The sequence below is a fragment of the Cornus florida genome, unplaced genomic scaffold (assembly GCF_030987335.1).
Source record: "Cornus florida cultivar Cherokee Brave unplaced genomic scaffold, ASM3098733v1 CherokeeBrave_3.0.0_Hap2_Chr11, whole genome shotgun sequence".
NCBI classification, from domain to species: Eukaryota; Viridiplantae; Streptophyta; class Magnoliopsida; order Cornales; family Cornaceae; genus Cornus; species Cornus florida.
In genome coordinates this window covers 65,347,019-65,419,107 of record NW_026775581.1, presented here as the reverse complement: position 1 = coordinate 65,419,107, position 72,089 = coordinate 65,347,019, and the positions used below count along the sequence as shown (strand labels likewise).

The 72,089-nt window shown below is 36.6% G+C and overlaps 2 protein-coding genes and 1 non-coding gene across 3 annotated transcripts; 2 read left to right on the top strand and 1 right to left on the bottom strand.

Annotated features, from left to right (window-relative positions):
• Window positions 1-9,379: 9,379 nt before the first annotated feature.
• On the top strand, window positions 9,380-10,313 carry LOC132286705 (cytochrome P450 71A8-like). Its single transcript, XM_059789069.1, has one exon. It carries the CDS (start codon window positions 9,675-9,677, stop codon window positions 10,080-10,082), a length of 408 nt encoding a protein of 135 aa, XP_059645052.1. The 5' UTR covers window positions 9,380-9,674; the 3' UTR covers window positions 10,083-10,313.
• A 17,271-nt stretch (window positions 10,314-27,584) lies between these two features.
• On the top strand, window positions 27,585-30,320 carry LOC132282545 (cytochrome P450 736A117-like). The gene is made up of 2 exons (XM_059784265.1): window positions 27,585-28,574; window positions 29,488-30,320. Exons 1-2 carry the CDS (start codon window positions 27,639-27,641, stop codon window positions 30,097-30,099), a joined length of 1,548 nt encoding a protein of 515 aa, XP_059640248.1. The 5' UTR covers window positions 27,585-27,638; the 3' UTR covers window positions 30,100-30,320.
• Window positions 30,321-70,833: 40,513 nt separating this feature from the next.
• Window positions 70,834-70,942, bottom strand: LOC132287448 (small nucleolar RNA R71). Its single transcript, XR_009473026.1, has one exon. It is a non-coding gene; the product is annotated as a small nucleolar RNA R71 (small nucleolar RNA).
• Window positions 70,943-72,089: the final 1,147 nt, after the last annotated feature.

Here is a 72,089-nt window from a genome sequence, read left to right as displayed (position 1 = left end):
TATCCTTCGTATCAAAATGACTTAATAAAAAGTTCTTCGTATCATGTATCGCATGAATGTCATTGCTAGCTAGTAAGATGTCATCAACATAGAAGACAAGAATAATAAAATGACTCCCACTAACCTTAAGATATATGCATTTGTCTCCAACATTCTCCTTAAACCCATAACTAGTAATCACTTCATCAAATTTCAAGTACCACTGTCGTGAAGCTTGTTTAAGCCCATAAATTGATTTCTTTAATTTACAAACTTGATGTTCATGTCCCTTAACCACAAAACTTTTAGGTTGAGACATGTTTGTCTCTTTATCAAGGTCTCTATTAAGGAATGTTGTCTTCACATCCATCTGATGCAACTAAAGATCATAATGTGCAACAATAACAAGAATGACTCTCAAAGAGTTCTTTGATGAAACTAGAGAGAAAGTCTCAGAGAAATCAACACATGGCTTCTGCTTGAAACCTTTAGCCACCAATCTAGCTTTATATCTATTAACATTTCCAATTGAATCCCTCTTGGTCTTAAAGACTCATTTGCACTCCACCGCATTGTGATCTGTAGGTAAATCAGCAAGCTCCCACACCCCATTAACATCAATAGAGTGCATTTCATCTTTCATAGCATCTATCCAACTAGAAGATTCATTACTCTCCATGGCTTCATTAAATGAAGTTGGATCCTCATGCTCGCCAATATCAACCTCACTAACATACACCTCAAAGTCATCAGGTATAGTAGACCTCCGAGTTCTAGAAGATTTTAAAAGTTAAGTAGGCTTAGAAAGTGGATTAAAAGTTAAAGCAAGAGGCTGCATACAAGGAATAACTGAAGGGGTGGGACTAGGAGCACTGAATGGAATCACTGAAGTTGAAATTAAATCTGTAGTAATTGGAATAGGCACAGAAGATTGCTCCTTTATAAAAGAGAAAGTACGATGATCTAAACTCCCACTGGATTCGCCATTCTCAATAAATTTTACATGACTTGTCACAACAATCTCTATAGGTCTAGAGGGACAATAAAATCTGTAACCAAATGATCACTCAGGATACCCAATGAAATGACAAGTAATAGTGCGAGAATTAAGCTTCTTAATATCAAGATTGTACAACTTTGCCTCTGCAAGACATCCTTACACATGTAAATGTCGAAGACTAGGTCTACAACCTGTCCAAAGCTTGAAGGGTATTTCAGGAGTTGCTTTATATGGCACCCTATTAAGAATATAAACTGCCGTTTTAAGAGTTTCTCCTCAAAAGTTCTCAGGTAGTGAAGAATGGCTCATCATACTGCGAACAACATCTTGGTAGGTGCGATTTTTCCTTTCTGTAACTCCATTTTGTTCAGGAGAACCAGGTGTGTTATACTGTGGTACTATACCTTGCTCTTTGAAGTACGTGATGAAAGGACCATGATTCATACCCTCCTGGTCCATTCTCCCATAATACTCACCACCTTGTTTGGATCTTACAATTTTAATCTTTTTGTCTAGCTGTTTTTCAACTTCAGTCTGATAGATCTTAAACATGTTAAGTGCATCGGACTTTTGGTGTATTAGGTACAAATAAGCTTACCTTGAGAAATTATCAATAAAGATAATAAAATACCTTTGTCCTCCTCGAGAAGTTGTAGGAAACGGACCACAAATATCTGTGTGAATAAGGTCCAAAAGACTAGATGACCGACTAGCCTCAAAATTGCATTTCTTCTGCATTTTCCCCTTGACACAGTCAACATACAAATCAAAATTTGAAAAATTTAGTGGTTTTATAATCTCATCCTTGACCAAGCGTTCAAGTTTCTTTCGAGAGACATTCCCCAATCTCTTATGCCACAATATAGATGAATCCTCTCTAATAAAAGCACGTTTTAATCTGGAAGGTATCGAATCTACAGAAAAATAAGAAGCAGGTATATGAGAATCATCCAATAATAACTGATATAAACCATCAACTAAATAACCATATCCAACTATATTATTACCATAATGAATAGTAATTGATCCATCACCAAAATAAAACCGAAAACCCAAAGTATTAAGTCTTGAAACTAAAAGTAAATTACGCCTAATAGTAGGAACATAAAAAACATCCTGAAGCTCTAAGGAAAAACCAGTGTGTAACACTAGAGAAATCATCCCAACAACTGCAACATGAACCGCATCAGCATTACCCAACACCAATTTTTCCTCAACCCTGGGTTCTCTTTGGCTTCGAAGTCCCTGTGATGAACAAGAGATATGAATAGATGCACCAGTATCAATCCACCATGTATGATTAAGCACATTTACTAAGTTAGATTCAAATATTACCATAGCAACTCCCATACCTGCTTTGTTTTTCTTTAACCAATTTTTGTAGTTGTAGCAGTCTTATACTTGCTTTTAATGTCCTTTCTTATTACAGAACCAACACTTATTGTAATGTTTCCAATTTTTACCTTTTTCCATTTTCTGTTTTTGCAAAGGCATTTTTGTCTTTTCTTGTTTTACGTGCCGGACATCGTGGGGTGTGCCGGGTGTGTACGAGAGTTGGTCAGGACATTTCCTTGAGGTCAGGACTCTTGGGAATGCACCGATTGCCATTTCAGCATTTTTTCTTTTTTCGGGCCGGAAAGTCCCGTATGGGACCCGCCACCGGAATTGTCGTGTACGAGGGTGTTGGTTGGGTCCATTTACATTTCATTTATTTTATTTAATGTGTTTTATATGGGTTTAATTTAATTTGTATGCAGTTGTGTGTGTGGTGGATAATAAAAGTGAAAAAGGGATTTTTTTTAGTGGTGGGACCCACCACCACTAATATTTGCATATTGTGGCCAAGAGGCCATTGACTTTGGCCTCATTTCTTCTCTTCTCTCCCAGTAGCTCCTTCTCCCTTTCTTTATTTTCTTTTTTTCTTTTTCTTTTCTCAAGCTTTCAAGGCTTGATTCAAGCCTAACCTTTTAGAGATTTTTTGTGCCGTTTGCGGCAAAACTAAGAACTCAGCGAGATCTTCAAGTTGATGTAAGCAATTTCAGCTTTGGCCATCCCTAGGATTTTTGAAATCTAGGGTTTAAATTGGAGGTTTTCATCATATTGGGGTAGGGGTGTTTAATTTACAATCTCTTGGATTTTTGTGAATTATTTCCCTTAATTTGTGGTTTAGCATGCTAATTGTATTGATTTTCCTTTAAAATGATAAAATTGTTGCAAATAAAGTATGTGACTATGTGCTTTAGTTGATTTTATATGGACTAGCATGCTTGCATGAAGTAGAATTCATGTCTTATATGCTTATTTTGCCAAATTATTGTTGAATGTAAGTATGTTTTATTTATTTTGAAGTTCTTGTAAAGCATGCTATGTGTTTTAAGCTTAAAGTAGTTGTATAATGATGAGCATTGGCATGGTTCATTCATATATGAGATTGTGAAGCATGAGGTATCCATGCATGAGCATTGGGAAAGAAATGGGAAGTTATTTTAAAAGAAATGGAAAATGGGGTTTTTGGGAAAATAAATTTTGGAAAGGTTTTGTGAAAAACCCGGACGCCGAAGAGGTATCGAGGGTTCATGGCATTAGTGTAACTTATAAGAAATTAGGGAAATCACCCTAGCGTGGTTGAGCTATCTGGCCCCAAATGACGCCGCGGGGTTACCAAGGGTCAGGGTGCAGTAGCCAATCCTTCTCTCTTGTCGCCAAGGACTCACCGAAGGACGGGTTATGTTAACGGTTTGATAAGTGATAGATTAGATTTTGAAAAAAAAAAAAATGGGGAGCGATATACATGGCATTGCATCTCATGGCATGAATTTATTTCATTATGACTTAAACTTGTATTGTATTTTTCCTCGGTATAGCATGATCTCATTGCCTTTGTTTCTATTCATTGTTTGGATTCATAGGGTTTCAAGAGGTGTGCCTTAGGCACTTCCTACTGAGCTTTTGCTCACCCCTTTATTAACATTTTTCAAGACACGGCAAAGAAGTGGCGGATGATAATCCACCACAAGTATGATGGGACTAGAAGGGATGTTTTGCAACCTTTAGTGTTTTAGAGTAATTCTTTTATAGAACATCAATGACAAAAATGTATTAAACTTGTTTGGCATGGCATTGTAGTGTAACTTTGAGCTTGACTCTATTATGATGTAAATTAGACAATTGTAAAGATCATATATATTTCTGATGTGAATGGGGTTAATGAAGTTGTAATTATAAATAATTAATGATGTTTTTCATCCATGAAAGTAGTATAATGTATTTCAAAGTGTTTTGGGGCAGGTTAGATAAGTTTTGAAGGTCCAAGAGAGGCCATTGCATTTTTATGCATTTGAGCATGTTGTTATCGGTTCTTTTTTTAGCAGAGGTTATGCCAATTTTTTTATTTTTTTTATTTTTTTTAATTGACCTCAGGTTTGGGCAAGGACCCAGTTAACGGTTCGGACCCATGGGTTCAGGTCGTTACAAAATTGGTATCAGAGCGATGATTCGAAAACTATTAGGACAATGGGTAGAGGTCTACCTAGGGTTGTGTGGGAAGTCATTTGCATTATTTATGTGACTATTTGCTAAAGTGTTTTGTTGTTTGAAAAGTATGCTTAACTGTCTACTTGTTTACATGTTTATGTGCTTACGATTTTGAAAGACATGCTTCCTTGCTATGTGTTTGCACATTTATATGTTTATATGCTAAAGTTTATGTCATATGGTCATGTACGAGGAATAGTTAGATGATCTAACCGTATAAATGAAATGTGAAAGAAAAAAAAACATGTTGATTGTGTATGAGGAGTGTGGTGACGAGAAGTAGTAGGCACGGTATGTGCAGTTCTAATTTAAATGCTAATGTGACAAGTAATGAGCATGGTATATGCAAACATGTTTCGTAAAGTATTGTGGGCTTCATTTATTTTGTATACGTATATGTCTATATCCTTATGTAGTTATACGGTTAAGTATTGGGATGGTTGCTAGTACTTTGTGGTACTTGTCGCAGCATTGAGAGTTGTGTAAGTTTTGACTTGAGTAGGCGAGGAGATCGATTGCTCTAGGGTTGTTTAGGTGCCTGTTCTTGTCAAACTAATGGCATGGGCTTCTACCTCGTGGATTGAGCTATTTGACTTGTAGTCATTCTGATCTTTTGAGTTGCATTTTGTGCTGTGCTTAGAGCACGACTTTATAATAGGTTCATATTTCATGGCAAGGTGCCCTTGTTGTGTGTGAGTTTCATATATTGGTGTATGGGTTCTAGTGACCATGGAGGTCAAGTGTACGAGTGAGGGTTTCAATATGACCTTAGTAGGTTAGTGTTTGCGACTTAGGTTACGGTTTGGTATGGAAGTTCTTTTTCAAACCGATCGTGGTAGGTGTGACGGGGGTTGTTTGAGTCACGAATGTAGTCTATGGATTGTAAATGTGTATTTCGAGCATTTTGGAACGGCTTAAGGAAGTGTGTTGGTTTTAACTGCCGTGGGAAGTTGTTGGATTCTATAGGTCTATGGTGATTTAGGACCGGTTGCCGGATGTAGATCATTTCATGGTCTTGTAGGGGTCCATTTTAGAGACTGGTTTGTTGAGGAGTGATTCTCATTTCGAAGAGTTACAGGAGTGTGTTATGGGTAATCGACTCTCGGTGAATCGGTTGCATGGCTTAGTCGATGAACGGGGTTCTGGGTTGGCGCGGCTGTCTAGAGAATCTTGAGGTGGTGTATAGTGGTTAGTTTTAGCTGTGCAGTGCAGGATTGCACAATAATACAGGTAGTATGGGGTCATTGGAGTGTTTGGTTATTTGTAGATGAAGTGATAGCTGGTGAGTATTGTGTTATCAAATGAATTATATTTTAGAATTTAAAAACTGTGGATTAGGGTTGTATTTCAGATTGCGTCTAGAGTATCAGGAGATAATGCTTGTTGTTTGAGGATTCGAAGAGATAAACTAATGATTAGAGTGATTGGGACAAGGTTGATCTTGTAGGTTAGTTGGTAGCCCCATTTGATTTTTGTCGGGGCCAAGGATGTTTTAAGGAACAGGAATGAGGAAAAGTAACGATGTTGAACTTAAGGTATGAAGTTTTCTTGTTTGGATGCGTAGATCGCTTAGAAAGATGGTTTGATGTTGTCGGTTAAGCGTTAATGATTAATGGCATCGTTGATGGTATTGAGGTAACAATTGGGTGTTGAGCATTTTGAGATTTGTGCTTATTTTGTTTTGAGGGTTTATCGGCATGACATTGCCATATGGAAGTTCTTTTCTAATGGTAAATAGTGGTCGTTATGGGAAGTATCGAATGTAATGTTTATTTTTTTGTTACGATGGTGTTGTCATATGGATGTTTGAGGAAGAACCACTTGGTAGTGGCTTGATGGTCTGGTGAGATGAGAGGTACGAGTTGTCTTTCAGGAAGAATGGTAATAGAGGTGTTATAGTGAGATGTTTAGTGTTGATGAGCAGGATGGTTTAAGGTATGACCTGAATATGGTTTGGGGATTATGAATTGTTTGTTGTATGTTGTCAAGTAGGTGATGGGGTTGTATGCCAGTTGAGGCGATTGTGGTTGGCTTAGTCTTTAGAGTCAGTAAGGACGATGTTGCCATATAGGCACCTTTTTCTTGTGGCGAGTAGTGGGTTGTTGTGACTAAGGTCACGGATCTTGTGTGCACGGTGTTCGAGGTAGTGTTGCCTTGAAAGGTGAAAGTGGAATGTGTAGTAAAGTGTCATTTTACGGCTTAGAGGTTGTCATTTGCGAGTGACGGTTTCCAGATGGAACGGGACACGATGTTCGAAGAGCTGTGTTTATTTCTAGTGTTTGTATGTCGTGAGCGTTGGTACTTTTATTTGGTTGGTTTTGGTTGGCATGAGTATCGCGGTGTAGCGTATGCGAGGTTTAGTGTTAGTAGTATTTAGCGGTTCATTGGTGGTGAGGTCGCCTAGATTTGTGTTTGTAGTCCCGTATGTGTTTCCAGTTGGTTCTCCTCCAAGTAGTATAGTTCGAACCATTCAATGGTTCAATCCATGTGAGCTATTTTTGAATAGTGGAAGCGTCCATAACTGTAATGCATGTTATATCAAATAACATGAAAATAAAGAACATATAAAATAATATGTCACAACTTTAGGGATTATTACTTTAATTCGTGCTTGGAGTTTTAAGCCGAATTTCTCAGGATGTTTTACTATATGCAAAAACCGTCCACCTTGCGGGAACAGATAAAATGTCATCTAAAAATCACCTTTTGACAGAATTTTAGATTTTATTTTACCCCCAAACTTGGGATCAAATCGCACATAGACCTATTTGATTATAATTGAATTGTTGCTAGACACATCCACTACATTTTGGCAAGAGGGTTATTTAGTTATAATCCAAGCACTCTTAAATATTCTACTCACTTATCCCATACTAAGACATTGATTATCTTTTGGCAGAACAAATGCCCTCATATAAATAAGTGCACTGTGAGACCTCAATAAGACCAATGTCTTAAAATTTCAAAAAATAATAACTACTATGAGCGTGTCACTTTTTAGCAGACATCACTCACTTTGACTATTATTTTTTTTTTTTGAAATGGTCACTTTACTGGTCCTCATAAACCCCAATGAAGGACCTTATCATAGAAGTTCCATTTCAATCAGGTTCAAATTTATTTATTTAGTGTGCATAAACTAAACCAAAATATGGAATAAATACCATAAATTAATTATAAAGCATTGGATAGCACCATTAAAATTATATGTATAACACACTCATGAGGTCATGCAATTTCATCACCATTACATAGGATTACTGTCAATTAGTCAGTGAACAATTAATAAATAATACATGAAATTACTACCTCACATATACAGAATAATTTTAAGAATTAATTAAATATTCAAAACATATATCTCTCTATATACTATATACAATATGTTTTTCACAATTAAATTTATTGGCTTTTTGTTCCTCGTTCAGCGTGCTTACTTTATAGAGGAAACAAATTATAAATTGCATAACAAACTTATTGCTTCAAAAAATCTCGTTTTGCATGCACAATATATACAAGAAACGAACTGATGCATTCTTTGTATAACTAATTCATGATTAAAATAAAATAAAAATAAAAAAGTTCTCGTCTAGCGTGTATAGTATTAGAGAACAGAACCAAATTATACATGAATCAATTATGTGATGAATTTAGGTGGTTTAATTAATTAAATATCCCAAAAGCCATAACTGATTGAATTATTATTTTCAGAGAGTTTTGGACCATGTGATTAATTGTTAATTGCCCATGAAAATCATGGACACAAAGGTAATCAATGCGATTTCAAATACACCGATTTAAGTATACTACATCATAAATCAATCTTTACTATTTTGATTTCTAGAAACCCTAACTTGGCTCTGATACCAATTGTTGGGTTTAAATAATAAATAAGATGTAGAAATCAGAATTAATTATGAATTAAAGATGTTTTTGATATCATACCTGATTAGAAGATTAAACTTTAGATACCTTTGAGAAATCCTTAGTGCCTTTTGAGAGATATGAAAAATTAGAGCGTTTTACCCCATTCTGAGAGTTGTCAATATGATAAGTCTGAATAAGGGTTTTAAAACCCTTATATATAACAACAACAGAGGAGACGGTTTCTCTACAAACAAGCATACCTAATTCTCCCTTCCTATAATGGAAACTTAGATATTAATGGTTATAATTAAATCATACCAAATAAGTTGGAAAACCACATTCTAATGGTATAAAAATAAGTTGGAAAACCACATTCTAATGGTATAAAAATCATACTCCCAATTAGACCACCAAATTAGAAAGTACAACCCAATCCATCAAGTATCAATAATTACATTACAATCCTATTTTAAAGAACGTAGTTCATAGGACCATAAAATAATTTTTATTATTATTATTATTATTATTATTATTATTATTATTATTATTGTATATATAAATTTCCAACATGTCCTAAAAACAAAGACTAATGGCACGAGAGAGTTGAAGACGAAGAAGGCAGGGAGGATTTCCTTGACATTTTGTTTAGGATCCAAAAAGAAAATAGTGTTGTTGATAGAGATTGCATCAAAGCTCTCGTCTTGGTGAGGATCTCTCTCTCTCTTTGTGTGTTTGTCGCAAATAAAAATTTTATTAAAGAACCTGCAAGATACAACACAATGGCAACAAGAGAGTTGAAGGCGAAGAAGGCAGGGAGGATTTCCTTCACATTTTGCTTAGGATCCATAAAGAAAATAGTGTTGTTGATAGAGATTGCATCAAAGCTCTCGTCTTGGTGAGGATCTCTCTCTCTCTCTCTTTTTGTGTTTGTCGCAAATTAGAATTTTATTAAAGAACCGGCAAGATACAACACAATACACAGTCCTAAGGAGTCAATACAATAAAGACAACTCATTAGCTAAACAATAAATGTAAATGAAACATTTGCATCAGAAAACAGCAAAGAAATAAAATAAAAGAAAAAAGAAAAAAGAAATCAGCAAATATATCTCGGAACTCATTGTTTAAAAAGTATCCATACATATAAAAAAAATACATATATATTGAATAGAGTTCACTAACCATCTGAAGTTTTATCTTCTGATTCTTGTAGGACGCCTTCTCTGCTGGAACTGATACGACCTCCACAGTCCTAGAATTGGCAACGACAGAGCTATTAAGACACCCCAGAGTGATGAATAAAGTGAAAAATGAAGTGAGAGAGATTCTTAAATGCAAACCACATATAACAGCTGATGATCTGGAGGAAATGCACTACCTTCAAGCAGTGATCAAAGAAACTGTTCGTTTGCATCCTCCTATCCCATTACTGGTTCCACATGACGCGAGCGAAGATGTCAGAGTAATGGGCTATGACATTACCGCCGGAACAATGGTTCTGACCAATGCTTGGGCAATCGGAATAGACCCCATGACGTGGGTTGAACCCGAAGAGTTTCAGCCTGAAAGGTTCTTGAATTGTTCCATAGATTTCAGAGGGCATGACTTTGAATTGATTCCATTTGGAGCTGGCAGAAGGGGTTGCCCAGGGACCTCTTTCGCAATTGCCCCTTGTAGGTGCAAAATTTTGTTCAACCAATAATAATTGAGAAAAACAAAACAACTCACTCAAAAAATAATAAAAATAAACGAGAACAGTGTATAGAGAAGCGTAGAATTGCTTGATCCCTTTATTGGAGGTCTTAGCCTCTATTTATATACAAAAGATTGTAAAATTATGGTAGGACTCGCGTTGCTTGCCCTCCAATTCTTTCTATATAAACATTCTTTACTAATAGAGTTCTTTCCATTGTCTAATTTTCCATACATAGAACTTGCCTTGTACAGAACTTCCTATCTCAGAATTTTCCTTCTACAGTAAATACTTCAACTGGTAGGACTTGTGCATTCTTGAATAACTGGGCTGAACATATTTTGATCCGGCTGGGCTTGAGTAACAGACCGGATGTTAACAAGCTGGGCTGATGACCTCTTGATTCGGCCTTGATGGAGGTTGGAGGACAAATAACAATGGTCTTGGGCTGTAAATACCCTCAATTTGGGCTTAAGCCTGATGGGCCTTATATGTCCTTGGAATGTAGATATGTGTAGTGGTGACGTGTGCGCTTTTTATTGGAGGGAGTTTTTTTCCCTCCACACTTTGCCCCAAATTTCATTTTTAATTGAGTGACGGCTCCTATTAAAGAAGGAATTGAAACCGGTTTTTTACTTTGCTTCAGAAACGGTTCGAGGTCTTTCATTATTACTCCATTATACAAGATTTTGCAAGAGTTACATTCGCCCTTGCTGCACTTCTGCGTTCTTCATTCCATCGCTTTGTCAGGTTAGTTTCGCATCTTTTTCTTCAATCTTTCATTATGAGTACTTCATCTACTCCCGAACGTATAGACCTTGGGGATTCTGACTCCACACCTTTATCTTCCCCCGTTCGCATTAGGGCTCCCCCTCCTAGGGTTTCTACAGATCGCCTTTCGTTGAATCCATTAGGTACTTCCCCTCTTCCAACTGAGACATCCACCTCAGGCTCTGATTATGTTCTTACTCGTGAAGAGAAGAAAGCAATCATCTCTATTCGCCGCATCAAGTTCTCTATTGCTTCGGTAATGGAAGAATTTGATATTCCTGAGGGAGTAGAAATTGCAGAATATCACGAGGGTGCCGATTTTACCTCCGGCGAAGGAATTGAGGAGGATGAATTGCTTCTTTCGGTAGGGCATCTTAACGTCTTCCGATTCCCTCTTCATCCCTTCTATCATTTAGTTTTCAATAAGCTAGGTCTTGCCCCCCTTCAGGTAAATCCTAATTTCTTTCGCATCCTTTCGGCATTGTTGGTGCGCCGGAAATTAGAGGCTCTGGATTTGACCCTTGCCGACCTTCTGCTTAGTTACAATATATCTAAGCATGGGACCGAGCCTGGTCGCTTCTTTTCTACCTCTCCCCTTCATCAGAGGATATGCACGAACCTTCCTTCATCCGAAAAGAAGTGGAAAGAAATGATGGTTATAGTTAAAGGAAAATGGTTCGTGCCCCAATCAATTACTCTCCCCATCCCGTGCAAGTTCGGGAAATTAGGTATAGAATACTTAACCTCCCTTCATACCAAGTGTTCTGGCTGTTTTCCTTGCCAAGTCTTAATGTTTCGCCGTACTTATGAGTTTCTTGGTGTTTTTTCAGCTACATTCCCATCCTCCGCAGCAAGGAATAGACTTTCTTTTCTTGAGGAACGAGTCTGGAGTGACCCCTCGCCTATCGAGGACCTGCTAACTTCTTCAAACCTCAAGGATATTGCCTCCAGTGCTGTTGCTGCAGACCTCAGGGATCTATCTCTACCATCCTTTGACAGTTTCCCCATGACTGAGGAGGAAATACAGAGGGCTGAGGCTTTAAAAAAGAAAGCCGAAGATGCCCAACCCTTGGTCGTTATTAGATCAACTAAGGATGAGGTGGAGGTTGAGGAACCACCAATGAAGAAATCTCGCCTCAACCCCTCATCCTCTGGCAAGGGCAAGGTCCCTTCTAAAAGCAGAGGGAAAAAGGCTGGAAAGGCCGAACCAGAAGATGAAGTCAGGGCCTTTGTTCTGGCTGAGACTGGGGCTCTTTGGACTCCTTCCTTCACCAGGGCTGACAAGTCAGTCCTGTACTCAGGGGATTCTGTGATTACAGACCCTTCAGCTGCACTGGAGGTGGCTCGAGGAATGTGGCTCCCAAAGGACGAGGAAGCCATCAGCCAAATGGGGTTGGAACAACTACTCCCCTCTGCCTCGGTCCGGGCTATAGAGGTTCGCATTGCTCCTTCAGAATTATGTTACTCTTGCTTGCTTATGTTTCTATTTATGCTTATATTTGTTCCTCTATTATACAGAGTCTATACCACACCATGGCCCTCTGCGCCACTGCTGAAGCCCAATCCCTCTCCATCAAGAAGCTGGAAAAGGATCTTGACAATGCAGAGAAGAGAGCCACTACTGCCTCTACCAATCTGAAGATAGCTTCTGAAGCCAAGGATGCGTATAAGAGGCAGTTGTCAGCCTCTGAGGCTAAGGTGGATTCTCTTCAGGCCGAAGTTCAACGCCTGACCGAGGCTCTTACTACTTGCTTCAAGGCAGGGAAGCAAATGCAGGGGCGCTACTCCTGTCTGGCACACCTGGCTAGTGCTAAAGCGTTCCGGTCTGGCTATAATCAGGGCTCAGGCCCTAGGACGATGGATCCGGATGCTTTTGACAAGTAGGTGGGGGTGCACTTCCCATACGATGAAGGGCCAGAGGCTTTGGAAGCTGAAATCCGCTTTTCCGAGATGGTGAAAGTGCACCTGAAGGGTACTACTAGCTCTTCTGCTCCTGCGGCTTCAATTCCTCCTACCCCAAGTCCTACTGTAGTGGAGGCTTTTGAATCTACTCCCTTCGATCCGAAGAGGAAGTAGAACCATGTATTTTGTTTTTATTGACAGCATGTTTGGGATAATGAATATAATTTTTTGTTTTAGGCTTACCTGACTTGTTTTTGTTGTATGCTTTTGATACTGTTCATATTTCTCTGACTGGTAATGTGTTTAAAACAATAAACATTGTCTTTATGCTTCGGATTTATGCTATCCGCGAAAAAGCAAGGATGGTGGGAAGAAGAAGATCATTTTAACAGTTTAGTTGATATCTCAGGATGATTCATATGGACAATGATTTAACTATTAAATGAACCCTCCTTGCCTTTTACTTGCCTGCAGTAGACGTATACATACTCTTTCCTTCTCATGTGTTCCCGATGTGGGGTGGATCATGATGAACTTATGATATATCCACATCCACAGGGTGTTAAACACTTGGATTCCGGAGGCAAGAATTCTGATCCGGGCACCAGAGGTCCGAAGCGAATTATTCCTCGGCACTGAGTCGTGGAGGCATATTGTTGAATAGGATACTCAGGGTTCGAAGCGGCCTCGGACACTTGGGGTCCGAGGCGAATTAAATACTCCCCGGCGCTGAGCCTAAGGGGAGGTTTTGCCGAGCCGGACACTTAGGGTCCGAGGCAAGATTTTTGCCGAGCCGAACACTTAGGGTCTGAGGCAAGATTTTTGTCGAGCCGAACACTTAGGGTCTGAGGCGAGATTATTGTCGAGCCGAACACTTAGGGTCCGAGGCGAGATTTTTGCGGAGTCAGACACCTAGGGTCGGAGGCAAATGACCTACTCCCCGGCGCTGAGCCTGAGGGGAGGTTTACATGAATTACTCCCCAGCACTGAGCCAGAGGGGAGGTTTTGCCGAGCCGGACACTTAGGGTCCGAAGCCGCCTCGGACACTTAGGGTCCGAGGCGAATTTAAACACTCCCTGGCGCGGAGCTGGAGGGGAGGTTTTGCCGAGCCGGATACTTAGGGTCCGAGGGGAATGAACTACTCCACGGCGCTGAGCCTGAGGGGAAGTTTGTTTATATTTTTCCTCAAACCACTTATCATGAGGCCGAGGATTTAAAAATGATAAGAGGCCAAGAAGCGAGTAACAGTGGCTGTGAAGTTTTCCATTTGTTGACTTTGGAGACCTGCCTCCTCCACTGATACTCCCTTCTTGGCAACCAAATGTTGTGGACCACGCATATATGAACCGCATTTCTTTTCTATTTCTATCCGATGTGGGACATAGACTAAATTTTGTCAAAAAGGTCGGTGTAAGGAATGCCTCTGGTATTGAGCTTGACAGCCTTAAATACCAGTGGGCCCTCCTTACACCGTAATTAACTATTTGAATATTTCCATATATAACAGAATGTAGCACATACTTTTTTGTCTATGTGGGATAGAAAGTTTTAAGCATGGGCCATAACTCATGTGTTTTTTTTTTTTGGAAAAATCATTGTGACGAATGCCATACATGCATAAAAGTCGCATAATCATAGAGTAGTATAGCCCCCCATTTTTATAAAAAGAAACAAAAATAGAGGAGAGTTGTACTGAATATAGAAGCAAAATAAAGAAAAGTTTGGCTGACTGTGGACATACGCAGCCTTATTTATGAAGAATTTGTAGCAAAATTAACAAACTTAACAAATGAAAATACCTTTTCAGGTGTATTACGTTCCAAGGACGCGCAATGGGACGTCCGCCAGCTTCGACCAAACGATATGCTCCTTTCCCCACTACTTCGGTAACCCTGTAGGGTCCGGTCCAATTAGGTTCCAGTTTCTTTACATGAGCTGTCTCTTGCTTCAGAACCCAATCGCCTACCACAAAGCTCCTGAATCTGACGCGTTTGTTATAACTGTTACACACCTGCTGTTGGTAGGCCGCGAGACGAATTGCTGCTGCATCTCTCATTTCGTCCACAAGATCAAGGCTATGTTCGAGTTGTTGCTCATTGTTCCCCTCCAGTACCAAGGATGTCCGAAGGGTTAGGATTATGGACTCGGTAGGAATGACAGCTTCGGATCCATATGCCATAGCAAATGGGCTTTCTCCCGTGGGTCGTCTTGGAGTGGTTCGATAGGCCCAGAGCACTTGAGGGAGATTCTCGTACCACTTTGTCTTCAATTTCTCCAATTTTTTCTTTAAGCACCCGAATATCGTGCGATTAGTTATTTCAGCTTGCCCATTGCCTTGTGGATGACTAACTGCAGCCAATTTTTACAGGATTCCATGTTCGCTAAAGAACTTCCTTGTATTTCTGTTATCGAGGTTCTTACCATTGTCCATTACGATGACTTTTGGTACCCCAAACCGGCAAATAATGTTGCTCCAAATGAAATGCTTTACTTCTTCGTGGGTGACGCTAGAGAAGGCTTCAGCTTCCACCCACTTGGTGAAGTAATCCGTAGCCAGAAGCACATGCTCCTTTTTTTCCATGGTTTTGGGTAATGGTCCTACTATATCAATCCCCCATTGGGCGAACGGCCATGGATTAGCCATGGCGTGCAAACCTTCGGCAGGTTGATGCTTTATTGGACCATGGCGCTGACACTTGTCATATCTTCTTGAGTATTCCTCGGCATTCCGAGCCAAGTATGGCCAAAAATAACCTTGGGTTAGAATTTTGTGTGCAAGGGATCTTCCTCCCGAGTGGTTTCCACAATCTCCTTCATGAACTTGTTTTAGAATTGTGAGAGCCTCAGTAGGGGTTAAACACTTGAGATAAGGACCGGAGAATGACCTTCGGTACAACTAGTTATTGATGATTGCGTACTTAGCCACGGTAAGCCTAAGCTTCCTTGCCTCAGCTTTCTGATTCGGGAGAACTCCTTCCTTGAGGTAGGCCTTGATTGGATCAATCCAGCAGGGCTCGCGTGGAACTTCCGGGATCACCATCACCTCTTGCCGGGGATTAATGCTGGGTTCTTCGAGAATATCGATTGGAACAAGCCAAATCAACTCTTCATCTGAAGATGATGCGGCTGCGGCCAATCGATCTGCTTCGGCATTTTCATCTCGTGGTACCTGATGGAACTCGATTTGATCGAACTCCCGGATAGCACTCTCTACAGCATCTTTGTATGACTTCATACGTTCCTCCTTGGGAGAATAGTGCCCTATCACTTGATTGATCACAAGCTGTGAGTCACTAAAAACTTTTAAACACCGTACCTGTAGCTATTTAGCTAGCCGAAGTCCGGCGAGCAACGCCTCATACTCGGCCTCGTTATTAGTAGATAGGAAATCTAGCAAAATTGACTGCTGCAGCTTGGTACACTCGGGTGTTGTGATGTCAATCCCGGCCCCTGCCCTTTTCCGGTTGGAAGAGCCATCAACCCATAACTCCCAGTACAGCTCTTGAAGTGTCGGTTCCTCAGGTTGATCTTCGTACTCTAGTAGGAAATCCACTACTGACTGCCCCCTGTGAGACACCTTCGGTGCATAGGTGATGTCAAAAGAGCTAAGTTCAATAGCCCATTTTGTAATTCGACCAGACAGGTCTGGTTTAGCTAGGATAGCTCGTATAGGGTGATTTGTAAGTACCACTATGCTGTGAGACCCGAAGTACTGTCGAAGTTTCCTCTTGGCATAAATTAACGCCAGGATTACCTTTTCCGTCTTGCTATACCGTGTCTCGGCATCCGTCATCGTTTTGCTTGTGTAAAAGATTGGGTGCTGAAGCTTGCCTCCTTCTTTGATCAACACTGTGCTTGTTGCTACAGCTGATACTGCCAAGTACAAGATGAGAGTGTCTCCGGGCGTTGGAGCAGAAAGGATTGGGGGTTTCGTCATGTAGCTTTTCAATTGATTGAGAGCTTCCTGCTGCTAAGGTCCCCACATATCTTTGCTTTTGGATCGAATAGCATCAAAGAAAGGTTTATACTTATCAGATAATCGGGATATGAACCGGCTGAGAGCCGCAATTCGGCCGGTTAGAACTTGCACTTCCCTGCGGGTTTTTGGCTCCTGGTTCTGTATGAGTGCCTTTGCCTGAGCTGGGCTTACTTTTATTCCTCTTTTATTTACGACGTGCCCGAGGAACTGTCCTGATGAGACGGCGAAGGAGCACTTGGTGGGGTTCAGCTTCATATTGTACCTCTTGAGAGTATCAAAGACCTCTTGGAGGTGCTTCGGGTGGTCCTCTTTCCGTATACTTTTGACCACCATATCATCGATATAGGTTTCAACTGTATTCCCCAACAGATTATTGAAAATTTTATTGACAAGTCGCTGGTAAGTGGCTCCGGCATTCTTTAGACCGAAGGGCATCACTCTGTAGTAGTAAGTGCCCGTCTCTATGATGAAAGCGGTTTTCTCCTCATCTTCAGGATTCATGGGAATCTGATTATAGCCGGAGTATGCATCGAGGAATGTGAGTCTCTCATAACCTGTCGTAGCATCCACCATTTGATCAATCTTGGGCAGAGAGAAGCTATCTTTTGGGCAAGCTTTGTTAAGGTTGGTATAATCTACGCATACCCTCCATTTCCCATTCTTCTTTTGAACGACTACTACATTTGAGAGCCATTGTGGGTATTGCACCTCTCGAATGAATCCTGCTTGTAATAGTTTATTTACTTCCTCGGCTATTATGCGATTCCGTTCAGGTGCGAACCATCGGTGCCTCTGCTTGACTGGCCTGAATTCTGGGTTAACCCTCAAACTATGGCATGAGACCATAGGATCGATTCCCACCATGTCCGAGTGATCCCAGGCAAAGACATCCGAATTGCACCGAATGACCCTGATCAATGCTTCCTTCTCTTCGGCTGTGCAAGATGAGCCAATGTAGGTGACCTTCTGAGGGTCTCCGAGGACTACCTCTATTGCTTCGAGGGACTCCTCGGTAGGTGCTTCAGCCTCGGCTTCTTCATCTGCCTTGAGATACTTGGGCAGAGGATATTGTAACTGCTATTTGATTGCGCCTTTGGGATTCGCCTCTAACTGAGGTGATTTCGACGCCTTCTTTGCTTCATGTAGGGTTAGCATGTAACATTCTTTTGCAGCCACCTGGTTTCCCCAGAGGTCGATGACTTCCCTGCCATCTGGGGATAAACATCTTATTACTTGATGAAGGGTAGAGGGGAATCCGTTCATACGATGGATCCAACCTCTCCCCATAATGAGGTTATAAGATGGATGAATCTCCGTCACGACAAAGTTTTCCTTCAGAGTCCTCTTTGCTGCAGTAACGGATAGATCGATCACCCGAAGCGGATTCACCTTAGTACCATCAAATCCCATTAGGGGGCTGGAAGTTGGCCTGATGGACGATGGTGAAACCCCCAACTGATCAAAAGCTGTTTTTGTAATGATGTTGGCGCTACTTCCCGGATCTATCAGCACTCTCCTGATCATATAATTCACTACCAGGAGGCTGATGACCAAGGGGTCCTCATGCGGGCGCTGGACTCTAGAAAGATCATTGTTACCGAATCCAATGTTGATGCTGCCTGGTGCAACGGTGTTTACCGAAGACAATCTTCGTAACTTATGAGCCTCTCTCAGCCTGGATCTGTACAACTCTTCAGACTCTTCATCATCCTCTGACCTTCCGTGTATAGCATGGATAACCTTTACCTGACCGCCCTCTACCCGTCGAGGATTAACCTCCCGAGGTTTTACATGCTCCTTCGTGGTGAGATACTCCACCAACTCTTCTCTCGCTATCATGCTTTCTACCTGTCGCTGAAGGGACCTGTAGTCATTGGTGGTATGCCCATAGTCTCTATGGTAGGCACAATGTTTGCTTTTGTCCCTCTGTTCCAAGGGTTGTTTCATGGGCTGAGGAGTTGCGAACCTCGTCTTATTCTCTTGGAATAGGCGTGCCAAGGTAGTACGGAGAGGGGTAAGCCTGTCCTCTGTCCTTCGCCTCTTCTCAGACGCTTGGGTGACTTGTGTGGCGGTATGAGGAACCTTCTGCATCCTTGTGCTCGCAGCTTTCTCTCGAGACTTGTTTTCCACTGTGACGAGGGTAGCGTGCTGTGCACGGTGGGCTACGTTTTCCTCCAACCGAATGTAGATTTGTGCCCTAGCGTTCAAAGTCTGCATATTCGGGGGGGAATATTTGACCAAGGATGTGTGAAACTTGGTTCCCTGGATCATTGCCAACTTAAATGTTTCGATTGCCGTGGCAGGGTGGCAATCTGCTATCTCCGAGGCCTCCATGTTAAACCTGGATAAAAAATCTTACAGAGTTTCTCCCTTCCTTTGCCTTATGGTGAAAAGGCTGGCGATACTTTTCTTCTGCTTCTTATTTCCGCAATACTGGGCTAAGAACATAGTGCACAAGGTCTCATAATCAGGGATAGACTTGTGTGGCCTATTCCTGAACCATTCTAACGCTGCTCCGGTTAAACTGGTAGGAAAAACCTTACACATCCACGGCTCATTATGATCGTCCAGTGCCATCTTTTGCGCATAATGATCGAGATGCCGAGAGGGGTCTCCTGCCCCATCGAACTAGGTGAAGGATGGCATAGTGAACTTCTTTGGTTTCTCCACAAGGTACACCTCGTCAGTAAAGGGGGTCTTGACCAAGGAGTTCTTGTGCTCTCTAGCCATCTCGGCTGGTGTCTGAACTCTTAAAAGCTTCTTTTCGTCGAAGGCATCTTGTACGTGTGCGCCATCTAGAACGCCATTGGACCATACCGTAAGCCTATGGCTGGACTCGGCCTGTTCGTCCTGTATGCGACGCGGGAGATTATCCGAAGCAACCGCCTCGGACCTCGTCCTTTGCTTTTGCTGAACCTCATTAGGTCGAGCCCCGTTGGGTGGTGTCCCGTTGGCTAGAGGCTCGTGAACTGGAGGTAAATTCTGGGTGGGGGGTGGTGCTGCAGCATCGCCTGGTGGTGGTTGTGGCGTTAGCCTGGCCATTGCCGTGTGCAGCGTAAGAGTCTGCTGCTGAAGCGCAGCTATCTGGGCGACACTCGTATCGTTTACTTGCCGGAGTGTCTCAAATTGGTGCAAGAACTCCTCTCGCATCTTTTGCATCAATTCTATCTGTTGATTCATTGCTGACTCTCCGTTTGACATTCTAGACACGACTAAGGATTTGATTTGAAGAACAAGTGGGAGTATATTTTTATACGTTTCCTACAGACGGCGCCAAAGTGTAGGTGCAAAATTTCGCTCAACCAATAATGATTGAGAAAAACAAAACAACTCACTCAAAAAATAATAAAAATAAACGAGAACAGTGTATAGAGAAGCGTAGAATTGCTTGATCCCTTTATTGGAGGTCTTAGCCTCTATTTATATACAAAAGATTGTAAAATTATGGTAGGAATCGCGTTGCTTGCCCTCCAATTCTTTCTATATAAACATTCTTTACTAATAGAGTTCTTTCCATTGTCTAATTTTCCATACATAGAACTTGCCTTGTACAGAACTTCCTATCTCAGAATTTTCCTTCTACAGTAAATACTTCAACTAGTAGGACTTGTGCATTCTTGAACAACTGGGCTGAACATATTTTGATCCGGCTGGGCTTGAGTAACAGACCGGATGTTAACAAGCTGGGCTGATGACCTCTTGATTCGGCCTTGATGGAGGTTGAAGGACAAATAACAATGGTCTTGGGCTGTAAATACCCTCAATTTGGGCTTGAGCCTGATGGGCCTTATATGTCCTTGGAATGTAGATATGTGTAGTGGTGACGTGTGCGCTTTTTATTGGAAGGAGTTTTTTTCCCTCCACACCCCCAATGAGTTTGTGTTAGCAAATCTTGTGCACAAGTTTGATTGGGCATTGCCTGGTGGAGCCAAGGGAAAGCATATGGACATGACTGAATGCCCTGGTGTTACAATCCGCAGAAGAATACCACTCCTTGCTGTTGCAACTCCCTGTTCTTGCTAGTGTAATATGTGATATAGGCATGTTTGTTGCTTGTTTCCTGTTTCCGAGAGTGGAACATATTTAGAAAGCGTGTGTAAATATAGACTAATTATTACTAGCTTAAAGCATTATTGGATTGTGACTTAGGTAATCTGAACTAAAATCCTAGAGATTCTCTTGTGACCATCACATTTGATTGTGCTACACTCGTCTTGTCTGAAATAGATAGAGGAATGTCAAGAAAGTAATTCTACACTGAGCACAGAGCTTGAGGAAAATTGCACTAAGAGACATGATGTTGTCAAGTGTTGGAAAATATATACTTCATATAACAATTAAGATATGACTAATCTTATGCTAATCTGTCATGAAATAATTAATAATATACTAAAAATAATTAATTAATTATTCAACTCAATATTTAATTAAACATGCAAATTAAAGCAATAAAATAATAATAATAATAAATAAAGAACTTGGACAGAGACTCGTATTGGATACTATGTTTTTAAGACCATTTATGTCCCGCATGGTGCCAACAGACTCTATGGCGTTTGTCTCCCAGGATACAATGGTTTACATCCACCAGTAGCAGCACTACAAACTCGTGAATACGGCGAAACTCCTCCGTGTAATACTCTCTCTGACTCAAAAATGCATCAATATTATATAAATGCTGAATTATGTGTAGTTGATTTGGATCAATTTTAATATGGCTCGATGAAATTGGATTAGAGTCTAAGTGGCTCAACTGCATACGTATTGGAGGTATACTATGTAGTTGAGCCGACCAGCCTTGAATAACAATAAAGTAAAATAATAAAAATAATTATAATTATAATTATAGTGAACAATTTAATAACATATTATATTTATATTCAAGAAAAAGTTACATCTAAATTAATATATTTCATTCCAAATTATAAATAATGAAGTGCATAAATCTTTAAAATCATTGTGGAGGGAAAAATCTCCTCACCAATTAAAAGCAACCACGTCGATAGATGGGTATTTGCACTCCCTTTCTTGGGCTGCCCAGCATCAAAGGGCCAAGGTAAGCCCAAAACAGTCATCAATTGTATCTCAGCCCAATTATAGGGTAAGTCACACCTGTACCTCCAGTCCAGTCCATGGGCCAGCACAAGTAAGGACCGGACATTTAAGTCCATCAATCACACAATTAAAGGGGCCTCATTTATTGAAGAAGCCTTATATAGAAGGGGTCTTACAAAAATGCTAACTAAGATTAGGAGGTAAACACAACACTATGCACCAAAAAAAACAAAAAAAAAAAAAAAAAAAAAAAAAAAAAAAAAAACAGAAGAAGAGGGATAAAATATACCTTGTTTGAGTCAAGGTTCATTTGTACTTGTTAAGGGGCTTGAGAAAAAAAAACCTTTGATGAGTTTGAGCCCAGCACACCGAGAACAGGTCATCCTTGTCATTTATGTCTCACGGATGAATCCATTACATAAATTTCTTTCATTCTTTTTTAATATATATTATGTCTTCTTTTAAATTTAAATTTTTTGAAATTATATTTAACTAATTTGATCATCTCACGCCATAACAAGTATAATAGTGACACAAAATATTTTTCAAACAAACCAAGACCATAACAATTGTAAACTTGCACAACAAACCAAGAAACACAAAAGTTAGACCGACGCTTGAATCCAAATTAGACCACCCACTCCGAGAGATTTAAGTACTTGGCTAAAGAAGTGGTCCAACAAAGCCAACTTTTGTTCGTCAATGCCATTAACTTAAACCCTAAGCAAGTCTTCAATATCATGTATTCATGTTAATGAGATGTTGCCATCATATTCTTTGTATAGCTATCTCTCACCTTCAGAAATATTTGAATTTGACAATTTCAAATTTAAACATTCAAACCTTTGGCAGCATATACAATAAATATTTAAATTAATATATAAATAATGACTTATAAGTAAAATTAATGATCGATCGATCCCTAATTACCAGCTCTATTAGCATATCCTTCTTTCACAAAAATAAAGGGTATGGTTAGTTTGTAATTCTGAAAACAGTTCCTAAAAATTTAGAGAATAGAAAATTGTTTTCAGAGAATTGTAAAAGACAGTTCACTAAAAACAAGCTTTTTATAACTGAATTTTCAGATCCTCAGATCGAAAACTAAACCAAGTAAATTTTTTTGTACAATTTTCTTTTTTCAATTTTCTGAAAACAGAAAACTGTTCTCAGATTTACAAATCAAGTAAATCCAAAATCTCTAGGGTATGCTAATAGAGGTGTTAAATAGGGATTGACCAATCATTAGAAACTTTCTTCTTATTTTTTTTTTTTTTTTTTGTAATATGATCATGTGGATCCACTGTGAACATATTTGATAATTCATTCATTATTAAAATAATAAAAAAATATTAAAACTCATACTCTTACAAATTTTGATAATTCATTCACTATTAAAATAATAAAAAAATTATTAAAACCCATACTCTTAAAAAATTAAATTTTCCAAAAGGAACATTTTAAGATAAAGGAGTAGCTATTAAAGAGTGAGTCAGGTATATCAATTACTTTTCAACAAGAAAGATCTTAAACAGTTTCGTGAAGTCCCATTTCATCAAACTAATAATGCATACTAAGCTTCTACATCATTTTCAAGACAATGAAAGTGTGAAAACTTGCATAACAAACCAAACAAATATGTTAGATGGAGACTCGTGTAGACCACCAACTGCTCCAAAAAAACAAAAAAAATATTATTCCAAAGAAAGTCATTTTCCTGGTAAAAAAGCTCTGGCAATATCGTTAATTTAAAAGCTAAAGTAATCTTCGATATCGTGTCTTGATGTGTATAGATGATGTTCCCGTTACGTTTTCTCACCTTTAAAAACAATTTGGATTTATCAATAGGCGTGTAGTTTAAGTAGTATACGGTTCCAATTTTTAAAAAAGAGATTACGAGTTTGAACCTCGGTAAAAACAGTGTGCGTAAGCCTTAACTAAAAAAAAAAAATTTGGGTTTGACAATTTCTAAGCCAGACAACAAAGTTTTGGCAGCTTATACAATAAAATTTTAAATTAATAGTTTATAAAAACAAATTCTATAAGACTTCTACTTTTTAATAGAAGGTTAGGAGTTCAAATTTTCATAAAAATAATGTATGTGAGTTCCAACTAAAAAATAATAATAATAATAATAAAATAAAAAATTTGGTTTGACAATTTCTAGAGCAGACACCAAAGTTTTGGCAGCTTATACAATAAAATTTTAAATTAATAGTCTATAAAAACAAACTCTAATAGATACAAAGTTTTGGGTTTGACAATTTGCAGACCAGACACCACAGTTTTGGCAGCTTATACAATAAAATTTTTAATTAATAAGTCTATAAAAACAAAGATTTGTTAGTAAGATTATTAATTAGCGAGCAGATTTGGACTGGCATCACCTTCTCGCCTATGCCTTTATTTTGCAATACTTAATAAAGGTCTCCAACGGACCAATTATTGTTACATCGTCCTCGACACAGTAAATGTAGGTTTTGTGAAACGATGCTAAATATTTGTTTTTTTCTTTTCATTTTTTTTTTTTTTTTTTTTTTTTTTTTTTTTTGGTGTGATTATTTTTTATTATATTTTTTAATTTATTCTTGAGTTCGTTACGTTGATATCTATAAAATGTATTTTTCATTACAAATCCAAGAAAAATAACATAAATATAAATGAATGGATATGCAGTATTATGTAAAGTTTTTTTAAAAAAATTGGTTAGAAATATATAGAGAGAAAAAATGTTTTTTTTTTTTTATAAAAATATGATAAGGTAATGTGTATGTGACATTTCTATATTATGAGATTAGTAGCATATATACCTTTTTGGACATTTTTGAAAGATTAAAAAAGTAAAACATGTATTATATTACTAATTTATCACAGACGAGATATTTTACACAATGTGAAAAGATTCAGTTATTTTTTGCATAAATTTTCAAATAGAGAAGAAAAATAATACGTTGAGTATATTTTAAAAGTATTTCTGTACTTGTTCCAATAACAAAAGTAATGTGACAAAATTGAAGAATCAATAAACAAAATTAATAGAATTATTAATAGAAATTTGATCGAAGGCGACCTCTTTCGTCGGCCCTACATCGCTCGGTGCATGTAATCCTTTATATTTATATTTTTCACCCCTTTTTGAAGTGACACAAAAAAGAAATAATAATAATAATATATAATAAATTAAATAAATTAAATTAAAATAATGCTACGCATACATATACTGTATAAATTAAGCAACCTTTGTTGTAAATAAAATAGAGATGTGTCCAAATTTGACAACGAGCTAAACACACATTAATAATTTATTACAGTAAAATGTAATAATCAATTCTTGACAAAATTTAAAATTTTGATATATTATCATAAGATCTTGGAATTCTCAAATTGAGCCAACATGAAGCTCAACAACTGAATATAAATATGGATTCAATTACAATATTAGTCAGGACAAGTCTAACATATAAAAAGGGAAAAAATTAAAAAGAAATCCTATATTTTGGAAAAATTTAAAAAGAAATCCTATTTTAAAAAATATAGGACCAAGTCTTATCATTTAACAAACATTTGAATTTTATTCATTAATTGAACTTAATAATCTTCTATTTTTGAAAGTTGAACTAGGCTTCTTTGTAATTTTGGTTTTGTTCCACTAATATACTGAAACTAGGCCTATTTGTGAAAGGGTCGGTGAGATTGATCATAAAAAACACAACATAAAAGAGCATAAGGTGCAAAAGGTTGTGAATTCAGATTATTTTTAGAAATTCCAAATGTATAACTGTTTGAAAGTATTCTTATATTAAAAAGTATTAAATTAGTAGCTTGAATTTAGTAATTAAAATTTAAAACTAAACTTCCTATAATCTCAAATCTAAAGTACTAATTTAGTACTTCCAAACGTTAAAAAATAATAATAATAATATTAATATATATGTAAAAGGTATTTTTTGGGAAGTTAATATATGTAAAAGGTTAATATATTATATTATTTATTTTGTATTAATATATGTAAATGAAAAATTAGACCGGGTCAGCATAAGAACCATTTTCCACTTAGTCATTCACTTGACCTTTCAATAATTTATTCAGTCTTACATTAGACGTCAAATGATTCGTCATTAGTAAAAGGCTACTATATGATTATTTTTGTATTATTATATGTAAAATGGAAATTTGGCTCCAAGTTCAACACAAGAACTATTTTTTACTCCTTATATTATTCTTCGATGGTGGGCCGGTGGCACTGTCTAAACAAAGTGATGTCCATTATTGTGAAAAAAATATTAAACAAAGTCCTCTCTATTTTTTATTTTTTTAACAAATATTACTCACACAATTATTGCATTTGCAAGGCAACTTGAAACTCAATTCTTTAATTTGAAAAGTGAGAAAATACCATTAAATTAAAGGTTTCGTTTATTTGAACGTAAAATATTTTTTGATATATATATATTTTTGTTTTTGCTCTTTGGTTGTCGTAAAATATTTATGAAGAAAAAAAATATTAAATTTTAGAAAAGATAACTTATTCATCAATTATCAGCAAATTATTTTACACTGCTCGATGGAATTGACCTCAATCTCAACTTAAATTTTTGTCAAACACCTAAAAATAAAAAAATTTACAGCGTAACAGACCGAGCCTAAAATTTTCAATTGGTTTAATTATAGTGTAGTAGTCAACAAATTAATCTAATCTACAAATATATATATTTTTCTTTCCATGAAATGAAACAAGAAAGCAGCCCCCTAATGTATTATGCTTATGCTGACCAAAAGGAGTTGGAAGTAAAACAATGAAAAGAGAGTGAGAGTTTATGCCGATCTCTACACGGCATAAACTCTTACAATGAAAAGATGAGGAGGAAAAAGAAGAAAATTAGGATAGAGTCATAGAGATGGAGGATTAGTCTAACCTTCTAGAAGGTGTTTTGGTTATTCATTTTACAGTGGAAGGATTGAAACGTAAAGGGAGGGAGAGTTAATAATTATTCGTTCTGCCGTTTTTTTTTTTTTTTTTGAATTATTGTTTTGTCTTTAAAATTTTCAAATTAAAACAATAATTTAGTACGAACATATAGTCACTCATTGGTATAACCTCCTCATTCTTAAAGAGGAAGGGAAAAGATTCGAGCCGAAGTTTGTGGGGGTGTTTCACTTATGCATAAACAAAAAAGAAAAAATTTAAAACCATATTTTTTAAAACACGAATATCATCATCTCTCTCTTCTTTTCCTTCTTCAGTTAATCAAAACACTACTATTTTAAATTTCCTCCTCTCATAATTAATGCTAGCTTGTGCTCTAATCTTCAAAGGACGCGAGGTGAGGCAGTTTGACCCTCACATAAAAAGTTGTGTGAGAGTTTGTGGCTAACTTCACAAAAAGTAGTAATAATTATTATTATTATTGAAGTATTAGTGCACCGTGAAGTGACTCCTTGTTTTTGCATTATATTCGTATGTCCAACAAGTAAATATCTATAATCACCAACAGTAAGCCTTTCCGAGTAGATCATAAATGAATATAATAAGAATAGGTGTGTGAATATACACACACAATTACATTGTGTATGCATTACATCAGCGTCCATCACAATTGTCGTCTTCCGCGGACAGCTTTTAAGGCTAGACACTTGTGGGCACTTATCCTCTCCTGTTCCCGCCGGTTCCGATCTGTGGCCCAGACACATGTTCAAGATAATGCGTTTTGACATCCACACAACAAGGGAAGAGGTCCTCACTATTAGTTTAATCACATCCACACACAATAAAGAAGTCCACATTGTTAGTATAAAAACAAGTGTGCTCGCACAGAGACACACACGACACACAAGATTTGTCTGGTCTACTGCATCTGATGGAGCAGCAGCCAGTGACTTCATTCTTTTTCCACCCTTTTCTCTTCTCTTCTCTTCCCATACTATTCATAGCATTTCTCATCAAGAAATGGCTCCTCAATACTTCTACTATCAACAAACGCCTACCACCTTCACCACCAAAGCTCCCAATTATAGGGAATTTCCACCAACTGGGCTCGCTCCCTCACCATCCACTCCAATCTTTAGCTCAACGATATGGCCCTCTCATGCTGCTTCATTTGGGCAGCACGCCCACACTTGTGGCTTCGTCCGCAGAGGCTGCTCGAGAGATAATGAAAACACATGATATTATCTTTTCAAACAGGCCGAAAAATATTATAGCTAAACGGCTTCTCTACGATTACAAGGATGTATCCATGTCACCTTATGGCGAATTCTGGAGGCAGATGAAAAGCATTTTTGTGCTCCAACTTCTGAGTAACAGAAAAGTTCAGTCTTTTCACTTTGTCAGAGAAGAAGAAACATCCCTCCTGATGAAGAAGATTGAAGAGTCATCCTCTTCATCCTCGGCGTTGAATTTAAGCGAAATGTTCTCGTTGCTAACGAATGATGTGGTGTGCAGGACTGCTTTTGGGAGGAAGTACAGTGGAGGGGAAAGTGGGAAGAAGTTTTTGCGGCTCTTGACGGATTTCTTGGTGGTGTTGGGCATTTTTGACATTGGGAACTTCATTCCATGGCTTGCATGGATCAATCATGTCAATGGTTTATATGCTAAAGTGGACAGAGTTGGAAAAGAGATGGATGAATTCCTGGAGCAAGTAGTTGAAGAGCGTACGAATGTCCTGAAAACAAAGAGTAATGGCGACGAGAGAGTTGAAGGCGAAGAAGGCAGGGAGGATTTCCTTGACATTTTGCTTAGGATCCACAAAGAAAATAGTGCTGTTGATAGAGATTGCGTCAAAGCTCTCATCTTGGTGAGGATCTCTCTCTCTCTCTCTCTCTGTGTTTGTGGCAAATTAGAATTTTATTAAAGAACCAGCAAGATACAACACAATACACAGTCCTAAGGAGTCAATACAATAAAGACAACTCATCAGCTAAACAAGAAATGTAAATAAAACAATACAAATGAAACATTTGCATCAGAAAACAGCAAAGAAATAAAAAATAAAAAAAAGAAATCAGCAAATATATCTCGGAACTAGTTGTAGTATATAATCATCTAAATTACCCGCTCTGTTCCAAAAACGAATGTCTGTTTCGAGGAGTCACAGTTTTTCAAAAAGACATTCTTTTTGGGACAGAGTAAGTCACAATTCTAAAATAGACATTTTTTTTTTTTTTTGGGACAGAGTACTAGGCTTGGCCCAACTTAATCTCAACAAAAGCTTCTAATATTTTCTAATCCAATAACATTCATAGCAGGAAGGAGAAAGACCAATCGAAAACCAGCTTTCCAAACTTGGAGCAATCTTACTAGATATTTCTCAACTACTAGCTTTACAAGATAGATATATTCAACTAGCCTCACAAATCTGATCCAATCCAGCGAGATCAATTGTTAATGTAAATAGCATTAAACAAGTCTCAACTTTCCAATGAAAATAGAATGGAGCTTTATCTATAGTGTATAGTGGACTTTGCACAAATTAGTAATCCCTTCTAAAAATTTCTTGGGCTGTATTAAGAAGAGACCAATCCAGCACAACCCTTTACAAATCTGATTGATATGTAGCTGCTAATCATCTAATAATGGAGATAACTTATATTTTGTCATACAACTCTGCGAGAGCGCGCGTGCGGGCACGATGGCTAGTTGCAAGGATATTCACATATATTGAATAGAGTTCAATAACCATCTGAAGTTTTATCTTCTGATTCTTGTAGGACGCCTTCTCTGCTGGAACTGACACGACCTCCACGGTCCTAGAATGGGCAATGACAGAGCTATTAAGACACCCCAGAGTGATGAATAAAGTAAAAAATGAAGTGAGAGAGATTCTTAAAGGCAAACCACATATAACAGCTGATGATCTGGAGGAAATGCACTACCTTAAAGCAGTGATCAAAGAAACTGTTCGTTTGCATCCTCCTATCCCATTACTCGTTCCACATGAGGCGAGCGAAGATGTCAGAGTAATGGGCTATGACATTGCAGCCGGAACAATGGTTCTGATCAATGCTTGGGCAATTGGAAGAGACCCCATGACATGGGTTGAACCCGAAGAGTTTCAGCCTGAAAGGTTCTTGAATTCTTCTATAGATTTCAGGGGGCATGACTTTGAATTGATTCCATTTGGAGCTGGCAGGAGGGGTTGCCCAGGGACCTCTTTCGCAATTGCCACCAATGAGTTTGTGTTGGCAAATCTCGTGCACAAGTTCAACTGGGCATTGCCTGGTGGAGCCATGGGAGAACATCTGGACATGACTGAATGCCCTGGTGTTACAATCCGCAGAAAAATGCCACTCCTTGCTGTTGCAACTCCATGTTCTTGCTAGTGTAATCTGTGACATTGGCATGTTTGTTGCTTGTTTCCTGTTTCTGAGAGTGGAACATATATGTTTTTTTTCCTAATTGATACTCACACACAGACACATGCTTCCACTGATGCTTGAACCCTGACTTTCCTTTGTGAAGTAAGAGCTTGATACCGCCTGTCGGTGAGTGGAATGTATTTAGAAAGTCTGTGTAAATATAGACTAATTATTATTAGCTTAAAGTATTATTGGATTGTGAATTGGGTAATCCGAACTAAAATCCTAAAGGTTCTCTTGTGACTATTACATTTGATTGTGCTACACTCATCTTGTCTGAAATAGATGGAGGAATGTTGGAAAGTAATTCTAACTGAGCACAGAGCTTGACGAAAATTGCACTCGGATACAGGAAGTTGTCAAGTTGATCCACTCAGTAAATAAAAATTTTCAATTAATGAACATAGAGAATAGACTTGGCGTAACTATAAGGTTGCTTCATTGTGATTGGGAGATCACGGATTTGAAACCGGAAATTACTTGTCCCTGAAAACAGAGAGTGGGCCTTGGCACAATACCACGACCCGCCCGATCATCCCCTCTGAGGCTTGCCTCCCAGCCTCTTCAACCGCAATGCCATGGTGCCACTAACAGTTATCTAGTTCGAAATGGGAGAGCCTTTGGGCTGAGAGTGGGCCTTGGCACAATACCACGACCCGCCCGATCATCCCCTCTGAGGCTTGCCTCCCAGCCTCTTCAACCGCAATGCCATGGTGCCACTAACAGTTATCTAGTTCGAAATGGGAGAGCCTTTGGGCTGAGAGTGGGCCTTGGCACAATACCATGACCCGCCCGATCATCCCCTTTGAGGCTTGCCTCCCAGCCTCTTCAACCGCAATGCCATGGTGCCACTAACAGTTATCTAGTTCGAAATGGGAGAGCCTTTGGGCTGGGTTGCCTTTGTTAGGGCTGTTTGCCTTCAGTTGGGGCTTGTATTACTTTTGTGAGTATATGGGCCAATATTTAGTGGGGTTGTAGACTGAAAAAAGTTTAGCGGGCCTCTCCACTATCCCAACTTGGATGTACATATTACTTTATACACATATATACAATATTAACTTCAAATATATATATATATATATATATATATATATATATAAAATAAAGGAAAAAGTGCAATAAACCCCCCTGAACTATTAGTAAACATGCAAAAAAACCCTAAACTACCAATTATGCAAATAACCCCCTGAACTATTCAATTTTGTTGCAGGTTGCCCTTTCCGGCTAACTTTCGGCCAAAATTGGCCTTTATTGAAGCATGTGACAAAGAAACTGAAATTTATGGACAATAATGCCCTTTGAAAATTGAAAAGACAACATAGCCCTTTTGTGATCGTGCCTCTATATACACACATCTGGATCTCCAACTTCATGGCCTTTCCATAAAACACTCATCTCTCTCTCTAAAGTTTATCTTTTGTCCATTAAAGAGTAATAGACGGATAAAGAAAAAACGGTTAAATAAATTATAAATCTACTATACTCACTCACAATCATCTATATATATATATATATATATATATATATATATATATATTTTTTTTTTTCTTTTTCTTATTGCGATTTCATTCTGTATGTTGATATGTAAATTTTTGTGGATTATGACTTTGCTTCCATTGGCAACCACCAATATACAGAGGGAGATAGGCTATATATATATATATACCTACCCACATATACAAAGAGAGGCGATAGACACAAAGATACTATATATATATATATATATATATATATATATATATATATATAATATTATATTCTGAATTTTTTATAGAGAGATGGTGTGTGTGTATTGGAGAGATGGTGTGTGTGTATTCTGAATTTTACATTGAGAGACGGTAGGGTTGTATATATATATATATATATGAGTGGCAAAATGGGTCACACCCCATCAATTCACCCATATCCGCCTGCTTTTTAACGGTTTTGGATGAACCATATTTAAGATGGGTCAAAAATTGGTTGGATAATTTTTAACCACTTAATTTGAGGGTCAAGATGGGTTGAATATGGTTACTCATATTCAACCCATATTTCACCCATCACATAATAGACACACAACACACATATATTCTATATTGCACTCAACTCATTTCTCTCTCTATAATTCTCTCACTCGCGATTAGGGCTGCAAGTTGGGTTGGCTAACCATAACCCGAAATCGGGTTGGGTTTGGCCAGCCTGAATTCTACTCAAAATGGGTTATATCCATAACCCAACCCGAATATTTTGGGCCGGTCGAGCGGTTTTCACAGGTCTAATTTATTTATTTATTTATGTTTTTTTTAACAAATATACAAATTACATTTTCCTTTTCCATGTTTATAAATATCAAAATTTTTAAGAAAATTTTTATTTTTTAAACATCAATATTTTTGGCGGGTCGGTCGGGTTTCAAAGGTCATTTTTTTTATTTATTTTTTTTTATATTTTTTTTTTATACAAATTACATTTTCCTTTTCCATGTTTGTAAACATCAACATTTTAAGAAAAAATTATTTTTTAAACATCAATTTTTTGGGCAGGTCGGTCGGGTTTTATGGGTCATTTTTTTTTATTTAATTTTTTTTACAAATTACATTTTCTTTTTCCATGTTTGTGAACATCAAAATTTTTAAGAAAATTTTATTTTTTAAACATCAGTATTTTGGGCGGGTCGGTCGGGTTTCACAGTCAATTTTTTTTTTTCAAATATGCAAATTACATTTTCTTTTTCCATGTTTGTAAACATCAAAATTTTTAAGAAAAATTTATTTTTAAAACATCAATATTTCTTCTCTTTCCTTCACTTCTTTCTCTCTAAAATGAGTCGATAAATATTTTTGAGTTTGAAAGTGTTTTATTTTTTATTTTTTATTTGTTATTAAATAAAATTTTAATAAAAAAATAATTAAAGGGTCCACAGGTCATAACGGGTTAACCCTATACATTTTTGACCTGTCCATTTTCAACCTGTTCTGAACGGGTTGAATATGGGTCTTGACCCATGTTTGACCCGCTCAAGTTCAACCCAATCCAAACCCGGCCAACCCACACATTTGCCACCCATAATATATATATATATATATATATATATATATATATATATAGTGGTTTAGGGATTTTTGGGAAATTAGGAGGTCTTTGGGTGTGTGTGATTGAGTGTTTTGGATCCAAGTGTTACAAAAAAAAAAAAAAAAGAGCTTCATTTTGTGTTCAAATCAAGGTTATTGCATCTTCTGACAAATAATCATGATTTTTCAATTCAAACCAAGGAGATTCATATACAAATTGAGCAAAAAATGAAGTCCAGTGAGCCAAATTGAAACTAAAAATCAGAGAGTTCTAAAATCTTGATCTGAACAGTAAACTTTAATACCAAAAACAGTAAGCTTTATGGATTAAACCAACAAAGAACACTGACCAACTGAAAAAGGTTGAGTATAACGATTCAACAGGCGAACCAAACCGCATCGATCAAACTGACGACTTGAAAGATTCAAACCATCCATTCCGGATAGCTCCAAGCAGCAGTGTCCATTGAAGTCAGCGAGTTTCGAACTGAAGCTGTTTGCCCTTTTAACAAGTTAAATTGCCCCTTTTGTAAACTCAACTAATTAGGGTAAGAGGTTTCTAGACTTTGCAGCAAGAGAGACTGCTATGGTTTCATGGGTAAGGGTTTTAGTGGTTGCAAGAAGGACTTGCAGAGCTTTGCAAAGGTTGATGACGTGTCGAATTTTAAGTGGTTCTTTAGATTACAAGGGGCCACATCATTTAGTCAACCTTATCTCTTGAAGGTGTATTGTTGAATTTTTATTGGCCCTTGGATTTCACTTTACAACTAAGCAACTTAAGTGACTAATGCTTCAAACTATGTCATTTTAATTGAGGGTAAAGGGGGTTAATTGCAAAACCCCAATAGTTCAAGGTGATTTATTGCACTTTTCTCTATAATAAATAACAAAGATGAATAATAACACAATATTAAAATGGCATTTGATGATAATACAATCAAATTGAAACTACAACTTGAATAATATAGAAGAATGTATCATACACTAGCACATGATATAATAGTATTTAAAGTAACCAAATTGATAGTAAGCAGAAATTAGAATATGTACATTGTATAAAATAATATAATGAAAACAATAATAGTAAAATAGTTAGGAGAAAACTAGCCAAAATAGTCAGCGACAAGCTAGGCACTATTCTAAAGTCATATGGCCTCCCTACATAGAGATGTTAGTGATCCAATATGGTTCCAAGATACAATCTGTATTCCCCAGTAGTCTTCTTCAGACACTTTCAAAGAAAGACAAAGTTATACCAGACTTGTACCGAAGTTGTCCTAAATTCAATATGTATGATAGTGTCAAACACATGTCTAATGAGAAGAGGGAAAGATAAAGATAAAGAGGGAGAGAGACTCTTCTAAGAATACTACTACCTCATAAATGTGGAAATCCCCTTTTATAAGCTTTGGATTGTAAAAGTTTTAGTATCATAAATATAAATTTAAAATAAAAGGGTAAATTAGTTACCTCCCCAATAGTAAGGGTTTATTACACTTACCTTTCCTATGTTTTAGATTATTACAATCATGCCCCTTCTAGCTACATTTATGTAACCTTGTTGTCAGTTTCTCTAACGGCCAGGAATAATCAGTTTCAATAACGAATAATATAAAGTTACATAGATATCCCAAATCATACACATATTAGATCTGTAGTAGCAAGAGATCATAGGGAAATTGAAGACTATCATCTTAGAAATATTTGACAGAAGTGTCTCTTTGTCTCTATATATATACTAGTAAAACACACGTACGATCACGTGATGAAAAATTATTTTATAATCTTAATTAAAATATTTATATAAAAATTATCAAAATAAATTATTTTTTTTCAAATAATTGATTAGTAACTTTTTTGAGTAATTAAAATTTAAATATTTATGAAGTGAAAATTATAATATATTTATAATATTATAATGGAAAGATTTAGATCTATATTTATATTTAGGAAAGAGTTAGAAATATAATAAAATAGAAAAAATAAAGTTGTTTTAACCTTGAAGAATTCTAAGCATAATAGGAATTATTTTAATTGGTAACTTATATGATTTATTTTAATTGGTAATGTAATGACCCTGTCATTTTCCTTCCTTTCTTTTTTCTCAAATTTTACAGATGAATCTTTTTCGCTGAATTTTCTTTTCTGAGTTTTGTTACTCATCACTTAATGTCGTCTCAAGTGCTCGGAAATAGTTTTCGAGACTCTTTCCTTTGAATTGACAACTTCCTTTAAGGACTGAGTCATTTCCACATTTTCACTTTTTGGACACTATTCACTTTTCATCTTTTTCCTGTTTGTCACTTTGTTGGCACAATCTCACTTTTTGTGTTCGGAGTTGAGTTTTGACTTCATGAGTCTTTATTCCAGTTGATTTCCTCGAAACGCGTAGCTTTACTTTTGGAAAAAAGCTCGCCAGTTGTTTCTTTCTGCTGTAAGGGCGTGAATAAAAGGATTCTTTAGAAATATTGATGTTTCTTGAGATGTTTTTCATAAATATCTTTTGGAGATATTTTGATTAGGGGTTTTTAAAAATATATATTTTGGGAAGATATTTTCATTCTGGGCAGTTTTGCAATTATCCCTTTTTGTAGGAGCCATTGGGCAATTAACGAAAGTTATTGCAAAATGCTTCGTTTTGAGCCTGGATTCTCGTACAGGATTCATTTTCACTTTTCGTCTAGTCGTGTACTCTTAGAATTTCTTCCCGGTCATTTTTCCCAATTTTAGGGTTTTCGGCCCCGATTAGCGCCTAACTTGTTCGAGGTATATCTTTCTTCATGGGACTTGGTTTTCAATGCCGTTTCTTTCGTTGTTTATTTTTTTTTATTTCGGTTCTTTTCGTTCACGGTGTTTTACTGTTTGAGCACGTCTGTGCAAATTTCACTTTTTCGGCCCTAGCGAGGCCCTTTCGGGGCACTTTTAGGGTTTTACTATTAATAGGGGGTTATAAAATTAAAAAGTCATCTTCTTCCTCTTCTCACACTGCTATAAATCAGCCATGGCAGCCTAAGGGGGCTGCCACCCTTCTTCTCTCAATTTAACCCTCTTCCCCTTTGTAAAATGTCGTAATACCTTAGTGTTTATCGTAGGCCTTGATGAGATGCTCTTTTCCCCCTTATTAGAAGCTAATTTTGACCATTTTTGAGTTCGGATTTTGAGTTCGAGTTTGGATTTTCATGGTGCCTCAAGGGTTAAAGTTGCTTCCCTCGTAGTCCCTGACAAAACCTAGAGGTATCGTCGAATTCGGAGCGGTTTTCTTTCGGTGGGGATTTGTGATTTCATCACAAAATGAGGTAGGGGATGCCCTGGGTTTATATAAATTTTGTATTGATTATTTTATAAGCTTATACAACTTGAATGTATGCCTAAGTATTTTATCTAGAATTTAATTTAATTATTTTCTTTATGTAAGATTTAATTCTCATGGTTGTATATAACTTAGAATTAAATTATGGCATGCTATTAAATTAGGCCTTGATATGTTTGTTAACGTATATTAAATTGGGAGGATTTGAATAAGTATTATAACTTTTATTTAATCTTTCACTTGTATGAAAATTTAATTCACATAGTTGAAACTAGTATGGAATCAACTTGTAATGTGACATTAAATTAGGTATTGGTATGTTCTTTAACATATATGAATTTGAGAATATTCGGGATCGTTTTAAAATTTAGAGAAAATTAATTAATTAGGTTAATTAATTTTATTTTAAGTGTTCTACTCACTTAAATGGATTTTTAACTTGATATTATTGATGAGCTTGACATGTTCTATCATATACATTAAATGGATAATATTTGAATAGGTTTTGAGACTTTTATTTAATTATTTTCTTTGTATGAAATTTAATTCATATGGTTGTACCTAGCATGGAATGAACTTGTAATGTGATATTAAACTAGGCCTTAATATATTCATTAACATATATGAAAATGAGAATATTTAAATGAGTGTGGAGAACTTTATTAAATTATTTTCTTGTATGAAGTTTAATTTACCTATTTGTAAGTTGGGTAGAAATAACTTGTAATGTGATATTAAACTAGGCTTTGCCATGAACTTTAACTTATATTAATTTTAGAATATTTAGAGTTATTTTGTAATCTTGAAAATTTAATTAAATTCCATTATATGCTTCAATTGAGGTAGTTAGGTATTGAAATTGTTTTCATGCTTAACTTGTAAATTTGGAACTTATTGTATGATTACATTATAGTATTCCATGAGTAGAAGTTATAATATAACTTGCTTATATACACATTATATATTTGACATGTCGTATGCCATTGTAGCTTGAAGACATAGGATGAATATTATGTGTTGTACTTGACTTGTTTGTGCATGGTAGTTGACTAATATATTGTGTATATGTATTATACCTTGATGCATAACTTGTTGATTTTAGGAAAGCTTACAAGGACATGTTACAGTTAGGGCATGGCTCTAATACGGGGAATGAGAGCTCCCCTTACAATATATAGTGCACACTGGGTGGTTCCCTAAGGGCTTGTAATCCTAAAACACCAATATACGGTTTGTTTTTGGGTTTAGTGTGCACTAGGTAGTACCTTGCGGGCTAGTAACCCGAGATCAGCTTGCTTGGTCATTGAGACCGTATGTTCTTATCTTTCTGCCATTACTTGATTTTGCATTCTATTCCAAGTTGTTTAATATGGATTATTTATAGCTTGCGATGTAGTATTTAACATTTCAATTAGGTGTAGTATACATGTGCTTAGTATACTTGCATGCCTTATTTTTCTATACAAGTTAATAGCACTAAATTGTCATAACTTGTTATTTCCGTAGTCTAGATTTCAAGTTGTTAACTTTGATAATCTATGCCTTGATGCATTGTATTAGAAGTTCTAATGTTAGTTAAAATTTCATTGATATTGTAATTTGGGTATTAATTGTTTAATGTTGCATAGGATGATTTCTTACTCATTTGGAACATAGAAGTTAGGTGACATAAACCGTTTCGGTTATTTTCGCATTTTAGGTTACAAGTTGATAACTTTGAATGCCTATGTCTTATTGCATTGCATTATATGCTCCTATATTGTTTAATTACAAGAATGATGTGATTTATGCTAGAAATGTTCTAAAGTAGCTTAAGATGCTCCCTAAGTCTCATCTTTGACATAGACGCTAGGTGGCATAACCGTATGAATTGATTTATATCAACTCAATAAGTTTGTAAAATGCTTAGTCTTTGCATGCTCATCTCCTACGAGTAGCTTTATGTTACTCACCCATGTAGTGGGGACATTTTTCAGGTACATGATTCAAAACTTGGGGCTTTGCATTTGCTTTAGGATGTCTTGTAGACTTGAAGTGTTTATTTTAGGAAAATGTTAGCATGAAATGTTATTTGTAACTTTATATGTCAAAACTTGTATATTTGGCTCTAAATATGTAATGAGCACTTAATGCGCCTTTTGGGATGTATTTGACATGTATGTAATGAGGCCATGAGCCTAGGGCTTTCATTCTGTATTCTAAGTACTTTTATTTCTAAGTGATTTCATTGAAAAATAGAAAAATGGCATGTATTAACTTCACTACATTTGCATGGGTGGTGAGAAGTGTGCTTTAGCACTTTCATAGGGTCTCTTCATTTATGTATGAAGTGTGGACAAGGGCCAAATAGTCCTTTGAAGCCATTTGATAATTTTTAGTTTCAAGTTTCTCTTTTAAAAGCCATTTGATAATTTTTAGTTTCAAGTTTCTCTTTTAAAAACCATTTTAGGTAAAATTTGAGGTTTAATAGGTGATATTTTGCATTTAGAGACCATTGAGGCCGTAGGCCATAGGAATGCGTTTAAATACGTATATTATGTTTGCGTGAATGCTTACCTTGCACAAAATATCACATTTGTATGAAATGAATGCTTGTTGGTCTCAAGTTTTCTATTTAAAGCATTTTCTTTGCATTTTGAGATTCAGATAGGTCGTATTTTGCATCGCGCATTTTTGGGAGCCGTAGACCATTCCCGCGTACTTAAAATCACTATTTAAGTTTGCGTGCATGATCGTTTTAGTACACAACACGATTTAGGGTCAAATGAACACTTGGTGCAAAGTTGTTTATTTTTTTTTTCATCGTTTTTGACTTAATCTGATCTAGGAGCATTTTGGATTTTTTTTGAAAAATAAATTCCGGCTTTGACATGGTCACATATAAAACGTGATTTTAGCGGGGGTTTCTTCACAATAATTTTTCTAAAAAATGCCGTCTTGATCTCGAAAACCCCGTGTCAAATTTGATTTTCTGTACGCACATGCATTTTTTGAAAAAGTTTGTTGTAAAAGCATTTTGGGGATTTCAAGTCAAAAATAATAAAAAAATTCGACATGGTTAGCTTGGAAAAATTATTTTAAGGGGGGTTTTCTTCGTATTTTTCAGAAAACATTGTTTAGTGCCTCGAAATGGCACATGAATTTCAGCATTTTGCTCAGGTTAATATTTACTGCTGTCAAAATACTATTCACGGCCGCGGCGACGTCAATACTTTGTTTTGACTTTTCTCTTCCATCTGGACTCCGAATTAAGTGATTCTTGAGTCTAACTTGATTAATTTTTTGTTGTCTTTCCAATGGTGTGCTCGGTAGAACCCAAATATTGCTTAAAATTACTGTTTTGCCCTTGGGGCTAAACTTTCCATTTTTTTTTTTTTTAAATTGCTTCCGTTGTGCTTTCTTTTGAGTTCAGTGACTTCATGGGAAGTCATGGATGTGTCTTGGGAATGATGTATATTTTCAAAGACGTTGCTTCCATGTAAAAAGACTATTTTGCCCTTGGGGGCTTATTTAGTCTTTTTCTGATCTTTTCTTCCGCGTTGGTTCTCGTTAAGTTCCGTGCCCTCATGGAAGGTCACTTTGACATCCTAGGGATGTTGTATATCCCTAGAGACCTTGTTTATGTTTTTGCTTCCGCATTTCGGATCCGTTATCGAGTCAAATTTCGGTTCATCACAGGACGCACTAGCTTGAAAAACCAGGATTGTCACAGGTAACTTATTTTATTATTTGGTAAATTATTTTATTATTTTATATATAAATGATTTGAAACATCTTGATTGAATTTTAATTAAACAATTACCTATTTAATTTTAATTGGTAATTTTATTATTTGGTAAATTATTTTATTAAATAATTACCTATTTTATTTTAATACGCAACTTTTTACTTTAATTGGTAACTTATCGGATTTATTTTAATTGGAAACTTATTTTATTATTTGGTAAAGTATTTTATTATTCTATCTATAAATGATTTGAAACATCTTGATTGATAATTTATTAATTGTGGTGGTTGCCGTCACGTTGCACCAAAAGTTTGTAAAGAGATGAACTTAGAGTGTGAGTGAGTAATATGGCCAAGTTTTAAATTTATAAATGCCACTAATACCTCTAACTAAAAATATAGTTAGGGTGAGTAGGGATCGTCCTAAGGGATTGGTGGGTCGTGTTGTTTTGGAAACAAGATTAGGGTTAGTAGGTGGAGTGATCAAAATGTGGTTGGTTTGGTTGATTAAACTACAATTAAGACTAAACAAGCTCAATATAAAACAAGTAATTAAAGGATAGAGAAAACAAGAGATTGAAGTCTTGGGACTTAGAGGTCACCACTAAGTATCACCTTTCTATACACTCAATTCATAATTAATGAGGGGGAAAACATATGTTGGAACAATAGTGAGTGTGTGTGGTTATTTCAACAAGCATGGATGACCAATTAAGTATATATTGTCTAAACAACACAATGAATAACAAAATATATCAAACTAAGCCATTAATCCTTCCTTTAAGCTCACAATCCAAACACATCGCATGATTAGAGAAATATACTACTTGCATTTATAAGTATGGAAAATCAAACAACAAGCATGAATTGTCCTCCCATTTAATAACTAAGGTTACTACACTACATCTAAGCTAATGGTATGAAAATTAAACTAATTAAACTAAGGGAGATGCACAATCTATCAAGAAATGAGTATGAACCATCAAATAAACCACAAGAGCATTTTATTAAGCACTATGTCTTGATAATCTCTAGATCTATAACATCAACACACATAGACATGCATCAACAATACAAGAGCTAGAGATAAACACATGAACATCTATTCTAGCATACATAGACATATGGATAGAATGAAATGATCAATTGGAAGAATTAAACCACATAAATCATTGAATAAACAAGATCTACGTATATAAAAATATCAAAACATGTATTACAACACAAATCCCCTCAAAAATACATAAATCAAGGTAAAGAAGGCATGTTTAGGGCTAACTCTAGCCCCAATAGGATGTCTAGCCACTCATAGATGGTGTCCTCCAACCCTCAAAAGCTATCTCCATGGTAGAAATGCTCTTCTTCTTGAGGTGAAGACTTCCCAAGAATGTGTCTTTAGCCTCTTCTTCTCTTTTCTTCCTCTCTAAGAATAATATCCAAATATTGTATCTAAAAACACATATGTAAAAGTGGCTCATAATCCTTATATAGGTAGCTCAAATGTCACACCCATTGGTCTAGGCTCGTACACAAGGGCTCCTCCAATGATTGCATCATGAGACAACTTTTAATGAGCTGGAAATTGATTTAATTCGCACTTGAGAGGGCTCTATCGATCGAACCTATGCTGAGATCGATTGAACTTGACTGGGATCTATCAAACTTTGGCTGGATCGATCCTCCCATGGCTGCGCCTTTTTGGATAAAGATAAATCTGAGATATTTTGGGAAAGAGACAAAAGTGGTGGGTAAGGTGGTATAACATGATAAGATGGAATCTTTTCGATCGATCTGATAAATGTTGGATCAATCGAACATTGTGGGATCTTTGGATAAGGACAAAAGAGCTTGGATCCATCTTGGAGTGCAGAGATCGATCTGTGTCAGATCGATCGAAGAAATTCTGTGATCGATCAAACTTTGCTGAACTTTCACCACTTGCTTCATTTTGCTTCCACTTTGCTCATTTCTTTCATTCATCTCAAGATTGCTTTAATTATGTTCTTATTTGGCTGAATTAGCATATTTTGGAGAGAAGTGCCTGAAAACGGAAATAACATGAAATCAATCCAAAGTAGGAAAATAAGATAGATAAAGGTCCTAGAATACCTAAGCTTAACGGGTTTAAATGCACACTTTTCAACGTTCGTCACACTCCAAACTTAAATATTGCTAGTCCCTAGCAATGAACTAGAAATTAAAGGAATGAAATGAACAACTGTACAACTATGAACTAGAAAGCAATAAATGGATAACGCCACTTTCGTAGGGAACACGATTGCATTTAGCATATGCAACAAGCCTTTTAAACCCCTAGGTTACCTCTAGTGGACGAGTGAAGTCTCGTGAAAGTTTCCAGAAATGATACCCACAAACATTAAGCTCATTCTTTCAAAAGAGGCACCAATATTGCAAACAAGCATTGGGAGAAAACTACCTCAAGTATGCAATTTTTCAACCATTTCCAAGCAATCTCCTAAAATTTCAACATCAAGCAAGCAAGTATGGGCCTCTACACATCAAGAAAATGATCATGCAAATCAAAACAACTCTAGAATCCTTTTTGAGTGGATCGGCATCAAATATGTTGCTATCTTGGCCAACTAAAGAAATGATCACATCCTTACCCTCAAACTAGCACATAAATCTAGTACCGATCATCAAGACAAAGAGTGTGCCTTTTATTAAAACTTTATTGATCTAGGTGCGCTTATTCTTTTCACTCGATTTTATTTTATTATTTTTATTATTATTATTATTGTTTTTCTAATCCTAAGGATACAAGATGGAAGCATAGTGCAATGTGTTGATCTATTAAGCTTTCTAGTGATCTATGAGGTCGAGCGTTAGGTCAATGACTCCCAAACCGGATGGCTTTAGGGCATTAGGTGTTCAAACACCGCTAAAAACTTACAAGCTCAAATTAACTAGGCTACAAATAAAAACAACCTCCATCTAATCATTTCCCACTTCTCACCTTTTGGGAGAAGTCCTCACTTTTTCTTTGCTTTTGCAACTTCTTTTTTTTTTTTTTTTTTTTTTTTTTGAATAAATAATTATTAACCTAAAGTTTGGACCCTCCACCTTTCGGCGCGAGAAATTCGGTGCTTGATGAAGCTAGAATCCCAGCTACTTAGTGAAAAGGGTTTGTTATCTACTTTTATCAAGATGAAAGCTTTCAATGCACTACTAGCCCAATTAGGATATAACCAATTCAATAATCAACAAAGCATGTACTCCGCAAATGAATGCTAGTGTGCGCCTGTGCTAGTGTAGAATCCTAGAGTGAATCTTAAAACAATCACAAAATCAGGATGATGTGGACCACAAGTGCAAGTAAGATATCAATCTTTCGAAAAATTTACTCTTAAATGGCATCCACAAGGCATACAAGGAGTATTGGACTCTCAGGTCGAACAATTTTTAAATTATAAGCAATATAATCCCCAAAAGATTAAAATCATAGCTAGTCATGGACCAATCATAGTAAATCACTCAAATACACAAGTCATGCTCAAAATTTTAAATTTAAAGACAAAACACTGCAAAGCACACATTACCCCCAAACTTAAATGGCACAGTGTCCTCAATGTGCAAAGAGAACAAAAGAAAAGAGTATACCAGTACAACTAAGGCAAAGAAAGGCCGGGACAGAAGTATCCAAAGTGGGTGGTGTAACTCCCCCAAACTTGGGATTAACTGTGGTCCTGAAAAGATGGCACTGGGATAAAACTCATCAGATAACAAAAAAGGGATAATAATAGTGCACAGTGGATATGCAAGTGTAAATGGGATAGTCAAATGAAATAATAAGAGAGGAATAAGGGTGGTCCTGAAAATTTGGGCAGCACTCTCTCTCACTGAAGTTACTGGGATGCATCTGATGGAGTTAATCACAGACAGATATATCAATACAAAGATATAACATCTAAAATATAACCATACATAAGAAAAAAAAAAAAAAAAGGAAAGTAAATAGTACATCCAGTGTCTAGGTCAATAGGCTGGCCGCAAAAATAATATAACTGTATCAAAATAGCAGATATCATAGATATATAGAGCAGGTAAAAGAGAGATGTGAAGATCATACTGAAGAGGTAGGACGGGCAAGGCGAGATCCGCGTATGTCTCTGGAAATGTCTCGCAATGCAGCCATGACATCCATACGCAAGAAAGAAATGTCAGCTCAGATAGAGACAGTGCCTGCACGGATGGAGACTAGGGCATCCTCCAAAGCCTGGATACACTCTCTAAAGTCGGGTGTCAGTGCTGGAGTCTCAGGTACCATTGGATCAGGAGAATGATGTGCATCCTGAGCCTGCTCCTGGAAATGTAATGGTGACCCCGCTGGAGAGTGATGATGTAGATCCTCTGTAGGATACTGCTCCAAGTCTATATCTAAATGTACGGCAGCCGGATAAACTGCTGGATCGTTCGCTGTTGCTGGTGCGTCTGCTCTGCTGCCACTGTGGCTGCTGCTGCCTCCTTTGCAGTTATGAGGGCATCCTCCTGTAGGCTCTTAATCAGGGCATTATAAGTCTTATTCCAATCCTTCCAGCAGAAACAACAGGCTCCAGACTCAGTATATTCCCAGGGATGGAATGGGTAGTGCTGATCCCGGAGTATCTGAGTGATAAGATTGCTGAAGGGAAGAAACTTAGTTCGTTTGGGCTTGGCCTTTCTAATATAGTCTGTGTAGAGCTTCATTATGACGCTCCAATATAGGGCCGGAATAGAAAGCCAGTGCTCTGTGTAGAAAGCATAAAAGGCTGCCAGATAGTCACCACACCTCTGAATCTTGTGGCCAGCCATAAACACATTTCGGTACAAGACCAAATCAAAGAACCACAGATCATTGGGCAAATAGGTCTGAGTAGCAAATGTCTCACCCTCACTGTAGTGGCCTGTAAGCGCCACAGCTATGTCTGCATCAGACGACTTCCACATCTAGGGATAGTCAAGCTGAAGATCGGGAGGGCAGACATGCGGGCATCTAGAAGATTGAGCCAACGTCTCCACTGTAATACTGATAAGATGGCCATCTACGGTAGTGTGCAGCTCTGCCAGATTACTTGGGGCAAGGCGGAGGTTCTGGAAGAACATCCGCACAAGCCTCGGGTAAACCGGGTAAGTAACTAGGGCTAGAATAGCAGAAATACCCCTGCAGTCTATATCATCATATGCAGCCTGGGTCAGGACAGACCGAGAAAAGAAGTCAATGTCGAACACCGACTCATGAGCCACTGAAAGGTCTGAATATCTCTGAGTAGGTCTGTCCTTGACCCAGCCTGGCTCTGCAGGTGGCAGTGAAGAAGATGGGACATGCTCAGCCTCATCATGAGATGATGACGATGATGCAGAAGCAGAAGAGTGTAGTCTACTGTCTGATGAGGACTAGGCTGGAGCTGGTGATGCAGGCTACTCCTGAATATAAGAGGGCTCTCCTGGCTCCTCTATCCTCAACCTCACTCGGCGTATATAATACTTACGGGCAACAGCCTTTACCCTAGCCATGGCCTGCAAAACAGAAAGAAAAACACTTGCAGAAGAAGTCAGTACAAGTATAAAGAATTAAAGCACAGTGTATAGAAACATGTTTGTTTAATAAGATAGACAACATAGTATAAAGGACATGAATCTATATAAGTCATAAGGAATAAGTGACATTAAGTGAAGCAGGCTAAACAATATAAGTATGAAATGCATCCAATGTGAAAAAAACAGGTATTGGGCATGTATAAGATAGCATGGAATCACAAAAGAGGGTGTGTGAAGTGTTGGATACAAATCTGTGAAGTTCGATCAATCACAAAAATGTGAGATCGATTTGAGAAAAGTTCGATCGATCGAATTGTGATGTGAAATTCAAAAAGTCATAGATCTGTGACGTAGATGGCACGAGGGCCTCCCGAGCAAGCTCGTAGGCCCTTCTACACAACATCACAACAAGATTGGTCACTTTCTTTGGCCCGTGACCCCCAAATACATGATTTGAATCAAAATATATACAAATCTGCATACATATATATACACATATATGCACAAACATGGAATCTTCAAATATGGCAAGGATTAAGCATGGAAACTCTAGATCTAACATGTAAAGCTCAAATTCATGAAGATTAAAATTCGAAATCAAAAGAAAAACTTGGGACTTACCAAATCCGAGAGAGAGAGAGAGGTGGAAATCGAGAGAGATAATGAAATCGGAGATGAGAGATAATGTGGAAGCTTGGGATGGTCGCTGGAGGGTTCGCCGGAGTTGGGAGAGGTGGATTGCAGCGACGGGAGAAGAGATGGGTCTTGGATCAATCTTTGAAATCGATCTAATGACCCTAGGGTTTTATTTTTAAAACGATCTCTGGAATGTTCGATCGATTTAAAAGGAACTCAGATCGATCGAACTCAAATCAATCTGAAAAATCTTGAGATTGATCTCCCCTTACTAAACGACAAGTATTTTTGATTTTTTTTTGAATTTTTGAAAATTAAGAATTTAAAATTAAAAATCAAAGTTAAACAAAATATTTTTGGATTTTTGGAAATAAGATAAAAGGAAATGAAATAAAATAAAATAAAGTAAAGGAAAAATATTTTTGGGATTTTTTTTTATTTATAAATTTTGAAATTTAGAAGTCAAAACTCAATCAAAATCAACAGTGAACAAAGAACATAGATCGATCAATCCAAGATCGATCTCAAAGAGGCTCAGATCGATCGAACATCCAAAAACCTGCATACATGTTCGAACGATGGAACAGAGAGCTTGTTTTCATGGGGTTCAAAAATTTTCTAAGTGTTGGAACTGAGGATTGATCCAAGAGGAAGTTGGATCGATCTTGGAACTTAAGATCAATCAGAACTGAAGTTCGTACGATGGAATAGAGAGCTGAAATATGCAAGTTTCCTTCGTACGATTAAACAAAGAAATGATTGGATGCAGGTATGGAAGTTAGATTGATCGAACCTCTTTTGAGATTGATCGAACAGGCACAAAATGGTCATTTTCAACCTGAAAGTGCATGCAATCCTCAATCAAAGTTCCTAGTCATGTATATGAACCTAAAACAAATATCTAGACATCACAAGAAATGAAAGTTAAAACAGAAATGAGGGAGAAATAGGGTTGTCAACCTTACGAAACGCACTAGTCTTTAACGTCTCTAACAAGATGTTGGGCTCTTTTAGCCCAGATCAAACATCTTGCAGTGCATCCCCTCCTTGACGGGGTGATAAGTACTTTGAACTCCACCCAACAAATGGTTCCTTAAAGAACTTGTTGGATTAGGTTCAAAGGAGATTGTTGGTCCTTTGTCAATGTAATCTTTGGGCTCCATGCCCTCTCAAAGCAAGTTTTTGAAACATTATTCTTTAGTTTCAAGGTCGAAGATGAAATTTTTAAAGTTTTGGTTTCAAGCAAAGACTCCATTCTTTCATATTCATTGTCATGACATTTTTCTACAACACTTACTTCTTCATGCTTGTCAAATGAATTTGGGGTCGGATTGAAGATATTCAACTTCACCTTCATATGGCGAAATGAGACCTTCATTATCCCCATCCTACAATTGATGTTGGCATTTGCGGTTACCAAGAAAGGATGGCTAAGGATAACGGGAATTTGACTCTTGGGATTTGGAACCGGTTCCGTGTCAATGACAACGAAATCGATCGGGAAGAAGAATTTATCAATTTTAATCAAGACATCATCAATGATACCCCTAGGCTTTTTGATGGATCGGTCAGCAAGTTGCAAAACCATCGACATCGGTTTCAAGTCTCCTAAGCCTAATTTGACATATACCGGGTATGGAAGAAGATTGACACTTGCTCCTAAATCAAGAAGAGCCCGATTAATGACATGGTCACCAATGATGCAAGAAGTAGTAGGTGAACCGAGGTCCTTAAATTTTGGAAGAGTGTCATGCTATAAGATTGAGCTCACTTGCTCGGTCAAGACAACTTTCCTAGGTGGTTGGCTCTTGTTCTTCCTCTTTTGGGTGCAAAGATCTTTTAAGAACTTGGCATAAGTCGGAATTTGCTTAATTGCATCCAAAAGTGGAAGATTAACCTTCACTTGACTAAACACATCTATGATTTCATTTGTTTTGGCCTTTTATTTGTCAATGGAAATGGATCCTTTTAAGGCATCCGGAAATGGAGCATTTGGCTCAAAATCTTTTTCAAAAGTTTTCTTTGAAGTTCCTTCAACACAAGAATTTTTGAATTCATTTTTAAAATCAATTTTGAACTCACTTTTTAAATCATTTTCTAACACTTTCTCATTTGAATGATCATGCATGTGCAATGAAGGAGGAATATGATGTGAAACGGGACGGGTGTTAACTCTTGGTTGCACCGGTTCACTCTCTTCATTGGACATACCCACTTAGTTGTCCACAATCTTTCCACTTCTCAAGGTTGTCACTGCATTGACATGCTCAATTGTGTGACCTTCCGATGAAGAATGAGTCTCCACAATGCATTGTTGCTTTGGTGGGGCATTCAAAGGCATTTTCCCTTTCTCTCTAGCATTTAGAGTATTAACTATTTGCCCTGCTTGGTTTTCTAGCTTAGCAATGGATTGAGAATGAGAGTGAAGCAATTAAGTGTTCGCCTCTAGAGTGCCCAAAGCAGTTAAAACTTTTTCCTCAAAAGTGGGACTTCTAGAATTTCCTTGAGAATATGATTGATTTAGAAAATGAGAATTAGAGAATTAGTTTCCATGTGATTGATATGACGATCTAAATCCTTGGGATCCTTGGCTTTGCATTGGAGGTGGAATATACTTCCCTTGAAAACCACCTTGGGGAGGGTTTGAGCCTTCCCCTTGGCTTTTCCAAGAGAAATTCAGGTGATTCCTCCAACTAGAATTGTAATGGTTGCCATAAGGATTGTTCCCTTGATTAACAAATGCTACATTGACTTGTTCATGAAGCTTATTTTGGATATGTCCATGGGGACAATTGGAAGTAGAATGTAAAACACTAGAACACGTTATGCATGATTCATTAGATGGACGATGAAGAACATAATTAGGGGAGGAAGACACTTGGTTTGCCGAGTTTTGGTTGATCAAAAATTGATCAAACCTTTGAGATAAGGATTTCATCTCAGCGGCTATTTCATTAGAGTTGTCGACTTGATATAAGCCAACATTCTTCCTTCCACTTGAATTTCTACCATTCTTGGAAGATAATGATCTATGCATTGAATTCTCGCTCATGCTTTCATAAAGACGCCACACATCATCTTCATGCCTATCAATATCTCGCTCATGCTTTCATAAAGACGCCACTCATCATCCTCATGCTTATCAATATAAGAGCCACCCATGGAAGCATCAACCATTCCTTTGAAATTATCCGACAAACCTTCAAAGAAACATTGAACTAATTGCCATTTGGGTATATCGTGGCGTGGACACTTCCTAAGTAAGTCATTTAGGCATTCCCATGCATCATGAAATGTTTCCCCATCCCCTTGTGAAAACTCTCGAATTGAGGTTCTCATGGCATTGGTCTTAGAAACTAGATAGTACTTCTTCAAGAACTCTTGTTACATTTCTGCCCAAAAAGTTGTCAAAAAAGGCCTAAGATTGTTGAACCAATATTTTGCCTTATCTTTAAGGGTGAATGGAAAAAGTTTAAGTCTTAAAACCTCTTCTGGTGTGTCCGTGTATTTCACGGTGGAACACACTTCAAGAAACTCATCCAAATGCTTGTAAAGTTCTTCACTTGGAAGTCCATGATAGTTAGGAAGCATTTGAATGGTTTGTGGTTTAATCTCATAGTGATGTGCTCTAAATGGTGGCAATTGAATGCATATGGGTGCATTATATTCATTCGGCATATAATGATCACGCAAAGCAAGAGGGGGATTTACAATTGGTGGTGCTATATGAGTACCTTGATTGCCTTGGATTATGGGAGGTTGTTGAGCATACATTGGTCTAGGCATTCCCTATAGGACTTGGCCTTGTTGTTGTGGTGGGTGAATGAATGGCCTCGGTATGCCTAATGGAACTTGGATGTTGTCATGATGCACATTGGAGTGGAGGATACCTTGTTGGTCTATGTGACCAAGGTCCTCCACATGGTCCTCATTATGGTCTTCCATTGATGAAATGGAATGACCAGAATTACCTCTTCCCCTAGGATTTCGAATAACAGATTCAAGATGAAAATTAAGTGGGACAAGAGTAGGATTTAATGATCTCCGACCATGCATGCACAAACAAAACACAAACAAGCAACGAATAGTAAGCAATCACTTCACCTTCGTAACAAATCAATCAACAAACTTCCTCTATATACAATGATCCCATACTCCCATGCTTTCAACAATTGTGCAAGAAAAGTAAATTGCCTCCACGTGGGCTCACAATTTATCTAGAAATGAAAAACAAGCCTCCACGCGAGCCGACAATTTAACTAGAGATTGAGTTTAGGAAGAGCTCACAAAGGGTCCTTAAGCACTTCAAATTATTTTTCAAACTTTAGCTTTGCAAATTTTTAGATTTTTAGCTTTTTCCTTTCTTTTGCTTAGCTCCTTGCTTAGAATGCTCCCTTGCTCACTTTCCTTAGCCCAATGTACCTAGTCAAACAAGAACCAACATAATAAGTAATCAAAAATAAAAATAAAGTAAAGACATGATCAAAAGAGTACTAATGCTTAATTGTTTCCACAATACAACGTTGCCTAAAATCAATCCCCAGCAACGGTGCCAAAAACTTGGTGGTTGCAGTTGCGTTGCACCAAAAGTTTGCAAAAGATGAACTAAGAGTGTGAGTGTGCAAAGTGGCCAAGTTTTAAATTTATAAATGCCACTACTACCTCTAACTAAAAATATAACTATGGTGAGTAGGGATCGTCCCACGGGATTGGTGGGTCGTGTTACTATGGAAACAAGATTAGCATTAGTAGGTCGAGTGATCAAAATGTGGTTGGTTTGGTTAATTAAACTACAATTAAGACTAAACAAGCTCAATATAAAACAAGTAATTAAAGGATGGAGAAAATAAGAGAGAGAGGTCTTAGGACTTAGAGGTTACCACTAAGCATCACCTTTCTATACACTCAATTCATAATTAATGAGGGGGAAAACATATATTGCAACAATAGTGAGTGTGTGTGGTTGTTTCAACAAGCATGGATGACCAATTAAGTATATATTGTCTAAACAACAAAATAAACAGCACAATATATCAAACTAAACCATTAATCCTTCCTTTAAGCTCACAATCCAAACACATCACATGATTAGAGAAATATACTACTCGCATTCATAAGTATGGAATATCAAACAATAAGCATGGATTGTCCTCCCATTTAATAACTAAGGTAACTACATTACATCTAAGCTAATGACATGAAAATTAAACTAATTAAACTAAAGGAGAGGCACAATCCAAAAAAAATTGAGTATGAACCATCAAATAAACCACAAGAGCATTCTATTAAGCACTATGTCTTGACAATCTCTAGATCTATAGCATTAACACATATAGACATGCATCAACAACATAAGAGTTAGAGATAAACACATGAACATCTATTCTAGCATACATAGACATATGGATAGAATAAAATGATCAATTAGAAAAATTAAACCACACAAATCATTGAATAAACAAGATCTGTGTATATAAAAATGTCAAAACATGAATTACAACACAAATCCCCTAAAAAATACATATATCAAGGTAAATGAGGCATGCTTAGGGCTAACTCTAGCCCCAAAAGGATGTCTAGCCACTCATAGATGGTGTCCTCCAACCCTCAAAGGCTATCTACATGGTAGAAATGCTTTTCTTCTTGAGGTAGATGGAAGACTTCCCAAGAATGTGTCTCTAGCTTCCTCTTATCTTTTCTTCCTCTCTAAGAATGATATCCAAATGTTGTATCTAAAAACACATATGTAAAAGTGGCTCATAATCCTTATATAGGTAGCTCAAATGTCACACCCAATGCTCTAGGCTCGTACACTAGGGCTCTTCCAATGATTACACTATGAGACAACTTTTAATGAGCTGGAAATTAATTTAATTCGCACTTGAGAGGGATCGATTGATCGAACCTATGCTGAGATCGATCAAACTTGGCTGAGATCTATCAAACTTTGGTTGGATCGATCTGCCCATGGCGGCGCCTTTTTGAATAAAGACAAATCTGAGATATTTTTGAGATATTTTGGGAAAGAGACAAAAGTGGTGGGTGGCGTGGTGCAACAGGATAAGATGGAATCTTTTCGATCAATCTGATAAATGTTGAATTGATCGAACATTGTGAGATCTTTGGATAAGGACAAAAGAACTTGGATCCATCATGGAGTGCAGAGATCGATCTATGTTAGATCGATCGAAGAAATTCTGTAATCGATTGAACTTTGCTGAACTTTCACCGCTTGCTTTGTTTTGCTTCCACTTTGCTCCTTTCTTTCATTCATCTCAAGATTGCTTCAATTATGCTTTTATTTGGTTGAATTAGCATATTTTTGGGGATAAGTGCCTGAAAATGGAAATAACATGAAATCAATCCAAAGAGGGAAAATAAGATAAATAAAGATCCTAGAATACCTAAGCTTAACGGGTTTAACTCTGCACTTTTTAGCGCTCATCAAATTGTCATTTATTTTATCAAGATATTTTAAATCATTAAATAAATTTTTCAATTAAGCAATTACCTAATTTTAATTGATAATTTATTTTATTATTTGGAAAGATTTAGATTTATATTTATATTTTGGAAAGAGTTAGAAATAGAATAAAATATAAAAAATAAAGTTGTTTTAACGTTGAAGAATTCCAAGCATAATAGGATTTATTTTAATTGGTAATTTATAGGATTTATTTTTATTATTTGGTAAAGTATTTTATCTATAATGTAATGTCTGTCTATATATATATATATATATATATATATATATAGTTTAAAAGAAATTTTTTTATTTAGCTGTGGGACCCACTTATTTTATGTTATCATGTGCCAAATGGGATTACAGACCCATTTTTTTCTGTTCCTTTTTCTCTCTCCCCGCTGCCTTTCTTCTTCTCTGTTTTTCTTTTTTTTTTTTTTTTCTTTTTCTTTTGCAACTTCCACTCTTGATTTCTTCCTTCATCCTTGGTAGATTTGAGAGCCGTTTGAGGCAAAACGAAGCCCACAACGAGCTCTACGCGCTAGTGTAAACAATTTCAGATTTGGTCTTCCTAGGGACTTCGAATTTAGAGACCCATTTTAAGGGTTTTGGCTCACTTTTGAGGTAGGGATACCTTAATCCACTACTTTCTTGTTCCATTGTGAGTTATAATCATTTGTTGTGCCAAGCATGCTTAATTAGAAGTTAATTGTATCAATGATTATTTTAAATGTTGTCTAGAGAAATTCATGTATTTGAATGTGAGTTGTTTTATGTGTAAACCATGCTTAAATGTATTTTGTTATATCTTAATGTGTTAATAATTACTTGGAAGATGTTGAACATGTTGAATGCTTAATTTTATGGTGTAGAATTTTAAATGCCATGACATTGAATGTATGGAACATATATACATGCACATACCATTGGGTTTGCATGAAATGAGAGAAATTGTTCTTGAAATAAATATGGGGAATTTCAGGGAAGTGTTTTTGATGAAATGGTTTTATGCGAAACCCGGTCGCTGCGGGATTACCAACGGGCCGGAGGTTAATATAGCCTAGAGGGGACTAGGGAGTCGCCCTAACGTGGTTGAGCTAGCTGGGCCCCATAATGGCGCCACGGGGTTACCAAGGGTCAGGGACACTAGCCAATCCTCCTCTCGTGTCGTGGCGGGGCTACCAAAGGGTGGGCTGTATTAACAGTTTGGAAACGATGTTTTGGATTATGAAAATGGGGAGCGACACTAGCATGCATTGCATCTCATACCATTGCATTGGATATACTTGAGATTGAATCGTTATGCTGTATTATTTCCCGACATTATATGATCCCCATTTCCCATTGGCCTATGCTTTGTTTGGATTCACAAGGACACAAGATGTGTGTCTTAAGTGTCACCTGCTGAGCTTTATGCTCACCCTACTATTTATATTATTTTTTTTAGGTCTTAGAAATGAACTGGTGGACGACAATCCACCTCAAGCTTGAAAGTTGTTAGAAGGTTGTTTGCTATTTTGTATTTTGACCGTTCTATGTATATTCGTAGTTGTGGAAATGTAACTAAGTTAGTATTCATGGTCTTGTAACTTAAGAACGAACTTATCTTTTGTTTGATGTAAATGAAACTAATAGAATTATGGTATATGTTTCCATGCAATTGCATCATGTAACGTTGTAAGACAGGGACTTTAAATATTAATCTTGTATTTTGGGGCTGTAATTATGATAATTTAGATTAATTAGTGTGTGGATGTTCCACCATGAGAGGAACTATGTTGAGGTATAATGAATGGATGAATGGGATGCTGGATGATTTTATGTGTTTTATGTATTGGGACAGGTTGTTGAAGGCCCATTTTTAGGGGAGGTTATGCCGTTTTTTATTTAAAATTTTGGCATCAGCTAAGGTCGTTACATATAAAGTATTTTATATTTATATTTTATCTTGTTTGAATTTCAATTAAGCAATTAACTATTTAATTTTAATTAGTAATTTATTTAATAATTTGAAACATCTTGATTAAATTTTAATTAAACAATTACCTATTTAATTTTTATTGGTAATTTATTTTATTATTTGGTAAATTATTTTGGGCCTGATTGGTTGAACATGAGTTGGGCCATTCTTATTAAACCTAATCACATTGCCTTACCAGCTCATTCATAAAAGCCAATCACTACTCAGTGAAGAATAACATTATGAATTTATGAATGAAAACAAGCACAAAACATTATGAATTGGCTATAAAAAGTTCATTAAATTTCATCTCATGAATGAAATATTATTCCGTTCATTAAATAATTTCAATTTTAGCACTAAAATTCAAATGCATATTTTAAATAGTGACTGGCTTAAAATCATATGAAAATTGTTGAGACTCTAATTTAATAATTGAATTGCGTGTTATAATGAACATCACCCTAACCAAACACAATATTGTTCGCTTTTAGCTCCCTCGGACCAAAGACTTTCTAGGGGGTCACCCATCCTTGTACTACTTTAGGTTAAGCACGCTTAACTCTAGAGTTCTGGTGGGTTCACGGCCATTATGGCTTTAAAACACGTTGTGCCATAAAAGGGTGTTGAATCTACATATAGCACTTACCCAGTCCACACCCACCTGATGTTGGATTGTACACCTATAGCTCACCTAGTGTGGTAGTCTACTGGTGTCACCTGCATACGCTCACACACACTAGCCCACAAGGACGCCATAATCACCCCACCTTTAGGGCCAACGTCCTCGTTGGCCACACTTTCGGTTGAGTCAGACTCTGATATCATTTGTAACGACCCTCACCTTATCGAGACACAACATAAGCATATAACCATACATATGTCATAAATTTATCAATTTACTCTACATACATGGAACCTAGAATCCAACAATATAATTATGATTAAATTTGCATGCGAAAAGTGTTGGTAAATATATGCTTCATGTGACATTTAAGATATAACAAACCTTATATTAATATGCCATGAGATAATTAACAATATGCTAAGAAATCATTAATTAAATATGCAACTCTATAGTTAATTAATTATGCAAAATAAAGTAATAAATTAATAAATAATAAATAAATAACTTGGACCGAGGCTAGTATTGACCCCACTATGGTAATAATAGACTCAGTGGCGTTTATCTCCCAAGATACAACGGTCTATATCCGTCAGTAGCAGCACTACAAACTCATGGATACAGCAAACTTCCTCTATGTAATACTCTTTCTAACTCATAAATGCATCTATACTATATAAATACTGAATTGGGTGCAATCGGGACTAAATGGTTCGGACCAATCTTAATATGGCTCGATGAAATTGGATTAGGGTTTAAGTGGCTCAGACCACTTAACCTATGGTTTGAACCTACTTGGGTTGGGTTCAAGTCTAAAGAGGGAGAGAGAAGAAAATGAATCGAACTATTTGCAAATGGCAGCCCAAGGGGGTATTTATAGAAATAAAGGTGTCTTTTCGGATTAGATGTGTCTCTTTATCATTGGACACAATCATTTATATGTGTCTCTTCATCACTGGACACAACTATTTAAATGTGTCTTTCCATTACTAGAGACAACCATTTAGAAGTGTCTCTTCATCACTGGACACAACCATTTATATGTGTCTATGGTTGCAATGGTTCACATGGTGTCTATTCACCACTAGAGACATCCATTCCAATAGGTTGCAATGGTTCACATGGTGTCTATTAGTTTTGAGTTATATCTTTTCATTTCACAACCAACTATTTATCACACCTGTTCAATCAAAGGCATATGTTGATGACTGATGAAACATTTTTCATTCAAAAATCCTAACAATCTCCCATATGAATAGAAATTGGCTGCTTAAATGGAAAAGATGATTATGCAAACATTAGAGAGAGTATAGTCAGAAAGTTACAGTATCAGGATAGGTAGCTTTTGGCCTTGAACCTTCCCTAGTGTATTGCTATTAGATTTACTGGCTAACCACTGAGTGTGATGTCTTGAACTGTTCAGTCTTTTGTGTAAACCAAGACAATAACAAACACACAGTACCCTTCCTCATAGAGTTGGTTCTCATTGTTGTGTTCATTTTGGCCCTAAACAACTCCTGGCATTCATAAGCACTCTAGAAAACTTAGCCTTTATAGTTTTAATAAAGCGGCCCCACTTCACACTCATATAGATGACTTCTTATTAAGAGTATCCTACCATACCCCACTTGAATTTTTAAGGTATAAGAGTCATTAAAAACATAACTTATCATAATCCTCGTTGTAGGTAGCACTGTCTCATCATAGAAATGGGTAGAAGATTTATATCTTTCCAGTGCTTCTGGTGAGTCATTCAAAATTTCTGTTATCCCTTTGAACCTAGATATTGGGATCTCCAGTTAACTAGGTTGGGTTTCCATTAAGACGACTCGTTAGCTTTATGCTTTTAATCCCATTCCCCTCAACGAAATGTACAATTGCTCTCTAGTACAACCCTCAATTTTATATATGGCCACAATGTTGTGTTTAGAAATATTACACTTCACAGAATTCTCTAGTTGAGAGCAACTGTATATTTTGTGCCATAAAATTGCTTATTGTTAGCAATATCCTTTTCTTTAGTGTCATAGGTGTAAACTTTTTTTAAAATGTCTTTCAGGTAAAGTCTATTGACTTTCTTATTTGATTTATTCAAAATTTCTAACTTTGAGTTATATTAAGAATATACAACTACACCTTTAATATTAAAGACATATCCACTCTTGGATTTGAAATCTTTAATATCCCATATCCAGATTGCATCACTGTTACACCTCCAATTTAGTTAGATACCTCGATCTAAGCAAAATTTGACTTAGGGTGTATCTCAACTACCCAATTTATTACTTTTCAATGATCCTATCCTGGATTAAAAGTGTGCAATTAATCACAGTTATTAATATGCCTTGCAATTTTAACCAGTGATATACTTTGACTACTATTTGTATTTGATATTTACATCTACAAAAGTTAGCTAGGCTTTTGTTGTCATAACTAATATTATCCCAATCTCACTCTATTCAGAATATACTATGTTATCAGATGTTGAATCTTTCATATCAAATATACAATTAGTATATCATTAATTTTTTTAAGGCATATAATGACTTAGGCATCACATTTATGTCATTGTCTCGGTACTAGCTTTAATCCACTTAAGGACTTATAAGCTTGCACAATTGACTTTTTAACTAGAACAAATAACTCAGCTCTTCAGCTGGAAAAAAAACTCTTTTAGTTGTTCCATTATTTTCCTTGTAAGAAACAACATGCACTATTGTTATAATACTGTAAATGATTTTTGGTTCTATCCAAAATCTCTTAGGATTAAGAACCCTATATTTATAAGTATTTCTTATCTGGTGAGGTAACTCATATCAAATTTCATCTATGGACAATATCCCCCCACACCTTTGGAATAATCTTGAAATTTTATATATGATATATTTCTTATGGTTTTCCAACTCTTGAAATACCATATATTAAATATTTCACCTCATCTACCTTTCCATGGTTCTATATTTGCTTCTCAATAAGCATGTATAACAGTCTTTAGTGCATATGTATTCACTTTATCTCGAACTTGCTCTTATAATATGTTATAAACGTTACTGTGAATTAATACTAGAGATATTAATTACAATGGGCTCTAAGTAATATTTGCTTTTACATCTCTAGTATTTATGAATTGAGTTATTCATGTTTAGGTTTATGTTAAGTCAGTCATATTAACATGTTATAACCTTTCATGTGTCACACATCACATAACTCAATCATTTAAGCAAATAATTATCTTATTATTTTAGTTTTGATACAATCACCACAGAGTGAGCACTCACTTCTCAGCTATAATTCCTAGTTAAAAGTGAGTTCTTAGCTATCATTACTAGCTTAGATTAAGTACACTCTTCTCATATATCACTACTAGGTTATGACTTCTCAGCTATTACCGCTAGCTTGAAGTTAAGTTTGTTTAGCTACCAATTCTAGTAGCTCATAACTTTAGTACACACTTATCTAAGAAGTCTATCTTAGTAGTAGAGTAATTTGTTTTGAAAAATATTCTTCAAAAACTACTACTTTATAAGTAGTATTATTCCCTTCTACATGAGCAGATATGATGCATAGCTCAAATAGCTTATGGCCAAAATGACTACTCATCACCCTCGTGTTTTTTACTACCAAGTTAAGAGCTAGAACCAACTAACAGATTTTCATCTTCCTCTTAGGTTATGTGCACCTTATTAATCATTTTAGCTTATAACTAAGCTAACTAGTTTGCGACTCAGTAATATTTTAGCTTTTAGCTAAATTGTACATTAAACCTAACTAGCTTGATTTAGCTTGTCTCGGTGTACTTGCTTAGTGTATCCATAACATTTTCCATTAAACTCTTTAGAGTTATTGGAAAATCTTCTCTTATTCAACCCATTCATAGCTATACATGTCTTAAATACTAGTATAGATCTTTTTCCCTTGACTATCGGAAAAATTGACATAGTTGGACTAGTCAATTTTTGTTTGTTATGTTATATACACAAACCAGTCATGAACTCATACAAATTTAATAATATCACATATTAAATAAACTATATTATAAAATCAAATTACAATGCATACTAAGTAATTCAACTACATTGTTCAATATTATAGTATCAAATAAAAGTAAACATTTATAAAATTAATATTGAACTTGCATAAATAAATATAACAATATAGTTTAATATTATATTACATGATTAATTATATTACATAATTAATCTAAGAAATAATTTAATAATCAGGAAAATACTTTGCTTCTTTAAAGCTTTGTGAATCATTCTCCAATAAACATACTACAAAATTAGGACCAAGAGATTTGGATGTTCTAGCCCTCTTACTACGTCTAAGCTCATCCTTATTTTCATTGTATGATTTATGCACAATAAAATGATATATACTACTGTTATGAGCATAACCTATTAAAGGTTTTATGTAACGATTTACTCCACCACATGGTATAGTATTATCCGCTTTGGGCCTGAATCCACACAGTTTTGCTCTTGGGTTTAATCCCAAAATGCCTCATACCAATTGGAGATAACACCACCACATAAAAAACACTTCATCTTTCCTTTACCTAGGCGATGTGGGACTGTCTACCTGTAACTCACTCAGTTTGGTAGTCTGTCAGTGCCTTTTGCACTCGCCCATGGCACACCTACCCATAAGGTTGCCACATTTTAGGTCTCATTTTAACTTTTTTAGGAGTAGAAACTGCAACCTTCGTTAAACACCCCCACGTACACTTTTAAGAATTTATTAGAAGGTTTTTGACCTTTCCATAACTCTTATGGCGTCATATTAGTTTAAGGTATTTTATTAAGAACATAATTTGCGGAAAACAAAACTTCCCCCCACAAATTCTGAGTTAAACCAGAATTTATCAATATAGCATTCATCATTTCTTCATGAATGATACCATGTTCTGAACAAATATTAGCACATGGTGTTTTGTATTCACCACCTTTATCATTTCTTAACACCTTGATCTTTTTGCCAAGTTGATTCCCAACCTCATTTTTGTAATGTTTAAACATTTCTATGGTTTCATATTTGCTTCGTAACAAATATACATAACAGTATCTTGTGTAATCATTAATAAAAGTAATGAAGTACATTTTTCCACCTCTTGTTCATACAAATTTAAGATAATATAATATAGTACATCATATTACAAAATTAAAATAATTCAACCACTATTGAATTATATAAATAATTCAATATTCTATTTATATAACATGTTTCAATTTCACATAATATTGAACACATCAATATTTAGCATATTATCATATAATAATGTATATAACATTATTTTATTATATCTCAATTATTAGTATAGTCTCTACTTGTTTATATATTAAATAGAAGCATATAATAATATCTACACAAGGAATGATTTTGTTTTAAGATTATTGGTAAATATATGTTTCATGTGACATTTAAGATATAACAAACCTTATAATAATATGCCATGAGATAATTAACAATATGCTAAGAAATCATTAATTAAATATATAACTCTATATTTAATTAAATATGCAAAATAAAGTAATAAATTAATAAGTAATAAATAAAGAACCTGGACCGAGGCTAGTATTGAATGTTATATCTTTAAGACAGATTCGTCTAGCTATGGTGTTAACGGACTCAATGGTGTCTATCTCCCATGATACAACGGTCTACATCCACCAGTAGCAGCACTACAAACTCGTGGATACGGCGAACCTCATCTATGTAATACTCTCTCTGACTCAAAAATGCATCTATACTATATAAATGCGGAATTGGGTGCAATCAGAACCAAATGGTTCGGACTAATCTTAATATGGTTCGATGAAATTGGATTGGGGTCTAAGTGGCTCGGATCACTTGACCTATGATTTGAACCCACTTAGGTTGGGTTCAGTTTAAAAAGGGAGAGAGAAGAGAATGAATTGAAATATTTGCAAATGGCAGCCCAAGAGGGTATTTATAGAAATAAAAGTGGCTTTTCGGATTAAATGTGTCTCTTCATCATTGGACACAACCATTTATATGTGTCTCTTCATCACTGGACACAACCATTTAAATGTGTCTTTCCATTACTAGACACAACCATTTAGAAGTGTCTCTTCATCATTAGACACAACCATTTATATGTGTCTATTCATCACTAGACACAACCACTCCAATTGGTTGCAATGGTTTACATGGTGTCTGTTCACCATTACACACATCCATTTCAATAGGTTGCAATAGTTCACATGGTATCTGTTGGTTTTGAGTTGTATCTTTTCATTCAACAACCAACTATTTATCACACCTATTCAGTCAAGTGCATCTGTTGATGATTGATGAAACAATTTTTATTCAAAAATCCAAACAAAAAGAGGGGAAAAACATGAAATCGTTTACAATACTAAAGGAAACTGACAATTAGACAACTCTACCTTCAGTAATGCAAAAAGCCCCAATTTTTTAAAATCCCAATGGCCTCCAAATGTAACTTTACTCCTATCAAATCGAAGCCCTTGATGAGCACTTTAACTTTTGCCTTCTTTAGCAAAGATCAAAACCAAAAGAAAGGAGGTGAAATCTTGGTTTGAAGCTTGTAGAGAGTGATAGTGATATAAAGAGAGAGGAAGTGGTTCACGTCTGCAAGAAGGAAAGAAATGGGTTAAAAAAATCTAATGTGTGGCCTTTAGTCATGTCTTGGTCAACCATAGGTCCCACTTTGTCCAACAAATGGTCTAAAATGCCCTTGAATGTAATTACACTATATAATATGCGACAAATGCACACTTAAACACATAATCACACAAACATGCATCCAATTATAATAACGAAATGCAATGAACTCGAAAAATAATCACAAGCACAAAAAATCTAGGTGTGGGGCCCACACGGGACCTCCTGGACCAAAAATTTGAAAATGGTGAAAAGTCCCGAAATGCATTTCTTTGAGTTTAGTGAGAAAATGGTTCAATACCATAACAATGTAAAGTTTGCCCAAGAACGACGTTCTCACATGAATCATTCGATACGAAATGAAACTTAAGCATACATAGTCATGCTAACAAAATACATCAACATATAAAAACTTAAGCATGTAGCAAGTAAGCATGATTTTCAATCAAGAAACACGTTACCATAAAAGCATGTAGACCATGCACACTAACTCCCATCCTAATGGTTTTTGAACCATTGCTCTGATACCATTTGTAATGACTCTCATCGTAACCAGACACAATAATTACATTGGACCACAGCAATTGGAAGATCAACTCCATCATTGTCCTTTATTTTAAGGGATGATTAATATATAAAATAGGCTATTTAAAGAAATGGGCAAATACTGCCTTAGATTTAATCTAACGATCACTATAGAAACCCACCTATATATATTCTTTTCTTGTAATAGAAAACCATCATCACTATTTATAGTTTCCAAATTTAATATTTACCAATACCGCTAATTACAACAATAAAAGGTAATTATTCCCAAAAAAAAAAAAAAATAGAAACCATTTCATCTTTGAAAATCATCTCTCTCAAACAAAGTGTAACGACCTGAACCCGGGGGTTCGGATCACTAACCGGGTCCTTACCTGAACCCGAGGTTAACTAAGGACACTACCATCCTGTCCTATATCAATACATAATATACGTGTCATCCCAGGGTTTATATAAAAATAATAATAAATAAATAAATAAATAATAAAATGAGATCATAGCTATAAAGTATGTCAAAACGGTAAACTAACCCAACGAACTCTGTGGAGGAGCGTTGTCCGCCACTTCCCGTCCGTGTCCTGAAAAATGTTAAATATAAGGGGTGAGCAAATTGTTCAGTAGGAGGTGCCTAAGATACACCTCTTATGACTCCGTGAATCCACATAGAGAATAGAAAGCATGAAAACGGGATCATACTATACGGGGGAAGTAAACTATAACCACAAAATCTAATATAAACACAAATGTCATCCAAGTCACAAATATACCATGTATGCCAATGAATTGCAATGCCATGCTCATGTCGCTCCCCATTTCAGAAACATTTCCATTTCAACTTCCAAACCGTTAGTGTAATCCGACTCAAGGCACCTCCAAGGCGTCACAAGGGAGGGGTTGGCTAGTCTTCCCTGACCACATGGCACCTCCATGGCATCGTCTGGGCAGCTTAACCACACTGGAGTCTCTCTCTAACTCCTTCTAGATCAAACTAACACCATGGACCACTAGGCACCTCTTACACATCTGAGTTTTCGCAAACACTTTTCAAAACAATTTCCCCAAAATAGTTTCATTTGCTTTCAAAACATTTTTTTCCCTTTTTCATGCCCAATGTCATGCATGAACATCAGATACTTTTCCAATGTAATGACAATAAAAGATTTTACATTACACAATTTAATATACTTTCACACAACAATTTCTAGCAAATTAATAAGCACCAAAGATATGGAATTTAACACATTAGGCATGCTTTTCATACAAATCAATTAATACACATATTCAGAGATTTCATATTACACAATTCAACATACTTTCACATAACAATTTCTAGCAAATTAATAAGCACCAAAGGCACATAATTTAACACATTAGGCATATTTTTCTCACACAACAACAATAATACACATAATTGTAATTTTCATATACAACAATTAAATCATATTAAAGAAAATTCATCACAATTATAGCATGCTAGACAACAACACATGGAGAATAATTCACTAAAATCTAAGAAGTTATGGATTAAACACCCCTACCTCACCTAGATGTAAAAACCCCAAATGGGTCCTAAAATTTGAAACCCCTAGAGTGCGCCAAACAAGGAATTGCTTGCATCTATGTGTAGGTCTGGCCGTGCTCTCTGTTTTGATTCAAACGGCATCCAAAAATTCCAAGAAACGAAGGAGTAATTAAAGATTGAAGCTATGATGTAAAAACAAAGAAAAAAAAACCAAGAATGAGAGAGAGAAGAGAGCTTATGGGAGAGAGAATGATAATGAGGCTAGAATGGCCTCTTGGCCAATAAAAAATCAAGTGGTGGGTCCCTCCACTCACAAAATCCCACCTTTTAATTTCTCCACCACAATATATATATATATATATATATATATATGTATAAATCACAAACATTATAATCTACCCTCCTTAAAAGATTTCGTCTTCTAAATCTACCTTCCTTAAAGAAGGAGGCCCATAATGATACCCTTTCCAAAGAACAATTCATAAAACCCAAAACTATGAACTCACCAACATTATTGCCTTTGACACCAGACGTCACCAAGAAATCACACACCACTACCACAAAACACAATGCTCACCGCCCTATGAGGGTACTCATTACTTACGACATCAGAACACGAAGACCAACTAGGCTCTACATCTGACTCTCAACGGTCATTAGTCCATTCTACACTGCTACGCAAGACTCTGAATCTCAAAAGAGGAACGGTCTTTAGACCACCGAACATGACAATATCCAATCTCAATTCCTCCCTAAAAGGACACATAAAACTCCAGACAAAGATGTCCATCTCACAATCAAGCTCAACTCTAATCTACGCATCTCTATCAGATCGAGTACTCACTACTTAATATTTAACTACACCATTACATACCCGTACAATGACTACCAACCATACCAAGCGACAGTCACTAAACTTATCATCCTCAAGATGACTAAATAATGAATCTCCCAATGACTACATAATCATGAACCACAAAACAATAAAACAAATTATCTTGTACCCAGGTCACAAATCCTCAAAACAAAATCCTCAATAATTAATGATCGAATCACAAACCCTTTACCAGACACTTGGTATTACCTAATAAACTTCGTCACCCAAAACAAATCATCCGAATCCACACTGTCGCAACCGACACATCGAGCAATAACGTACTTTCACTACCCTTGCCAAATTGAAACAATCATCGACCTTTAACCCGACATCGTGCTAAAAGGGACTGATTCAGGAGAAATGGTTGGCCAGACCATTCTCATCATCAATCCAGTCTCAACACAGATGTTCTTGTCCTCAGGTCCAAACCTCAAACACACTCTCACACAGTCCACAAGACAACCATGAGATTCACTCCCTATCAATCCATCATTCTACGTAACCACAACGGCTAAATAGTCACATACTTACTCTAAAAATCTCAATCATGCTTTAATCATACAACCCTAACAAGCTAGTAATAACATAACACCAAATGTCACAATCATCGACTAGCATAAAAACTCTCTAATGATCTCATAGCACCCATACCAGGTAGACGACTTCGTAACATCATTCGATTTAATTCTTACTTCTTCAAAACACATAATATGACCATCTCATGCCAGAAACCTTAAAATTAAAATCAATCATTCCCATTATTCCTCAACGGAATCCCACATTCATTTTTTTTTTTCACATAGTTCTAAAGCGACATCGATACTTGTCGTCAAGACACTACTAGAATCAAACGCCTATAAAAATATTCGAGTACATGACTCACATCATATCACCTAACCATTCTCAAGTTTATAATTTATGACATACCCCTAGCCATCACCGAAAGTACCAGACACTGGAAACTTACAATCTCCATTCGGTAAGTCGTCCCTTACACACCACTACTCAAGACCACTCTCAGAATAAGCACTACAAAAATCTAAAGACTACAAATCCCTCTGTGGAAGTGAGTCGACCCCTCCAACCAGGACTTCTACCGTTGAACTCTAACAGCGCAACAAACCACACACGAGTCCTGTTACCCAAGAATTGACTCTAGAGGGGGGGGGGGTGAATAGAGTCAATGGCCAATTTTTGCAAATTATAGAAATGCAATTTCTAATCAATAGTATAACCAATTATGTGATAAACAAGATATGAAAGTAATCAATTTAGCACAATTGTAAAAAAGATAAGGGAAGGTAAATTGTAAACAATAATACGGTAATTTTTGCGGGGTTCGGAAACTTCTACTCCTCGGCTCAAGATCCCTCTTGAGACTTCCCAAATTCCTTAGAGCTTCTCCTTAATGGTGGAGAGCAAACCTTCAATTGAAGTAAGACCTTGCTTCTCTTTCTTGCTAGGAGAACACCCTTCTCCTAGGCTTCCTTTTGGGTCACACCAACCCTTTACAGTATCCTTGCTAAGAGACCACATCTCTTAGTTTTACATAGGCCACACCAGCCCTTACAATTTCTTTGCTAAGAGAAACTCTTCCTTTTAGGCTTACAGTAGATTTGTAGATAGAATTTGTAGTACAAGAAATCCTTTCAAGAACTGATACAAATAAAACCTCACAATAGAGTATATATGAAATCAAGTGAAGCTCAAACTCTAAGTATGAAATGTATGACAGATGATGAGGAAAATGCAGAACAAAAGCTCTGATGAAATACTAGAATAAAAGTTCAGCAAAGGCTCATGAAATAGTCTCTGAAGTTCACTCTGATTCAACTATGGAAGCTTGTATATGAGATAAAGATCGATGTCTAAACAGAGGCTCTATGAGTGAGTAAAACCAGAGCAAAAGCTCTATATAATGGTAGAGCCAAAAGCTCTCTTTGATACACTTGAATGAATGTTCTTGAATGCTCTCTCAAGTAGTATAATAGAGCAAAAACTCTATGAAGATTAAAACAAGAGCAAAAGCCCTTTCAATCTTTACTGGAATCTCTCAAGATGGAATAAGAGTGAATGAGAGAGATGAGGAGAAGATGTGAGAACAAATGCTCTCTTTGATGAAATATAATGTCTCTAAAAAAAATGGTCAACTTATTCAGCAGACAACCCCTCTGTATTTATAGAATTTTGAAGCTTAATATAGTTATTAAAAGTAGTTGGGGAGCAATGAATGAAAATGTTTCCGTCGCAGTTCAAAACCCTAGAAGGAGCTGGCTCTTGTAAACAAGAGGAGGTGGCTCCCTAGCCTTGAGAGCCGACTCTCCATTGCATGGAGACGGCTCTCCATTGCATGGAGACGGCTCCCAGCCTCTGAGAGCCTGCTCCCTATTTTGGGAGACTGCTCTTTGGATGGAAACTTCATTTTTTCGTTGAAAAATAGCTACTGGAATTGAGAGAGACTTTTACAGAGTCGGCTCTATTCTTTGAGAGCCTGCTCCATTTGCATGGAGCCTTCTCCATTTGTTTGGAGCCTTCTCCATTTGTGATGAGCACTGAAAAGTGCGCATTTAAACCCGTTAAGCTTAAGAATTCTAGTACCTTTATCTATCTTACTTTGCCGTTTTAGACTTATTACGTGTTATTTATATTTTCAGGCACTAATCCCAAAATTGAGCTAACTCAGCTAAATAAGAGCTTAATTGAAGCAATCCTGAGATAAACCAAAGGAGGGAGCAAAGTGGAGAAAGCAAGGAGCAAAAAGGAATCAAAGTTGTGCAGCTGAAAAGTTCGATCGATCCAACTTAGAGTTCGATCGATCGAACATCTATGATCGATCACAGTACTTCTCGATAGATCCAACCTTGGCCTTTGCTAAAATTCCAAGTTCGATCGATCCAACATCACCTTCGATCGATCGAACCCTATTTTGTCCTATTCAAATGATTGATCTTATCCACAGCTGTATGCCTACCAACCACTTTTGTCCTTTTCCCCATAAATATCTTCGAAATATCTCAGCCTTGTCCTTATCCGGAGGAGTCAGACCACTTCGATCGATCCAAGATGCAGTTCGATCGATCGAACCCATCTTCGATCGATCCAAGTTAAGGTTCGATCGATCGAACTTCCTCCAGCGAGAAAAAGTTAAAGTCCAGCTCATTTATTCCGTCCTTCACCCAATCATTGGAGAATATGCCTTGCACGACCACAGCTCATCATAGGGTGTATTTGACCTACCTATATAAGGAATATGATACACTTTTTGGAGGGGAGAGTCTAGAGTCTCTTGTCACACATTGAAAATCATCTTGGAGGCTCTCCTTGGAGAGGAGGAAGGAGGAAGCTAGAGCAACCATTGGAGGAGATCTTCATCTACAAGGAGCAGCCATGGAGTTAGCCCTTGAGGGTTGGATCATCACTACCATGAGTGGCTAGACATCTTCTTGGGGCTAGAGTTAGCCCCAAGCATGCTTTCTATACTCTAATCTTGTGTATTATTGAGGGATTAGTGTTGTATGATACATCTTGATATTTATGTATATATAAATCTTGATTATTTCATGGTTTGTATGGTTTAATGCTTCCAATTGACTATTCTATTCTACCCATATGTCTATGTATGCTAGAGTAGGATATTCATGTGCTTATCTCTAGATTTAGTGTTTTTGATGCATGTCTATATGTATTGATGCTATAGATCTAGAGATTATCAAGATGATATGCTTAATGAATGCTATTTGGGTTCATTTGATGGTTTATGCCTATTCTTGATGGCTTGTGCCTCTCCCCTAGTCTAGATAGCTTTATTTTCATGCTAGTAGTGTAGATTTAGTGTAGTGGTAGTATAATGTTAGATGGGAGGACAATCTACTCTTGATGTTTGATATTCCATGCTTGTGAGTCCAAATGGCATATTCCTCTAATATTGTGTTGTATGTGGATTGTGAGCTTAATGAAGGATTAATGACTAGTTATGATATGTTGTATCTTTCACATTTGTTTAGACAATTTATTCCTCTCCCAATAGATAAATTGTGGCCTCTCACATGATGTTTAGATAATGCATGTTTAACTAAGTCATCCTTATGGATTGCTTGGACTATGAGCTTAATGAAAGGTTCAATGACTTGATTTGATATTTTGTTCTCTTCACATGATGTCTAGACAATATATTCCTCTACCAATAGATGTATTGTGGCTTCACACATGTTGATTGAGACAATTTGCACTTGTTGAGTCACCCTTACGAATTGAATGTCTTTTACACACACAATATTGTTGTAACACATTCATTTCCCTCATTAGTCACTTGATTATGGTTTGGAATAGTATTGTTTGGTGGTGATCTCTACACCCCAAGACCTTTCCTTCTTACTTACTCTTTATCTTAATGCATTTTAATTAATTCTTTTCTAGAAGTAATCAACCAACCCAATTCTCTTTTGCAATCATTTGGTACGCTAGAGTCAAAGTTGAAATTCCAACATGTATAATACCTTGGGACGATCCCTACTCACTCTTGCTACGTTAGTAGTAATGTTGGTAGTGGTTTTTATAAATTTAAATTTGACATAAAAGGCTTTTCTTGAACCACACATTCACTACATTCAGTTTGGCGTATTGGAACGGCCGTCGTCAGATTTTGGCGCCGTTGCCGGGGATTTTAAATTGGCAATGTCGAATTGTGAAATTCAATTAGGATTAGTACTCTTTTGATCGCGTCTTTACTTTCTTTTTATTTTCTGTTTTTGATTACTTATTAAGTTTGTTCTTCATTAACAAGGTGCATTGAGCAAGGAGCTAGCAAAGAACTTCCAAGCTATGGAGCAATGCAAAGCAAAGGAAAAATGCTTAAAATGAAGAGTTGCTAAAAATTTTTTTTTGCTAAGCTAAGTTTTTAAATTTGGAGTTGAAGTGCTAAAGGAATATTGTGAGACCTTTTTACTCAATCTCCTTAGTTAAATCGGGGGGCCCACGTGGAGGTATTTATTTGACATACATTGCATTTGAAAATTGTGGTTGTGAAGTTTAATTGCATTGTTGAGAAAGTTGCTTATTCGTATTGCATTGTGCATGCATGGTCGTCGTTCATTGAGACCTACTCTTGTCCCTCTTGATTTGCATTTAGAATCCACTATTAGGAATCCAAGGGGAAGAGGAAGTTCACATAGAACCAATCTACCAATGGATGCTCTCAATGATGATCATGTTGAAGACCTTGGTCACATAGACCAACAAGGCATCCTTCACCCTAATGTGCAAAATGATAATATGCAAGTTCCATTAGGCATGCCTAGGCCATACATTCATCAACCTCCTCAACAACAAGGCCAAATTCCAATGGGTCCAAGGCCAATGTATGCACCACAACCCCCCATCATTAATCAAGCTCAATATAACCAAGGTGTCCATGTTGCACCTCAAGTTGCTAATCCACCACTCGTATTGAGAGATCACTATGTGCCTAATGAGTATAATGCATCCACATGCATTCAATTGCCACCATTTAGAGCACACCATTATGAGATTAAAGCACAAACTATCTAAATGCTACCTAACTTTCATGGACTTCCTAGTGAAGAACCTTACAAGCATTTGGATGAGTTTCTTGAAGTTTGTTCTACCGTTCGATACACGGACATGCCGGAAGAAGTTTTAAGGCTGAAACTTTTTCCATTCACCCTTAAAGATAAGGCGAAGTATTGGTTCAACAACCTTAGGCCTTTTTCTATAACTTCTTGGGTAGAAATGCAACAAGAATTTTTGAAAAAGTACTATCCGGTTTCGAAGACCAATGCTATGAGAACCGCCATTAGGGAATTCATACATAGGGAGGGAGAAACTTTCCATGAGGCATGGGAACGCTTCAATGAATTGCTTAGGAAGTGTCCTCACCATGACATGCCTAAATGGCAATTGGTCCAATTCTTCTTTGAAAGCTTATCGGACAATTATAAAGGCATGGTTGATGCTTCAATGGGAGGTTCTTATATAAACCGGCAAGAGGAAGACGTGTGGCGTCTTTATGAGAGCATGAGTGAAAACTCTTTGCATAGGACATTGTCATCTAGGAATGGTAGAAATTCTCAAGGTAGGAAGAGTGTTGGCTTACATCAAGTTGACCACTCAAATGATATAACCGCCGAGATGAAGTCTTTATCTCAAAATTTGATCAATTGATCAATCAAAACTCGGCGAATCAAGTGTCTTCCTTTCCTAATCATTCTTCTAGAGCTCAAAATGAATCATGTATGACTTGTTCTAGTGTTCTTCATTCTACTTCTAATTATCCTCATGGACAAATTCAAAATGAACCCATTGAGCAAGTTAATGCAACATTTGTGAACCAAGGAAACAATCCTTATGGTAATCATTACAATCCCGGTTGGAGGAATCATCCTAATTTTTCTTGGAAAAACCAAGGGGAGGGCTCAAACTCTTCCCAAGACGATTTTTAAGGGAAATACATTCCACCTCCACTTCAAAACCAAGGATCCTAAGGTTCAAGACCATATAACTCACAAGGAAATCAATTTGCTAATTCTCATTTTCCTAACCAATCATATTCTCAAGGAAATTCTAGAGGTTCCGCTTTTGAGGAAAAGGTTTTAAATGCTTTGGACACTCTAGAAGCAATTACTCAATTGTTGTATTCTCATTCTCAGTCAATTGCTAAGCTAGAAACCCAAGTAGGGCAAATAGCTGAAACACTTAATGCTAGAGAGAAGGGAAAGATGCACGTGAATGCCCCAATCAAACAACAATGTGTTGTAGAAACAAAATCCTCATTGGAAGGGCATAATGTTGAGCATATCAATGCGGTAACAACCTTGAGAAGTGGTAGGGTAGTAGACAATCAAGTTAGAATGCCTAATGAAGAGAGTGAACCGGTACAACCTCAAGTTGTCACCCATCCCGTTCCACACACTATTCCTCCTTCATTGCATGTGCATGATCTTGAGAATGAGAAGCCCTCAAATTGTGAGTTAAAAGATGATTTCCAAAGAGATTCATTGAAAACAGTGTTGAAAAATATGTTTGAGAAAAGTT

Coding starts and splice junctions, on each gene's coding strand:
- LOC132286705 (XM_059789069.1), top strand. CDS start 9,675: ATGAATAAAGTGAAAAATGAAGTGAGAGAGATTCTTAAATGCAAACCA.
- LOC132282545 (XM_059784265.1), top strand. CDS start 27,639: ATGGAGCAGCAGCCAGTGACTTCATTCTTTTTCCACCCTTTTCTCTTC. Junction 28,575..29,487: donor GCGTCAAAGCTCTCATCTTG/GTGAGGATCTCT, acceptor TGATTCTTGTAG/GACGCCTTCTCTGCTGGAAC.